The 72,089-nt window shown below is 47.5% G+C and overlaps 1 protein-coding gene across 1 annotated transcript; it reads left to right on the top strand.

The window, feature by feature from the left end:
- The first annotated feature begins 33,827 nt into the window (after positions 1-33,827).
- klf7b (Kruppel-like factor 7b) lies at positions 33,828-69,781 on the top strand. Its single transcript, XM_036545190.1, has 4 exons — positions 33,828-34,254; positions 59,965-60,574; positions 65,029-65,152; positions 68,202-69,781. Exons 1-4 carry the CDS (start codon positions 34,153-34,155, stop codon positions 68,251-68,253), a joined length of 888 nt encoding a protein of 295 aa, XP_036401083.1. The 5' UTR covers positions 33,828-34,152; the 3' UTR covers positions 68,254-69,781.
- Positions 69,782-72,089: the final 2,308 nt, after the last annotated feature.

Genomic DNA, 72,089 nt, shown 5'->3' with positions numbered 1-72,089 from the left:
CATGAATAGAGATACAGAGTGCGGGATTCACTGCCCATAGCCCTGCCATGCACCATGTAAGGCTCTCTGAGTCCTGGCTCTTGAGGGCTACAGTGTCTGCAGGTTTTTCACTTAAACACCCACTTCCACTCATCTCTGTCTCCAGACTTATGGACAGTCTCTCTCCAGACAGCTGCGTTCAAGGTCAAGAACAAAAGACAATTTTAAATATTAAAGTGAGCATTAACTATTTCAAAACCTAAACCAATGTAACCACTTCTGTTTTGAGATTTTTTTTGCCTTTAAAGTCAGGTCCTTCTTTGACATATTATCTCCTTACAATTACAACGTGTAATTATTATATCCAATTGGAGATTGAAGTGGATTTGAATTTCCCATGAAAATTCAACAATTTGAAAATGTATTTGAAAATGACCCCTTGGGAAACGTGTTTATCTGGACATATCAGGCATGTACAGAGCCAGTGACCCATAAAAGTATGATTTATGAACACTTTGTACATGCAAAAGTCCTTTCCCTGGACTCCTTTCATCTTACAAGCCACTCTAGGTGGCTTAAGAACATAGCGAGAGCGCCTGCTGAACTAAGGCCCTCAAGGATTAGCTGTCCCTGTTTTAAATCAAAAAATATCAAAGATGTTTGTGCCAATGCATCCTGCATCTAATGGGATAGAATGGATATGTTCAGTTTTCCACATACTCTCATGTTTTTATATTTTCTTTGACATCCGCTATCAAAGCGAACACGGAGGAGTACGTGTTGGGTGAAATAGCTGACACCTTTCTCAAACGCGCTTTACCCCTGGTACCTCCCGGGAGACCTTGCACCTAGCCTACAGTGACAGCTCCATAATAGCTCTGACACGGTGCCTGGGATTAGGTAACAGACGGGTGTGGAGCGACTCCAAACCCCCTCTACCAAGCCCCTCCCCCACTCCACCATTGCACATCCACACGGGACCGTAGCCACGGGAAAGGTGCATTTTGCATTCCATCCTCTTATCTCCTGAGCCGGAGCAATGAGTCACAGGGTCCACGTCAGCCCCTCTAATGTAGATTTGATCCCAGGCAGCCTGCACACACCGTGGACGTGTTGGCACTCTTTTCCATTTCAGGTCCATAGCTGCGTGACACGGTCTCCACAGCAACAGTTTCACGGAAGGGGGGGGTATGAAAAATGTCTCAGCTCATGTGTAACCATATACATGATCGGAGTGAATCCGTTTACTGTGCTCAGGGGAAAAAGCGAACGGGTGTCCCGCGGAGCCGTGATACCGAAGTGTAACTTTGCGCATTCGCAGCCACGCATGTGGATTTGGAATAGCACGAAAATCCGCCGGAGCTGCGCCGCGGATTAGCCCCGGCACTAAAACCAAATGAAGAGTTAAAGGAATTAGAGAGCAGTGCGGGGACTGTCTGGTGGAAGACATGATCATGAAGTGTGGCGAGAATGGGGAGAAGGGAGAGTGTGGGGGGGGGGAAGTGCCGGTTGTCTGCTGCTGCGAGGCGTTTTTAATTTAGTTTCCACGGGAGAGCGGGTCGAGTGGAACGTGGGGGGGGCACTGTCTGTCACCGAGAGGCTCCAGCGAGCACCTGACGGATCACTGCGAGCCGAGCCGCGGGGGCCGCAGCAAATTTGCACCCAGGGCTTCCCCCGCTGGAGCGGCCGCAGCCTCGGAGAGCGAGGAGCCGAGTAAACCAGCGAGGGGCGCGGGTCCTGCCTTCCATCATCGGAAGTGCGGTCGACATCTTCGGCCAAGTGCCTTACACATGTGTTCCAGAATACATTCATGAAGGTGGTGTGCCTCTGGAGACACCTCAGGTGAAGCATCTTACTCAGGACCACAGGGCAGAACGCTGACCTCAAATTCAGAACCGCTCTTACAGGATATTTGACAAGAATTGTAATGGTTGAAACTGCACTTCTACACTTCACTGCATAGGCACACACACACACACACACACGCACACACACACACACACACATACACACAAGCACACAAATATATAGTAACAAAAGTGTGTCATTTGGAGAATCCTTGGGTTCACACACATGCCACATGCCACATACCTGTAAGTCCACTGTTTCAACAGCCATGAAAACAGGACAGACTTCTTACATTTTAGGGGTTAAGAACGGAATGGAATCCGGATTACTGTCATACCACACGCCCCCGGAGCAGTGGTCGCCGGGCGATGTGTCACTGTCTTGCCAAGAATGAAGACAAATGGAGCCGAGGGATTCAGTAGGGTTGGTTAACCACAGATTTAGCAGTGGATGGGAGCCCATATGAAATCACACACTAAAAAAAAGTAGAGGAGTTAGTACCAAGCAGAGTGGGGATGGATGCCCGTTCACCCAGATCAGATTCTATATCTGTGACAGAGAATTCTATTGCAGGTGGATGGATGGGGGTAAAGAACTGCCATTTCCACAGAATGGAGGGCCACCTCCCGGAATGGCGTGCTGGGCTAACTTTGGCGCCTGACTGCACAACCAGCAAAAAGGTTGCCCTCTCCTTGCAGTAACCGCACATTAGATTTTGCCCCGGTGGGTCAAAGCGGTGGAGCTGTGTGTGCGAGTGACTTAATTTCACAGCGGGAGAGCACCGAACACAGCTGAGATACGAAGCTCAGCCGCGGTTTCTGAGCTCGGGAGCTTTTTAGATCCGCTCTATTGCTGACGTGCCGGTTTTCCTCACAGCGCGGGCGGCCCGGCGCGGCAACCGGCTGCCCGTCACTTTCTCCACGCGATTAAGTCACTTGGGTCCCGTTATCAGCCCTGAACTGGAGAATAATAGCAATCCGTGTAATCAGAAAGATAAGGCAGCGATAAAATTGATCGGCACACTCGGAAACAGTGCTTATCTCTTCAGGCGGTCTGATCCCCGAACAAGACCGCGGACGTTTTAGGAAAGGTGGTATGGACATGGGACTGAAAAAGAGTCCAAGTGCAAGGTGAATGATTGCCAATGAAGACAGCACACTGAAAATCATGTAGGAGTCTGTGTAAACAGTCGAGGTGGACTAATACAAGGCTGAAGAAATCGGTCCCAATCGACCGTACGGCCAGATGCCCAATTGTCTGAAAGACATCTAAACCCTTCAAACTGTCAAATCAAATGCTTCACAAATCTCTCACCGCAAACGCTCCAAAGGCCGGCTACCGTATAGCGGAGAAGAAGAAGTCAATGAACGACAGCGAATGTCAGAATGTTTTGGGGCCGGATGCTTGTCAAGCGCAGGAGGAAAAAGCATCAAACTCTGCTTGTCACGGTCAGCTACACCGGCACCTTCCTCAAGGGCCGAGGTGTCACACAGATTCCCGGGATTCTGATAGCGGGGGGGGCACAAGTCGGGAAGGTTGTGACTCGTCGTCACTGTGCATCACGGCAGAGCTGACAGAGAGAGCTGATGCCCAGCTAACTGAGAGGGGTGGCGAGAAAGCAGGTGTCTCAGTCTTTCTCTATTGGAAGAATTGCAGGATGGGTAAACATTTGTGCACTCGGTCTGTTTGTCCAGGATGTGTTGCACGGCACAGACAGCAGAATAGGGGACAGTTTTTCACATCTTTCCCAGAGCATCGGCTCCAGTAAGCTTTAAAGATGGGGTGACAGCAGGCTATTTTTGATGTTTCTCCTTTAAATTTTTCCTTTGGTTGAAATGTCAGTCACTTCTGTGTCTTACTGAAAGAGCTAACTTCCACATCTAAAAGGCTGCTCATTCATTTAGAATGTATTTTATTTTACAGAATTTACAACTTGAGTTAGTGAAAGGAGCTGATCTGAAAATATTCCTCCTGAGAAAGCAAATAAAAAGAGGACACTTATTCCAGTCTGTCACATGAAAGCTCTGTATTTGTCAAACATATATAGTTCCTCTGGAAATCTTAATGCAGATGAAAACATTGTTGATGTGGAACAGCATTTTACAAACTGAAATAGCTGTGATGAGTGACAGAACTAAAATACATATATGGCAACCATGGAAACTTGCAAGCAGCAATTGTTCAAGATCAAAACTTACTGACAGACCATTTATTTGCACTGTTGAAGTCAAAGGTCAGATATGCTTACTCAAAGCATAAACCACTGCTACTATATAGGGAAATGTGTGATTAGTATGTATAAGATTTTTTTTTCTTTTAATCCAGCCCTGGGTTCACTCTAATTGGGTGTATCCAACTTGCTTCTTACCATCTGAACTGTAATTTATCTGTGGAGCCTCTGTGAGTTTTGGAATATGTTTTGTCCATGATCCTGACCATCATGACTCATTCAGACCCATGCTTCTTTTTTCCGGAAGTCATCCCATAGGGTTAAATGAGCCGGCATGGGTCACAGAGTTCATAACAGATTTTACAGTCGGAGGATACAGTACATTGTTCCGCAGCTGCAAATTACTTCAAATTATGTAACCATTTTAAGGTTCACATTTTGCCACATAACCATTAAAATTAGGGTCACAGTCGTCCTAACTGAACCGAGGAACTGATTTCAGATGGGTCCCTCTGTCCTAAACTGTTACGCTGCAGTGTTTTATTCTGTCCTTTCGGTGACCACTGGAACATTCACCGCCTCCTCTTTTCTGCATTTCATGCTCCAGGTTTTAGCCTTGGCCTCTGCAGAATCACCAGTCTTTTTAAGATGTGAGTAACACCACCCAAGTGCCTACACACATGACAAATTCCCCTTTCAAACAACTGTGCAATTGGCTATGTAAACGGCTCATTGTCCCGCACACAGAGACATGAAATCTTTACGTTTATGTGAAATCCTCGTGCTCCGGCACAAGGGCATTGCATCGAAAGATAAGCTGCCGGGTTAATCCATAGATCCTTAAATGGCCAAAGAATGAGTCGCGCTATTACTCCTAGAATGGGCGGAAACACCCCGGCAGCTATGCTCTCCCAGAGCCCCTATATAATTGCGTTTTAGTTTGCCACTGTTTACCAAGTGGGGCGTAGACAGTGGCCCCCGGCCCCTCCTGCAGCACCGCAGTGACTGCGTAATAGAAAATTGTACAGCATTGTAAGACTCATTACTGTACAATTATGCTCATTTTGCTCCGCGGATAAAAAAGAATTACATGCCTTCCCGACTTTCCCCCTCATATGGGAGGGAGAATAAAAAGAGAGGGAAACTCATTCTCTCTCTTTCTCACTCCCCCTGCAAAGCACAATTCTGTCAGACTCCGTCCTGCCGAACGTCGAAACCCATTGCTTTGACAGAGCGCTGTCACATTCCATCGCCCCGGGCCGACAGATCCCTCGGTGTGATTCTGAAGGGTTGTTATGTATGAAAGCCGCGTCAGACTTCTGAGCCACACAGCGAACACGCTGATAAGTGGGATGACATCTGCACTGTGTTATTCGGGAGAGTCTCGGTGTGTTGGGGGCGGGTGGGGGTGGGGGGGGGGAGCAATTACTGGAGTTCGAGGAAAGCTTCATCGGGGTTTTGGAGAGTGGGGGGGTGGCTAGATTGATGCGAGGCCTTCTCTCTCCGCCTCCATCCCTCTGTCTCCTGCTCCCTGGCTCTCTGCCTGTGACTTAGATACCACACTTAGACTGCCATTCCCACAAGACTAACACCCCCCTCACACACACACACACAATATATGTGACAAAACCTCATAATGCACAAGGAATTGAGTTTCTTCAAAGAGTCACTCGTTATTCATAGAATCAAAGGTCCTGTGAGTATGGGTGAGAACAGCGGCATGGCCATCCAGAACGAATTTACCTAGTGAAATTCATAGGACCCCTCTCCCCTCTTTAGGGACTGTCTTGGAGTCCAAAGACAGAATGCATTTTCACCTCGAGCGGGGGGGGGGATGGGGGGGGGGTTTGGGGGGTCTGCGTTTAGATGTGTAATGGCCTGGAGGGTTTCAGCCAGTCATTTCTAAAAGACTCAGGAGAGGAGGTGGTGCTGAGGAAAGGATTGGGACTGCGAACTGAAAATAGTTCATGAACACATTACGGTAATCTCTGCTGTCTTAAAATAGGCTTTCTCAAGCAGGGTTAAACATATATGTGCTCCTATGTTATATTTACATTGTACATTTGCGTTACTTGGCAGACACTCTTATCCAGAGCGCGAGTAGACAGTGAGAATAGAGTGATTATTAGATTATAAAGTAGCATGAAATGTTGCACAGACAGGACACCACTAACCACACTCAAACATGTGTCAAGGCCAAACACAGTGCTGAGGTCACAAGTGCATTCTTGATTCGACATGTAAGCGCAATGCAATATCTTCACTGTTTTATGCAATAACCACACCATTGTGAACAGAAAGCTACCACATACCCAGTAGTAAGAATACCATGTAAAATTACACACCAAGGGAAACAAGAAATTACACTTAGGCAGGGGGACTGTCTGTGGGGGAAGGTGGGCAGGGACTCAGCTGTTCTGAACGCTACAGGAGGCTCATTCTACCATACCGGGGCCAACCGAAATGCGAGATGGAGGGACAGCCAAGTGTTCAGAAGCTGCGAGCAGTGACGTGGCTGGTGTGGAGAGTCGGACGATGCGTTCAAGATAAAGGGGAGCTACTCCCCACGCCAATGGGCAGGCTAACGCCAGCTATTTAAATTAGATACAGCCCCTTGATCTTGTGGCTTGTTCCCTCAGAGCGCGTGTCGTTCTTACAACATTTCCATACTGTTGCAATATTGCAATGTTACTGCAATGTTGCAATGACGTTGCACAGAGCAGTACTAGAACACTGTTGTAGCTCCCATGAGCGCTTCTATTGCACGGTGAAGTAAAAGCTGGTGTTTTGACCTACACAGTTTTTACGTCAGATGAAATTTTATCAGATGTGAGCGAGTGTGTGTGCGGGGTTCCTCTTTCCCAAAAGTGAATCCAGAGACCCCTATGAATTAAACAGTTCTTACACTGAGTGGTTTTGGGCAGACTAAAATCTGTAAGGGTGGCAGGCCGCTCCCTGCAGCACCCGCACGGCGATTACTATCTATTGAATTAAGGACGGATGACGGCCGCACTTAAAGCATCAATTTATATGCATTTCATTTCAGCTGTTCAGCGTTAATTTCTGCCATATTCATCAACAGAAATCAGATGCGATTAAAACTGGCAGGGGTTTTATCCCTTTAGCCTTTAATCCAGATTTTCTCCAGCTGGATTCCCATTTTTATTTCCACAAAGGTATTAACTTCTCTAATTTGAATAACTTTAACATATTGCTTCACGCGCCCCCTTTGTCAGCCTTTGTTGCAGGCATTACATGCCATTGTGTGGCCATTGTGATGACACAAAAACAATCACAAGGGTGGCGTGGAACGCGAATTGCTCTGAATTCATTTTCAGGAGGGAGTAGGCATTATCCAGGAAGTGCTGCACGGTGATAAGTAGCGGACACTGTGAATCGATAGCCATGGTAATTAGGCTCCACTTTAAAAAAGTACCCTCAGATTCATAGCAGGCCCATCAAAGGATAATGAGTGCTTTCTGGCCGGCGTTTGGATGGAGCCCCACAGCGCGACAGACAGATATGTGCAGGGTTTTCAGGTTGTGTACACCCACACTCGCTGCAGTGAAGCATCTCACCCTCAGGCAAGCAGCATCCAGGAATCCCACCACTGTAGGATGAGACAGCACAGTTTACCCTGCGACCTTAGCTCTGTTTTTTTTTTTTTTTTGTCTCTCCTGCTTTTTGGCTTATATAGGTTTGGTCCAGTGGCAGGTTGTCCCCTCCCTTTCTTTCGGATCCTAAGCCACATTTAGAAGGAGGCGGGGACTCAAGGAAGGGCGGAATGGAGCGGTGTGCCTTTTATCAGGCTCAACGTAGCGTTTTGGCGGTAATTTATTCGGAGTGATCGCTCCCCGCAGACAGTCTGCTTCCTTGAGGGGGCAGTCCAGGGCACTAATGGAGGCGGGTGTGGGCCGATCAATACGGAGATGGCAAGGAGCCCAGCCTCACAGCTGTTGCCGGGGCGAAAAGGCCTTGGTAATGGAGTACTATGGGGGAGGGGGAGATGGGGGGGGTTGGTTTGCTACACACAGCAAATTAATGGTCTGTACTTCTTCCTTTTCTCATTAGCATTGAGTGCACATTGAATTGGCTGCTAAGGGGAGAAGATATTTACTCAGGACAGATTCCGCACGGGCTTTGAGCCACTCTCTTTGGGGCCACTTTGCTACTGTCTTGCCCGTCTCGTCCCACACTTCCTTACTGTACTACACCCACCTCCTCAAATCCCCCCACCCCACCCCAACCCCAGCAGCAGCCATGCGTCCGGCAGCCCCGCCCACCCTCAGCCTCCGCCCCGCTAGCCCCCCTCCACATTAATGACCCCCTCCCTCAGCCTGTCTGCCACACAGAACTAAAGCAACACTGATCTATCTGCCATTTGTACAGGAGCCACTTGGCAGGATAGACAGATAGGTGGGGGTTGGTGGGGGGGGGTAGGAAAGGGAAAGTATTAAGTGTCTCAACATAGGTAATATGGAGAGGAGAGAACGAGTGGTGGGCTCCACTGGACTGAGAGAGGGAAACACTCTCCTGCCCCCAAGATGAAGTAGACTGAGATGAATGTTCGCTGCAATTCAAGAGGCAATTGAATTATTTGGAGTGCTTTTTCCCCTGACGAGGGGGTTTAGTAATGCAATCTCAAAACTCACAGTAACCACTGCATGTGTTAAAAAATTGTTTCAGAAAACATTCACGCCTGGAGCAATACGCCCGTCAATCACCTCATGTGTCATTCGACAAAGTTCCAGAACTTTTCTTTTTCTTCAAGGAAATGTTTCTGACAAAAATGTTGCAAACGAATATTTCGTTCATATTAAATTCAACTCATGAAGAGAACAGTGCTGTAAGACCAATATAGTGAGCATTTGTGCACTTGCTCTAATTGCTTGTTATTAATATGTAATTGCCCAGTTATTGAGATCTTCAATATAATTCATCAGAACTGAAAAGCATGTGTGATTGCACCGCAACAGGCTTTCATTTCATATGCTTATTTATGCTAAAAAAAGAATTTTGAGAGCTAAATTTTAGATGATCCATGAAATCACAGAGTGCATATTTAAACTGCAGCTCTACCCTGCATACTAACTTTCCCTCTCTTAGTGTCTTTGTAACGGCGGGAAACCATGTCTCACATAATGACCATAGCTGCAGCCTTCACAGCTTCACCTCACTTACCAGGACAATGGCTTATTACATTACAGCATGGATAGTATTTCTGTCCTACTGAATATAAACTCCCATAATGCCCCACTAAGGTGAGTACCTTACTAAGTTAAGCGAGATGGTCAAGGAGCAGCTGATCATGGACCGAAGCACAGTGCTGAGAGATGCTGTGATCACACCTTCAGCATGACAGCGTGCAACTTCATACGCCTCACCATCAACAGCCTCAAGATTCCCATGAAATGCTTGTTAACTACACTGTGCAGGACAGACTTCATTGTGCTGACCTATGACCCTGTGATATTAGCTGGCAGTTTCCAGTGGAGACAGCTGGACACTTGGCATGTGTAAGAATCTATTCATCAAATTCCAGCCTAGGAATCTATTGTCATAGTTAACCATGAACACTAGATGTTTCAGCCTGCACCAGCCCAACTACAGACCCAACACAAGGAATGGCACATATTTTCCACTAGAGAAAAACAAAAGCTTGGTTAAAAAATATTTAGTTTGACCGTGTACAGACTTCCATTTCCCTGGAAAAGGAATGGGACCACTTGTGCTGGAGGCGGACGGCTGTCTTGTTGTGAAACTCTGCACTAATTCATGGGATGGGAGTGGCCCTTCTTCACTCAGTGGGGAGTCCCAGTTGACCTTGGATCCTCTTTAGGATGGCAGGAAGGAACACCGCAACAGCAGGGGGAGACACGCCCCAAAGATATATCAGGCACATCTATGATTTCCAGGGCTTTTTGTGACCCAAATTTAGCTGGCCCGAGGTAAAAAAATTAAAAGAGAGAATTACCTTCCCCCCCCCCCCCCTCTTGTGAGCGACTGTCTGGAAAAAGCAATAGCACGCTGTGGTTTGGTGTTGTCCTCTTTCTGCCTGGCTTCACCCTGGAAGGCCGGGCGCTTGAGTGCGATAAATTATTCACCAAGGAGTTTTTTTTTCCCTCCCCCCCCTCCCCTCTTCAGGTCTAGTGGAGAGACAGAGGTGGGTGAGGATGGAGGGGGGTGTGTGGTGGGAAGGATTGGGGGGGAGGGGGCGTACGGGATACAAGCCAGCCCCCGGACCCCATAGCACAGCAGGGGACCAGGCCTGGGCTCCTGGAGCTGCAGGCGAGATGCAAGATGTTTCCAGTCACCAACCCTCCCTAACCCGCAGCCCCCCCCCCCCCAACACACACACACACACACACACACACACACCGAGCCGTCCCAGCCTCCTCCATTGTTCACGCCTCCACCGCTCCTTTGTCTCATCTCCTGTTGCAGGGCGGCCTGTTTTTAGCTCGCACCTGTGTAGGGGGCTCACCGGGGTTTCTGGGGCTTCATAGAGAGAGCCCTCACAGATGCACAGAACTGGAGTCACAGTTCTCTCTCTCTCTGTCTCTCTCTTTCTCTTGCATTCTCCATCTTTCATACTCCCTCTCTCTCTCTCTCTCTCTCTCACTCACCCTGTCCCCTGTGGTTCTGCTATCACTGGAGAGGCCTTGTTATTTTGGTGCGAAATGCCCCCTTGGGCAAGATTTCGCAGACTGCCCCCGAGTATCGACGGCAGACTTCTGTCTAGCCAGGACGGCACTCGGCAGGTGATCCCACATTGTTTCCAGTCCAGTCCAAAAAAAAAAAAGCAAAAACAAAACAAAAAAACAGACTGCCGTCTTTCTTGGATGAGGCAAAATTAAAGAGCTTACAGGATTGCTGTTTTGTTTTTGTTTTTTTTTGTTTTTTTCTGCCTGTTTTGGTTCTGCCTGCAGCAGTCCACCCTCCTTCCAGATTTTTGTCGCCCCAGCTGATCACAGCCAGCTCTGTGCGACTCCGCTCGCGGGCATCCACAGCAATCCCGTAACTCCGAATCTCAAATCAATGCAGACGTTTGAGACGCAGACTGGCATATGTGGCAAAACAACATCCTTTCCGAGACTCATGAGCATTTGAATTGTGCCTTGAATTACGCTTTTATAAGGGTTTATGCATTAATTATATATTATATGTCAAAAACAGATGGTGTTGACTAGTAAAGTATAAGTTACAGTTAGGTGTACAATCATAGTTTTTGCAAGATAATTTTCATCTTTTACCCTTTAATTGAGCACCCAATGTTTTCCTTTATGGTATTTGCTGCTCACCCACTACTTTCTTTACCATCCTCATTGTTATTTTTACATTAAAAAACGCTTCAAACAAAGCACCCTACTGCATATAAATAAAACAGGCCTGTATATTTGTCATGCTCCATGTCTGTGAAATGGAAACGTTATCATTTTAAAATCCTTACTTTGGAGAAACAACAATGTACAGCTGAGCGATGACAGGACAACAGAACCTCAACAGGAGAGGATCGACCTTGATGGGAAAAAAGACTTAGATTTAATTTTAAGTGAATAAATCACTTCTTCTATAATGATGTTGTATCTTCTGAGTAGTTCCACAAAAACAAAGTGGATATGCAGAGTAAGATTCTGAACGCTGGTAACATTGCTGTTGTAGAGCTCTGTCAAAGCCTGACCAGGTGTTGAAGCAGACAGGTAAATATTGGGCGCCGGCTTCTTCAATGATCTATTGAGCCATAAATCTGTTTGCTAAACGAAAAAGCCCCAGACTGCATTCTGACAAGCCCAGCTCACCTCATTCTTCCTCAGAAGCCATTGAGCGTGATAAGGAAAAAGACATGATTTCAGGACAGAGTTTATATTTGAGGAGAGGTATCGGATCCAGGGAATATAAAAGAGGGGTATGATCAGACCGCAAGATTAGATTTTGGACTAGAACAAAATGAAGTGTGTTGAAGATGTCTGGTTATGAGGACTGAAATGCACATCATCAGACACAGACTGACTGTAAACAGATTAGATGAATGATGTCCCGACTGTAAAAAGACAGACGGCGATAAATTTAGCTTGACTGCAGAAGAGTAAAACAATTGGAATTTTAAGCCCGTGGCAGGGGTGTCTTTGCACATATGCACACATGGGAATGACAAACTGTTCACTGGGGTAGGCAAAGCCACACACCCTTAATGTATCCTCATATCCCATAATAGCCAGGGCCAGCGCGAATGTGACAAACTGCACAAAATCTCTGTCCTCTGAGTCTGCAGTTTTCTGGAGGTGGCCAGAGGGACTCAGCCCTTACTGGGTCTGCTGGTGCTGTCTGACCTAATGGAGTCTGGATTACAGGGGAGGGAAAGTTTGTCATCACAATGCCATTTACAGTGTACCCCCAGCACTGTGGCAAGAGGTCAGCTGTTGGACCGGATTGATGGCCCTGCTCTCGGAAGGCCCCGCCGCTGTGTAGGGCGTCTCGGGGGGGACAGCAGGGAAAGAAGTAACCAGAGAGGCCATCTGGGTCTGGGGCCACTGAGAAATGTTTTCACCTGAACCGCCGCCGCTGGACTCCTTCACTCTGGCTTATCACACCACACCAAACCCGTCACACATTCTGCCCGCTTCTGCACCCACCCGCCCCTTTCACCACACTGACATTTAAGTTCATACAACCACCTAACACGTCGGTGTTTTTGCTTTTGGCTGTGAAACAAACACGTCCTCGGACGGACGGCGGGCAGCGGCAGACTGTGAGCGTGACAGCGGAGAGGAACAACCAATTAGAGCCTCCGATCCGCGCGTGCGGCTGCTCCACGCAGGGCCCCTCAAGTGACAGCATCCCCAGCTGGGGTCCCCCCCCCACTCCTCACTCCCTCCCCGCTTTCCCAGCGGGCTTCAAACAACTCGGCGTCTCCTGGTTTGTTTGTCTCTCTCTCTCGCTCTCTCTCTCTCTCTTTCTCTCTCTCTCTTCACTGGAGACGATGTGGAGGTTTATACAACTTCCAGCACTCCAGGAGCGACTCTGTGCTGATTCTCCATCAACAGCGCCCAATAAGAAGGGGGTGGGGGGTGGGGAAGCGCGGTGCTGCCGAGAGACAGGAGCTGAGGAGGCGGAAAGCAGTCTCGAAGTTATACACTAGAAAGCAGAGATAAGAGGCTTAGCGTTAGTGAAAAAGTCTTTGGTAGTTGCAGCGTTTGTCACTGGAACCGGCTCAGCTCCTTATTAGTGTGTGTGTGCGCGCGTGTGTGTGTGTGTGTGTGTGTGTGTAGCGCGGAAGGGTGCAGCGCACAGGCTCGATGCTCAGGGGGAACCAAAACACGGAACAATGGCCCATCAACAGATGTTGAGTCTGTGGATGTGGATTCCTCGGGTAACCCTGTGACACCGCGCAGACCTCCCACTCTTTCCCCACGATCCGAGGCAAGGGTGTTGATTGGCTGAATTACGCAACTCCCTAGTCTGGATCAAATCAAATGAGAGGCATGGAAAAAAAGTCCTCTTTATAAGTATAGTACAGCTGTGAGGGAACAGCTCTGATGCATAGCTTATGGGGTGGACTAGGGCAACAGTCTGGTCTGGATGATCTCATCCATACGAGGAATCAGCAGTAATTTATTTAGATACGGTATGATACACTGATCTGGGACTCAGCCCAAATTGGCCTACACTATGTCATACCTGAGTATGCAGTCAGTTGGGAGCATGTCATACTTTATATGGGTGCAGAAGTAAGGGGCAATAATATTGCAATAATGATAATGAGACAACGATGATGGTAATGTCTCTGAGTAAGCAGCATGTACCATAATCTGAAATCAATACCAGGGTAATCACAAGATGCAAGTGATTCTGATGGGCAACTGGAAATGCATGGGCAGGATCTAGTCCCATTATGGTAATGACAAGGATATCCTCTGTACGGCACAACACTCAAACAATCAATTTGTGCATTACAGTTTCACCATCACTTCCACCTAATATCAAAAAAGCTTTTTTGTTATTTTAAAATGAGTATTTTAACACAGTAGACTTCTATGGACTGACAGGGATTGCGGTAGGTTGATACTAATAAAGAGGCATCTAGAGTTCTTCCCTGAAAAAAAGACGCCTCAGATCAGTGATTTTAAATGACATTCTAAATGGTAGCTGTAAAGGAAAACTGCTGGTCTCTTTTCAGAGGAAATTTCTTAGCAGCCTTTGACAGCTCAGTGCACCTCAGTGGCCCTCTTCCTCTCCCTGCTCCCCAGATGACCCCGTGAGTCATGGCCCAGAGGTGCTGGCACAGTGGGAGCACAGTGGGACCCTGCTCTGGTGCCGTTAGCCTCAGAGAACAGGTTCAGCTGTGCCGGCTCTGTGGGGTCCAGGCTCCATGACTCACTCAGAGAGATGGTTTGTAACACACACAAATGGAGATAATCTTCAGGTGGATTTATGAGGGGTGGGGTCGCAGATTAATATTATCTGACACACTTTACTGTATAACTTTCACACGTATCTCTGATATCTCTCATTGTATAGCAATCATGGCAAGGAACCAAGCTGAATTTCTAGCCTTTTCAACCAAAGCTGACTCATAGGTTGGGTGGAGGTTAAGTGTAAATATTTGGGGAATAATATAATTTAAGCTTTAGAGTGCCAGCACTCAAAACAGTTGGTAGGAATGGCCACTAGCTCAGTGCAGTATGGTGCACAAAGCGAGTTATGCCTTCAGAGTTGCAGAAGGAGAGCTGGCTCTAAACCTCCAAAGGTTCAAAGACACGGTGGATTAATCCATCAAAGAGGTGGCAAGTTTTTTTTTTTTTCTAGGGGATATTTTCCCTCACCGTGTCTCCTGTCACCAGGGCAAGGGCCCTTTTTTAAGTGTCAGCAGTGGCTAGACTCTGCATATTGGGCTATTGTTTCCACATATGGGCGTCATTGTTTTTTTTGTTTTTTTTTAACTGTCTGTCACATTGGCGAGATAATGCAGAAAAAACGCAGATCATTAGGACGTTTTCCCTGGCCGGCTCAGCTACCTTTCCCCTAAACGAGCGCCGACATTGAGGAAAGCTGAAAATGTGACATTTCAAAACAGTCACCATGGTGGTAAGGCAGAATTCGCAGGCTGAGGAGATGCCTTCTCTTTTTTTATTATTGGGTTGGGATCAACAGAAGTGCAGTGTAGTTTAAAAGCAAGGACCAGCCCGCCATGTTCAGAATGCACAGCTGCCCACTGAATCCATTCAGCTCCCTCCCCTCACTGGTGGCTGTAGCTGACGGTCTGAATGGGCCATGATTGACATACAAACAAAAATATAAAGCGTGTCCAGCAGTAATGAATGCTGCTAACATTGAAAATTTGGCTGTTTCTCAAGCCTGGGTCGTCGGCCAGAATCAGAGAGGGGCTACATTTCCACGAAAAAAAAAAAGTTAAAGAAACAGATCTGGAGACACAGTAGTTATACTGAATCCTACTGTGTTCCTTCTTCAGCAGTCAGGTTTGTTCGTCTTATTATGTGGAACTGAAAGGATATGCAGAAAATTAGCCCGCTTTTCAAAGGCATTACTTCTCAAACAGGTTTTTTTTTTGGGACTGAGGCAAATTCACAGCTGCGGAATTCTGACTGATGTTCAGCATAACATCCAATGCCGACTCCTACGCGTGAAGAACCTGAGAAGAAATGCGAATATAATTTGACTGAAATTAATGCATGGTGTAACCTTAACAGCAACCTCTACATCAATAACTTAATATATTCTCTCTTTTAAAAAAAATCATCCTAAAGATAACTGAAAGCCTTATTGGTACATTGTTTCACTAATCCCGAAGAAAATTGGTGTAATCCGAAAGTAAATTGGCACGTCCAATTGAACACTCCTGTTCAAGGGGTTTTCAACCAGATTTATAGCTTAATTATCATGTGTCTGGCAAGAGTATGATAGGAAGAGTAAACTCAGTGTGAGACTTTCCTTAAAAAACCTTTTTCCGCTGTTTTTTTCCAGTCGTGTTCAGCACAGGTGATTCAGACTGTAGCTGTGCGTAGGAGTGCCGGTTGTGAAAGTCCCTCTTCTGGAAATGTCCCATTAGGAGCAGGATGTCACCGGCTCCAGCAGACAGTCATTAATTACTTGTGTTCTCCGGCAACTCTCCGATGAGCTCCGAGACATAATTACTGCTGTCGCCATCATCCCAGGTCCCCACGGCCATCGGAAATGAATAAGATAACCCGGGACCCCGATGATTTCACTGACGAGACAATCATCGGGGTCTAGCCCTGCTCCAGCTTGGAGGGTAACGGCCGAGGCTGGTAGGAGTTACAGAGTTAAACCCAAACGTTCGGGCACGCCGTTTCCTACTTCAGCTAAATGGGGGATGGCCGGCAATGTGATGGGATTGTACTTCATGCATTGTACTTCAAGCACACTGGTGACAAAAGCACACCCCCCTCCCTTTCCCCCTTCTCACACACACCCCTCCGTTTTTACTGCTAATGTGTCTTTTGTGTGTGCAATATTGCGCATCCCATTATTTCGATGGCCATACGTTCACTTTTGTATTTTAAGTGACTGCGCTCGCGCTGAGGCCCCACTTTCCAGAGTGGAAATTGCCGTTTAATAACGCGGTGATGGATGGGGGACATTAACGTGGTTTCTCTCCCCGCTACTTAGCAAGGAGGATGAGGGTTACAAATGGAAACACAAGCGAAGAGATACCGGGCTTATCTTGCCAAACGGATGTGCATTATGCCGTGTGGCCTGAAGAGTATTGTCTTCATAGTGTATAGCGGCCGTTCAGCTCGGAGACGATGTTTCCTGTCAAACCCACCCCGTCTTAATGCAAGTGACAGTAGAGCACTTGTCCCAGCCGTAATGCTGCTCTGGCTGAATACCGTATGCCCATTGTCTTTATCCTCCATATCTATAAACCTTACAGGGCTTCATCAAGTCGAATCCCAGATTATGAGGGACACAATTTCACGGCGCACTTGAAGAGGATTGGAGTTAGAGAGAGGGTGCAGCAGGGGGTTCCCGACCTACTCCAATCTCCAGAACGCGCTAATCCCTTTAAATCAACTCTGTTAATCCCGCCCCTGCTCTGGTGGCTCCTTCCCCTGCACTGCACCCTTAGCGGGACGGCTAAGCGCGGCCGTTACCCGCCTCTGTAATTGCCTTGTTTGCTGCCTCCCATTATGGTTACCATGGGGGACCCATTGCTAAGCTATCAGAGGCAGATGCTGACAACGAGGATGGAATATTTCGAACGCATTTGCGGTATTCGGCAAATGCACGGCCTAAGCACTTTGCGAAAACCTCAGGCTGATGCGCAACTGTGCCATTTGCAATTCCCCACTTCATTTAGCTCTTAGCTCTCGACTGCATCAATACCTCACATGTGGTTCAGCCTTGTCTCTATGTGATCCAGAGCGGGGCTTTCAGACATAGGCATAGACTTGGGTAGGAATGTGAGGTACACAACCCTACCAGTAATTGGTGTGTTAAAATGTCCATGCCCATAATTCCCCCTAAATCCACAACATCATCCGTCTAGTCATTTTTATCCACATCACATGGGGTTACCTTGTGATTTTTTGACACCCCCCCCCACACTCGTTGCTCCAAAAAACACCACCTAAATTGATTAGTTTAGGTTAGGCACCTGCCTGCCTTCAGCTTGACCTCAGGGGAAGGTAGCAGCAACAGACATTACTACTGGTACCCCCAGTGTCATTGACAGGAACACTTCTGGAGAGGGTATTTTTCAGAGCAGGTTTCATGTTAGTCATCGTTTCATTTGGGGATTGCAGGTGGCCAAACTACCATGGCATCGTCAAAAAAAAAAAAGAGGAAAATGGAGAGGGAAAATTTGTTCTATTTTATTGTGATGGTTATGTTAGGTAGCTCAGGCAACGCAGCGAGGTGCAGGCAGCACTGACACAGGGGAGTCAGGTCACAGGTGAGATTTTACGAAATGTCGTGAAATGTGATTATGACAGTGAAAGAGTTACACTCAGCTGAGAGATTTATTACTCCTTGGGGGAAGTTTCTGGTGGTAATGTGTGTGTGTGTGTGTGTGTGTGTGTTGGGGGGTAGGGGGGGGGGGGGGTCAAATGTGTTCCCACTCACTTTCAGATAGAGGACAGGGTTGAACTGAATGAATACCCAGACACAGTTTAGGCTAACAGTTGTGGTCCGATATGAGGCCTTACTATGAATGCATCTTGTAAAAATCTGCATAGCTGTGATGGAAATCTATTAGCCTTCACATGTCCCAGGGACTGCAGAATTTCTTTTTATTACTGACAGTTTACAGTAAAGGTGGTGGGCTGAGTGGGAAAGACCCTTGTTCCAGTCGCTGCATCTCACCACAACACAGAAAATAGAGAATCCCCCCATCATGCAAGATCCGTCATCCAGAGAATTTTCGCCTCACTAGAACCGTTTTGTTTCCCCGTTACTAAAAACGAACGTCAATAAGACTCTCATGGCTTCGGTGTAATTTACCTCCTAATGGGCTTTTTATGTGGGAGCATGTATTGACTGTGAGCCAGATGAAATCATGCAATGAAGTCTGAGGTGGGGGGTGAGACAGAGCTCGCTGAGAGTCGCCAGGACCACGGCGACAAGCGTCAGAATCTGCCTGAGAGGGACCGCTGGACACCTGACGGAGTGGCCTCGCGTGTGTCGCATGTTGAACTCTAATGGCGATAATAACTGACGCGTGACCGGGGGTTTATTTATAGTCCCTTAGAGCTAAGAGAGCATTCTTCATGAATGGCCGGGGACGCGATGGTGACAGCAATGCGTGATGATATATCCTCATTTTGCCTCAAACCAAAAGACAGGCGCTAGTATGTCTGTGTGCGAGAGGACGAGTGAATCCTTGCTTCGGTACAATGGAAATAATGCGACAAGAATCCGGTCCAGCTAGAAAATGTTTTAGCGAAAGGACAGATTACAAGGAGGGCCTCTAACAAAGCCTTTCATAGGAAGTCTCTACCGTTCAGTCTTCCTATGTGTTATTGGCTGGAGCACAATATCCAGTTCCTGGATGGGACATAAATAAATAAATGAATAAGTAAACAGCTGTTTGCCGGGCTGCAAACCATCAGGCAGCCACAGAGCCCTAATAAAGAAGCTACAAGACTCACACTATTTGCCTGTTAATGGAATCCCTCTGCCCAGCAGGGCAGCTCGATATACCGTATTCCTGGTCATCGGGAATCCAGGGCCAAAGATAAACAGTGTAAATGGTTCCAGCCCATTACCCCCTCTCGGTACGGCCGCCTCAGCATAATGGGTGGCCGTAATGAACCTCGGTCCCCAGGGGACCTATGGCACAGGTACACATGTTGTGGATGAAGGGGGAAAATGGCCTCTGAAAGGGGTGATTATGGTGCCCCGGGGAAGGGCCTCCCCGCTCCATCAAAGCATGCGCGAATTTACGGGGGCGCCCGTCAGCCTACATGGGGCGCCCTTCAGTCTACATGGGCCACCGCAGCTGTCCGTGAGACATCCATTTCCCCAACAATGGGCGACAATCCGGCCACCAGCCCACGACCTCTCCTCCTGATGGTTTGGGATGGAGAATAAGCCCATCTCACTGCCCACCCTCACCCCCACCCCCACCCCCCCAACACCCTCTGGATGGATGTGAGAACGCCGGGAGCCACCCTCGGATCCAGGATCCAGTCACCAGCTGCGTCAGGCTCCGTCCCCCCGCATCTTTTCATCTCTGAGCGTCAGCCTTGATTAACCTCCGCAAAACAGGTCTAATTACTGCAAATTACCGGAGCTGCCACAAGCCACAAGCCCTTCTTCATTTAGAACTGTGGGCCGGGTTTTGGGGGGTGAGGGTGAGGGGGGGGTCGGGGGGGAGGGGGAGGGGGTTATCGCCAGCAGGCGTGGCTTTCACGTCCACCGCTAACGCTCTCAGGCATGCCTGACAGGCGCCCATCTGAGCCAGGAGCTTGCCATGACAGAGCCGAAAAAAGGGGCAATTATACCCTCCACATCATTAGTGTTATTAACATTTTATTATCATTTGTTTTATTCATTTCAGAGACGTCTTCATTTGCAGGGAGCCGGAGCGCGCGGGGTCGATACAAGTTCACGGAGCAGTACAAAGTGCAAACACAGAAACACAATGCAAAACCTGGAGTGTTTTTAAATTTTAACTATACACATCGCTTGCTCAAAAATAATCTCATCACATTATCGAGGGGCCATGAAGGAGAAGTGCCACTAGCAGCGATTAGAGAGATGAAAGCGCTTTGTAAACAGGCAAACGCACACACAGAGCCCACTTTATTAAAGAACTGAGTTTATTAGAGAACGGGAGCAACGCTCCCAAACGGCACCGCATGAATCACGCCTCTGTACACAGTCACTCATCACAGGCGCTGTCACTCTGTCTTCTCCCATCATGCACCGGGAGCGCCACATTAGAGTCTCTGTGGCCACTGTATATGCAAATCAGCGGGAGAGGGAAGCAGCCTCTGCTTCCCTTTATTAACTGTTTAACAACAAGGCAACACATCCCCCTATTCATCTATGATCTTCTACCCCAGTCCCAGTGTTAACTTGAATGGATTTTGCACGCATTGAGTAACATCGGGCCCCGATCAGGAATCTTAATAGAATTCTATGCCCCGAAACCCCCAAAGGAAAGAACAACAGGGTCTTATCTAAATGAATGAATGCTGCACCGGGGAGATTTGAGACCTCGGCAGAGAGAGAGAGCGCGGGAGATACAGGAGTGTGTGATCATGAAGCACGCCAGGCCTTCTGAGTGAGGGGTGCGAATTTTTTCCCCCCCTCACCCTCTCGCTCACTCTCTCTCCTTTCCAGGAATCTGTTTATCCAGCCAGGATGGCTTTGAACCCGGGAGTCTTTGTAGTTGCAGTAGAATCACTGTGGCATCTGCTAATGTCAATGCTAATGATACCAGCCCCGTTCCCCTGCCTGTCGAACGGCAGGGAAATAAAAAAAAAAAGGGGGTGGTGCCTCCGGAGACGATCGCCTTTCTTATTTTCCGTCTCTTAGCGGATCTTTATGAATGTATTCATGACATGGGGAGGGGAAAACATCGAGGTTGGAAAAAAAGACGCGAATCCCTCGCAAGAACAAGAACAACCTCGCGGAGTCGGTGGCTGAACCAGCCTTCTTTCCTCGGTCCCGACATTTGCATAGATGCTTCAAGAGCGGAACCCCTTGAGACTGAGGTGGGAAGCCCCATCAGCAGCTTGAGGCTGGTAGGAATAAACGATAAGGGTTGAAATAATTCAGGCTCTTACCCACTTCTTCCAGCAGCTTGGCTGATCCTCTGCAACTCTGCTGTTCTGAACTGCCCCCCCCCCCCCCCCCCCCCGCCCCCCCACCCCCACCCCCCTTTCCTGTAAGTGTTTTTGAGGCAAATGAAATGGAAGGCACATGGGGGTCAAGTGACTGAGGCAGACCAGGTCAGACAGACAGCATGTGATCGGCAGACTCCTGGAGAGACTATTTACACGGGACGCTAAATGACTAACACAAAGGGAGGCTGCATATTCACTTGTTTTTTTTTCTGTACTTTGCATCTGATTAAAATGGGAATGAACAGGACAGAAGCTGAACTATGCCCTCGTTTAATGAGCAGCGACAGCTCCTGCCAGGTATAACTGCACACTTTTTCCCTTTGATATATAAACACATCAGAACAATTCAATTAGCTGCTCACAAAACACACACTGCAGATGATTGCATATGGAAAGGTAGAATCAAGTGAAAGAGCAATAGGCTGCATCGTGTTGAAAACAAGAAACAAGAATTTTTGATTGGCTAGATTATGAGCGATTTCATATATACATATATATATATATATATAAATATATATATATATATATATATATATATATATATGTGCATGTGTAAATACACATGCACCAACATAGACACACATGTAGTATACATATATACACAAACATATATACATACATGCATTCACACATACATACATACATACGTATTACACTGATATAATATAAAGCCAGTGTAAATGTGCATTGGTCCGAAAATGTACATACGGCCAGAATTTATATATTTTCTAATACATGGCATATGTACTACCACGCAAGTATTCAAATGTGCATTCCTTTCGTTTTTTTAACCACATATTGATGTAAGTTTCTTTTTTGCATCCTGGTCTCCATTAGTCTGGGTGCATGCAGGATGTTATGCTCCCCAGGCAGGTCTGAGTCTGCCTTGCACTGGAGCAGTGGAAAAAAAAGGAGAGCAGTGTCTCGCTGTGAAACAGTCTAATCCTGCTCTGTTTTCTTCTGTCTGCTATGGAGGTCAAGCATCTATCAGGACGCAGGAGAATTCCCGGCTTGGTGTGTTCATTTTCTCAGACCTACTTCTTCCGTCACATATCCGCACGGACACATTGTGGGGAGATTCGCTGTGCAGAGATGAGCGCTCAGTGCTTGAGACGGAGGGTGTGTGGGCGGGAAGAGGGGTGTAAGCAGCTAACGCCACACATTCACTCTTCTTATGATTAGCATCTCTGCCGAAAAACAATTGTTTTAGAAACAAGACAAATTCTCAGTCACGGCATTCAACATTAATTGTATCATTCCCTACTCTTTTTTTTTTTTTTTTTAGAGCGGCCTCCAGCAGCTGACACGCCTCCAGTCTGAACACACGCACAATCTACACACTGCTCTCCTTAGCCAAGTGAGCAAATCGCTGCATATATAGAAATATCCCCCCCGCAATCGCATTAATAATTTGCAACAAATGCCATTTCGGAAGATCGAAGAGATATGTACTTGCCAGTCGCAGCAAAATAAAACAAGGCTCAGAGAGAGAGAGAAGTGATGCTTGGCTGCTTCGTTTAGCTGATACAAATAAGCAAGCCGTGCCAAAAATACTCTGTTGAGCGGCAACAATTATTGACGCAAGCAGTGTGCTGTCGATACCGGTGCAAACGCGCTTGATGCGAGTGAGAGGATCTCCGCCGAGGCGGATAACATCACGAAAACGGGTGGGATTGAGGCTGAAGCTGTAGATAAACAGTTGCTGTTTTCTAGCGTTTTTTTCCCCCTTTGCTACCTGTGTGTGAGACAAACTACAGAATGGTCACATTCATGTCCCTACTAGTGTGCAAATAAAATCAACAGGAGGTATATGTAGCAATTTCCTTCAACACAGAATTATATTATCACTGGTGTATCAGCCAGACTGAGTGTTTTTTTTTCATTTCTGAGAATTTTTTTTTAGCAAGTGTCATTTTGCTTAATTTCTATTGCACCAGGTTTTGCTCTTCCCAGTGGCTGCTGAAATTGATTCGAATGAATGATGGCAGTTGTTCTGTGATTGCACCTACAGCACAAATATACCTGTTGGCAGATAGATCGTTGGTGCGGACAGATTGTCCCTTTGATCTAGTCTTTGCGCTCTCTCCCTCTGTGTTCGAGGGAGCCGACAGTGGTAACCAGGGTCGATACCTGACAGCTGTCAAACTGGGCGCCGTTGCCATGGCTCCCTGGTGAATGGCCCGGTCCCTTGACTCCTGACCTCTTCTCTTTTGTGGCACATTCACCACTCTTTAAAGAGCCATCCCAGCGCGGGGGCCCCATCCGCGAGCTTTTGTCAGCAGTCTGATTGCAATGCAAGGCCTCCACGTGCCTAGAAATACCTAAATCCTCCAGCTCATCCACACAGCACTGCAATGCACTAAAACCCACCTCCTCTCTGCTTTCACAGAATAGGCCTTCATTTAGTATGTATATTTAGTACGTCTGTATGTTTCGTGTGGTAAAATGGCTAGTTCCACACCGAATGGCCCCCAGGTTAGGTTCAGAGAAAGCATGGGTTTCCATGGCAGAGGTTGCTGTTTTAATGGTATTAAAATAACCTTTGTGGAACATGCTTTGGTGAAAGAGGAAGGGGATAAAACTCAGACTGTCTCTTATTCTCCCTCCCCTTTCACTTATTCACATTTAATTCCCTTTAAATGGACACCCTCTCTGGCCCTGGCTGTGTTTTCCACCCTCTGTTTTAGCCATTTTTTTTTTCCTTTTCCTTGGCACAGGAAGCACCAACACAGCATTAAAGCTGACCCAGCTGAGAGCGCACTTTCTCTCTCTCTCTCTCTCTCTCTCTCTCTGTCTGCATCTCTCTCTTTTCCCCTCCAACTGCGGGAGAGCTCGCACAATCCTTCCCCGTGTCCCCCCCCCCCCCCCCAGACCCCTGCCATTCAGTATCAGCTCCTCACAGTGCGGACCCCCCCAGGGATAAAAGCGCAGCGCCCTTGCCCCCCAGCAGAAAGACTGCCAGTGTATCTCCATTGCTCTAATGAACTCTCCTCTGCCTATGAATATGTGTGCTTTTCTCGGTCAGTAAATATAAGCCTTATCGACCAGGCGCACACCCTCAAGCAGGGTGCTATTTGCTCTCGCCGAGCCCTCCGCCCCCTCTGCAAACTCATACGCCGGCCCTTTTGTGTGACGGCCGGGGCCGTGGTGTCGCCCCTCCGTTAGTGCCGTGACACGGCAGGCGCTGCACCTTTCCGACCTCCTCCGCCGCTCCGCTCAGTTGCAGGTGCTGACACAGGTGCACCCCTCCGTGCTTAGCGCCCGCGCCGGTCCATCTAGGCACCGCGCTGAGCCGCCAGGCTTCAACGATAAGCCCTTTAGCAGCTAGCGTGGTGTGCGGTAATGCTAACACCCTATGGCAAACACTGGAAAAGAGCCCTAGCCTGCTCCTCCACTCAGCTGTATATAAGGACTAGCTGGGCTAATGGAAACAAGGCTTCAGCTATAAATGGTCTGGATGTCAAATGTGCCATGCATTGCAAAACTTGTCAGTTATTCTCACTTTGCTATATATCATTTTATAAAATATAGAATATGTTATTTCTCGTAGAATGTTATTTTAAATGCCGTTAATGTGCACATTAAGTTGTACGTATGAAATCAGTAGCTGGTTTACTTTCAAATGCATGCATCTTATTTTGCCATGCAGTACGCCTGAGTAGTATTCTTCATAGATTCGACCTCATATTCTGTTGAAAATTGTATATTTTGAAGGCCTGTTCCACCACGGCAATGGAGAATACCGACTAAAGCAAAACAAACAGTGTCCTTTCCAAATAAGTGACAGGCCCGTCATAGCAGCATGCTGGCTTTCCCGGGCAGACGGCACCAAATCCTTCTGCATCGCTCCCCAGCCTTTCAGTCAATCGTTGACGCATTCTTTGTTTCGCAGCGGGAATTATGCATCCCATTATGCATTCATCTATTTGTGCTTTTTCAGCCAAACAAGCACGCCACCCCTGAATTTAATGGTGTACAAGCATATCATGCGGCGAACATGGGACTCAAACGAGCAAATAATCACTCAAAGATGTTTTCGCAAACATGTGAAGAGAATTTAAATGGTGGGAGACTATCACTGCATGTGCAAAGAAAGCAGAAGGGAAAAAAACAGCAGAAAAAGCTCTATATTTACTTAATATGCAATATTAAAATGTAATGTATTGTAAATAAATAAATAACTATTTATTCTAATGTGATTAAATTGTGCATGACTTATTTAATGAGAACATTTATTCCAAATTGTCAATCAAGGACATGGAATTGCTGGAGGAGACTTGGATGGTATTATGTTTACAACTGCACATATGTGGTTACATTGAGATACGTAGATATATTCAGAATACACCGTATACATACGTATGTATACATATGTGTGTGTCTGTGTGTCTGTGTGTGAGTGTGTGTGTGTGTAAGCAGCCATTAAGCAGGTAGTAAAAACCTCTGCTGACAAGGGGTGATCATGAAGAGGAAGGTCATTCTCACAGATGAACACTCAAGCCATGTATTATTTTTTTACGAGTTCATAAAGAGTGTCTCCCAACAGAGCTGTCAGTGGTCAGTCTATCCCCCTCAATCTCACAATGCCGCCCCCAGCCCTCTTGCATCCCCCCCCCGCCCTGGTCTCAGGAGTGCCAGCTTGTCTGATGGCAGCGGAGATGCTGTGTGTCCGGCCAGGATTCAGGAGTCAAGGTTGGAGGGAGAGCGGGTGGTTCCGCGGGGGGCGATGGGGGAAGGCTTTGATCAGAGGGCAGATTTAACTGGGAGTGACAGTCCACCAGCGTGCAGCTTAGTGCTGGCCCAGGTTCAGACAGGACCCTGCCGCAGGGAGGCAGGACTGCGGGGCGTGTGTCACAGAGCCCGGCTGAGTGTGCCCACCCCGTACATGCGCACTGCACATCCGCTGCTTACACACTGTGTACATACACACACACACACGCACACACACACACACACACACACACACACACACACACCCAGACACGCACGCTCACACACACACACACGTACACGCACGCTCACACACACACACACATACACACACACATATACACACACACACACACACACATATACACACACACACACGCACAGACACACGCACACACACACGCACACACACACACACACATGCACACATATATACACATGCACACACACACGCGCACACACACACACACACACACGCACACATATATACACACGCACACACACACACACACACATGCGTGCACACACTTGCACACACACGTGCACACACGCACAGACTGCACATCCTCTGCTTATACACTGCGTATACACACATACATGCACGCACGCATGCACACTCATACACACACACATACGCTCACGCATTCACACACACGCATGCACACACATTCACATGCATATACATGTACTGCACACCCTCTATGTACCCACTACACATACACACAGACACACATGCACACACACACGTCCTGCACATCCGCTGCTTACACACTGTGTATACACACACACGCACACACGCACACACACACACACACACACACAAACACACACACACACACACACACACACGCAAACACTAAACACACACTGCAACACACACACATTCATACACGCACTGACAAAGCACAATACTGACTGCAGCTGCCTAAAACTGCCTTTCCGCAGTTAATCACATACATACCCGCAAACATACATTCCCAGCACTGCCCTGGCTGAGCCGTGTACTGAGACGTGTAGTGCAGATTTTCTCCAGGCTCAGAGACGGTAAACACCGATTTTCATCTCCCGCATCACCACTACAGACACACATTCAGCGTGTGGTTTATATCTGCACATCAGCATACACACAGGAGCCTTCACTACCCACAAACCCACTCATCACACACAGGAAGAGAACACGTCCGGACATATATACATACAGACTTGTGCATTATAAATACACTGATGTATATAAATACACGCGCAGCCAAAAAGACACACTGGGGTGGAAACACAGGTACCCGCTTGTACTGCTGGAAAAGACAACATCCTTTTAAATGCAATGCAAATACAAACAGTAGCTGCTACCATTATTATTAATTTAGAGCCAAAAGACACTGACATGTTTGCCCTGCTGTGCCACTCTGACATTGAGTCATACATTTTTCTTTATTAAAATCTGAAGATTGAATGTATAATTAACCTCCCCATTCCTCCCGTTGCAGGAAGGATATATTGCGCCTGTTCCATTATTAATAATATCATGGTTACGCTGCGTTAGAGGAAGAAAATGGAAGGTGTGCCTTCTGAACTAGGAGGACATCCGAACTGGTGGAACTGGAGCTCTGAACTGGGGGTGAGATGGCTGAAAACGGAGGTGGTTTCACTTTTTTTGATGAGTTTGTACCACTCTTTGCGCCCTCAGCTCCGCCAAACGCAGCACGGGCCAGGATGACTGGGTCTTCCCCGCGTTGCTTGTGTAGCAGAGGGCCCCTCCGAGACACCAGCAGCAGTAGCCTCCAGCTCCTCCTTTAAATATTTACGCTCCGCTCAGCTGTACAGAGATAAGCAAAGGGGAAGCATTGGACGCGGTGATCTGTGGCACGGTTTTTTTTTGCTGTTGTTGTTGTTGTTCTTGTTTCTGTTGAAATGACAGGCAAGCACGTGTTTCACGCATGCGTTTGCATGCTGGTTACCTTTTTATCCCTCTGTCCTTCCAGGTACCCAGCCCTATGCAGCTAACCGAGATCACCCGTGAGGTCCCGGGTGAATTGTGAGGAAAGAGGGAGAGAGAGGGAGAGGGGAAAGCTGGATGTGTCAGATGGATGGATGTCGCCGGGTACTCAAAATGCCATGTGCAAACACACAGGCAGGGCTGTCCGCCAGCCTCCCAGAGCAGGATAATGAGATTACAGCTTTCTGTGCCACTGTGGTAGGGGCGAGAGAGGAAGGGATGGATGGGAGGGGGGGACGGACGGATAAAAAAGCAAAACCAAATATGAAACAGGCTTACGCGAGAGGAGCAAGGCAGGCCGCCTTACGCGCGCGGCGTCGGGCAGGGTTTTACATTCAGACAGATTAGGATAACCCGCGTTTTCTCCCTTATCCTGTTTGTTTGTACAGAGGGAGACCCGACTAACTTCGAATTACAGCGGATTCACATTCTTCTGGGAAATCACCCATTCCACTATCAGCCAGGGGGATGCGAAGACCCAGAGATTAAAGGAAACAGGGTTTTTTTTTCACTTCTTCTTCAACCTTTCCTGAGTGAGCTGCAAGCCTCAAGAAAGAATTTGAAGGGTTGCTGGAGCAGCACTCTCTCTACTTTTTTAATCATTATTGCATTCATGAAATTCACTCCCTATCGCTGGCTCCTGAGCTTTTTTCATACAGAGAGAGAGAGAGAGAGAGAGAGAGTAGATGAAAGAAAAAAGATAAATGTATTCCCTTTATAATTCAAAGCATCATTCCAGTTGCTAAATTAATAATTCTGTTCAGCCGGGTTTTCTAAACCTGCAAACCAGGTTTTGTTTAGAACCTTTTTGCTCTCCCCTTTAAAAAAAAAAAAAAAAAAACGGCTATGGAGAAGGGCAGCGTTCCCTATTCCACCGAATCCCCTCAAAGCGTTGAGCATACCCTCACGTCCGAGCCGTTCTGAGGGTCTGGTTCAGTCCGCAGATGCGAGCCGGGGTAAGGGGAGCGCTCAGTCAGCGTCTCGGAGAGGCACACTCTTATCCGAGCCGACACTTCATTTCCACAGCGGTGCCCCAGTCCAACTTAATTGGGACAATTCCCACTTGTGATATAATTTCATTCTTACCTCAGCGTGACTTTTATGATCTCATTCCATCCTCACCACCCCCCTCCTTTCCCACCCCCCTCCCTCCCTCCCTTCCAAGTCCTCAGTGCAGACTGCAACATGTTACAACGAGGAGAAATCCCTGACTGCTCAACAAGGGCCCGTTCCCAGCACAGAGGAGGAGGTAGTTAAATAAATGTACCGCTGCATTGTGTGCTGGTTGGGTTTCTTTCTGCAGCAACATGTTTGATCTGTCTATGCTGCCTTGCTATGTGCAAGCAGAGCAATGTATACCACAAGGGAGACATTTGGAGAGCTTGTGGGATGGCCTGCGCTTAGCAATGTGTGAGGACTGTGTATATTACTGATACGTGTATGACGTTTGTTACTGATGTGGGCAGATGTTGCATATCAGTGATATTTTCTGTGGACCCAACGCAACTGAATGTCCTATATGTTGTGTGAATATTACTAATGCGTAAGAATGTGCTGCATGGAGCCATCATGTGTGAATGTTAGTGTTGAGTGAGAATATTCTTTATGTTTTCAGGCTATTGGGTATGAATGATATATGTTGAAAGTGTGTGGGAATATACTGCATGCAACCATTACATGTAGATATTACATGTGAGTTAGAACATGTTAAATGTTACTGCTGTGTGTGAATGTTGTTGATGTGATGTAATATCACTGCTGGTGCACAGAGTTGGACTTGCTGGTGAAGGAAGTGACCACCTGGATGTACACATAGCCAGGTACAAGTGTGTGGTGGGGGGGCATTGTTTTCTGGAGGAAGGAGGAACGAGTATGGGTTGTGATCCAAGGTGTGTGGAATGACCAGGCACGCCGTTCACATGCAGCCTACCTTATGAGTCCCTGCATGCACACAAACTCACCGGGGCCCCTGGAGGGCAGGGGAGCCCCATGTGTTGGCACACACTAATCAGTCACCATGGCGATCCATGCACAGACAACCCCACATTAGGTCGCCCTCTCAATTTTCACAGATGAAAACAACCATCACGCAGTTAAACAATGGCTAACGTGCTTGATCAAAGCTGAGCCAACAGAATAAAAGACTACTCTCTGCACTGCACAGAATTTATACCTCTGGTTATCATGTACAGTGTGGCAGACAGGGGGACTCAGTGTTCAGAATATTTGGTAATAATTCACAGAGATACAGAGGATATCCAGAGTGCAAGTACTCCAAGTATGTCCTATTTATTATATTCTTTTTTACTTTTATCTTTGGCTTTAACACGCAGTAGATCATTGCCATTCGTTGGGGACACGATCTTAAGACTGAATGGTGAAATCTGAATACTGAACCAGATCAGTAGTAGATTTAACACCCAAATTGGGATTTGTTTCTGACATTTTTCAAAATTTATGATTTAATATAATGTAATAATGCAATAAACATCAAGTGATTAATATGTGTGTTTGCATAAGCACGCAATAATTATTTGAATATGTCAAATAAATTTAAAAGCGTAGGTGTTGTCACTGTAATGTGTTGCCCGGGAACAGAGTGAAGCCCAAGACAGGAGGTGCTGGCTGACGCAAATACTCAAAACCGTAAATGGCAAATCTATAAATTGCATGGGAGTGTAGTACAGTGTAAAGAGGGTCGATTGTGTGTCTCCAGTCACAAGGTATCCTAATAACAATTCCTACGACAACAGCAGCAACGCTTACAGCATGCCATAGACCTGACCCAGAATCAGCGCGACACCAGAAGACGTAGCTGGAACTTCGGAGTTCGGTTACAAGCCAGCTGTTCTGGGTACAACAGGACAGCCAGCCCCCAGCAGGAGAGGCCCCTGGCAGCCATCAGGGGTGAGAGGGCCCAGCTTGGGCCCAGACGCCAGCTGACTCACACCTGCCCTTTACCTGCGGCGCGCTCCGCCTCGCTCCCCTTCAGCAGATGCCTCTCTCTGCGAGCATGCTCGCCACTCGCCAGCCAATCGCAGAGACGCTACCTGGGCACAGACACATCTGCATCGGGTAGGCTCTCACCCAGAATGCATCGGGTCTGTTGTAATACCGCGTACCCCTTTGGAGAAAGTGCAGCCGACTGCAAACACCTGGTGTCATTTTGTGCTTCATTTGTTTCCGTCAGAGAACAAAAGTCTGATTTTCTATTCAAGAAAACATCCCCCACTCACCCCCTTGCTAATTCCCTTAAGCAGAAAGACCTGTAAAAATCAATAGGGAAAACGTCCTGAAACACCCAATCTAGCAACCATCTGCTCCTGTAATCTCCTATTTAGACACGGCAGAGCCCCCCCAGCAAATACAGGGGTGTAGGGAAAGCAAGAGACAAAACAGGTACTATTACTCACTCACTGACACAAACGGGACTCACAGAAATGAAGCTGTTTACTCAATAGTGGCCTGCTATTAATATATACGGCATTGTGTACAGTACAGTTTCCTATCACATGTCAGATTGATGGCCCACTTTCTCTGACTAGCCCTGTCTGAATGTCAATCTTAACACACAGATGTACACATACATCCTGCCAATGCGTGTTGCATCTGTGTACCGCCGGCGCGCTCATGAAGGGTTAGCTGTGGATACAGATTCACTGAGGAAAAGTAAACAACTGTATAAGGACTTCATCTTTACAGGTCTTCAACATCATGGGCGGCACATCCTGCTCTGAAAACAAAATTGCGCTACGAAGCAACATTATTGCTGTGGCCTTGTTGTATACAAATATATACCTTTCCACATATATACCTTTGCACTATGAGTCACTCTGGGTAGGAGCATGTAGGAGGAAATTTGATGTGGCACAAAGTGTTTTCCCACATAAAAAAAGTGTTTAATTGATGATGTTGCTACTTATGATGTCAGAAGATTTATTATTTTCCTGTTGTGGAATTAATTTATTCTAAATGTGTGTGTATGTATGTGTGTATGTATATGTGTGTGTGTGTGTGTGTGTGTGTGTGTGTGTGTGTGTGTGTGTGTGTGTGTGTGCGTGTGTGTGTGCGTGCATGTGTGTGTGTACATATGCCTATATACACACACATATGTTTCATTTAAAATGTGCTCTAGTTAGATCAGTTAGTACATACTTCTCTCAAACAGTGCAACAAGCATCTGGGACATGCTGTGTTCAACTAAGGCAGTTCTCAGCTTACTATTCATTTTAAAATGTTTGAAATGTTCTATTTCAACGGCAATTAAACTACCAGCTAACTCAAAAAGCATGTCACTACTACGGTCAAATACAAGATATAGGTTCTTTGTCTGTTAATACTTGTGTTTCCACTCATCGTATTATGGATGCTCCCCAGAAATTTTAATATCCTGTGAATTTTCGCCAGTTAGTAGATTTAAATGATGCTAAGCACATTTCGTAGTGCACTCCCATCACATTAGTTACTGTTGACAACAGTAGCACATGGCAGTACGCATGGTACCGCATGCCGGAAACTGATGTATGACGAGGTTTTGTTGATTCTGTTTGTGCAAAATTGTGTAACTTTCAAAAAAAAACCATTGTAGTTCATTTTAAGCGTCTCCTGTGAGATCGTCTGTCACTGCCGTATACGCTGGAACACACATCGACATATCAATTTTACATTAAATTGTTATGTTTAAAATAAAGGATGTATGTATGTATGACTACTAGTATTGTGCCATAGAATACGTATGTATTCTAAAAGAATAAAAGATGAAAGAATTATCGTTGAATGTTGTGTTATGTTATGTTATGTTTGAATGTATTGACTTTACCAGGTTTACATATAGTTTTTTAGGTACGCAGTTTTTCACGGTTGTTTCAGATTGATATGCTCCAATACGTTACAAAATAGCAGATCAATAGAAATCACACATCCAATTATGATAATTGCTCATAATGGAGTAATGTGCAATTACAGTCATAATTGTTCAATTAGGCTACTGTTGTTCGCTAATAATATATCTCTGTACATTTCATGCCCTAGTTGCTATGACACTATCGGGTAAACAAACGGTTCAGGACAGCTTCGGCATGTGCGTTACTTTTTTCAGTTTTTCAGAATACAGGGATATTTTGGCAGTCTTTTTAAAAATGCTCGAATCATTTCCTCCAGCGACATTCATGGGGGCGAGCTCCAGGCAAAAGCTAGCAACCTCTAACCACAACTCAACTCGCTCCGGAGCGAGTGTTGGGAAATGCGTTAGTTGCATCACAAACAGCATAGTCCGCGTTCATCCAGTGTTACGGGCAAAAGTTCGACTACATGTTTTTATAAGTGATATTCCACAATGATAAAGATTAAAAATGAAAAATAAATTCGGTTGCGTTTCCATGTTCTTTATTTTTAACAAGTGCTACTGTTTCACTCTCTTTTCTCACGAACTCTGTCTCTCATATTGTGCGAAAGCCCTGGTGCTCCATTTATATAGCCCTCTAAAAATAGCTCACCTTTCACTGCCATGTATGGCTAGAGTGACAGGCACCAATGACCAATCGACGATCTCTATTGCACATAACTCCTCCCTTAAACCACGTTAGCGCCGCCCTAATTGGTTGCAAGTGAGATCATCAACCCTATTTACCTTATATGGTCACGCACGGAGTTGATTGACAAACAACTCCCCCCCCGCCCCCCCTCCCGGCCCCGTGTCCCTTGGCTCGCTTCGCGCAGTAGACAGCTAGCCTCGCTACTTGCCTGCTGAAGCAGAGCAGCCAAAAAAAAGCAACCTGGAATTTAAAGAGCAAAGATTGCAATCTGGCTATGCGGAAATAGATGGACGTTTCATGTCACCGAGCTTGCATCCCACTCTTGGACTGAAGACCTAAGCGTTCACACCAGAGAACGGGATTGCATTTTAGTGACACAGTCTCTAAATACTGTTTTTTTCTCATCTTTATGCTGTTCATATCTGTATATTTGGGTACATATGTATACATCGTTCCTCACTGGAGCACAGCGGACACGGATCTGAAGGGTTTTTTCTTGGTCCCCTCAATAAAGCAAAAGTGGGCTGTAGTTTTCTCTCTTTTTTTCGGTGGATCAAAGTAAATTGTTTCCTACCGAGCATCAACATGGACGTGTTGGCGAATTACAGTATTTTTCAGGAACTCCAGCTCGTGCATGACACCGGCTACTTCTCTGCGATGCCTTCCCTGGAAGAGAACTGGCAGCAGGTGACTGGTTTTACGTTACTGTAACAGTGTTACTGTAATAATTATTTTAAGTCACTGGCAGGCTCCGGAGCTACCGCTCGCGCTCACATGCTGCCCCGCGTTCAGACGAAAACAGTAACAACTCAACTCCGTCAGCAGCCGCGCACTCGCACAGCGCCAGTACAGTAGTTTTGATCTGGTGTAAACAGCGCACTTTTTTACTTTTAAAATGTGTCTTGCGCAGATTATTTGGCAGTTTGTTTTTTCCCAGTCACACTTTCGGTGCTTGAGGTAACGCTGCTGTGAATGTTGTAAATGGAGCAACTGCTTACCAGCAAACTTAATCGTATTCAGCATAACGCTGGCGGATATAGTTTAACATAGAAATTGAAAGTAACATTTAATTTCATTTCTTTTTAAAAACTGTTGCTTAAAAAACATTTTTTTTCCATTCGCTTGAAATGCTGGAGATATGCATGATTTGTATTGATCACTGAATGCTACGCGCAGGTCGATATTCGCGTCTATCAGTCGTTCTGTTGCGCGATTATTCTGAAGAATGGCAATAGGAGTACGCGGTCTAGTTATGATTCTGTCAGTGGAAATTTAGGAAGGCGCAAGTAATTTATGCAAAAGAAGATGAAGAGTTGACTAATAATAACAGACTTGTTCTTAAATAATGCATCCGCGTCTGTCAGATTACTTAGTGTTTTCGTCCCCTTGATGGGAGAAACGGCTCCCAATTCTAATGCATAATATATCTCAACATTATTGCGCGGATGTGCGTGCTACAAATACGCGGCGCTGGAGGAAGTTCCCCAAAGGCTGCTATTTGGAAAAAAGCTGGACAATCACATTAATGACACATGAAGTGTGTGCAGTGGGGGAAATCTATAAAAAGTCAAGTCCCTTGTATCCCATGCTAAGTTGTAGCACATTGTGTTGGTCCATTCAATTGAATGAAGTCATAGGCAGGGCTGGCAGACAAAGCATGTTGGCATGCACATGGTCAGATACTCTAGGGCTGCAGCCACTGGTAACACCGCGCATGGCTCACTGAAAGCAACTGTGATTGATTGACAGCACTCTCCTTTGTGAATATTTCATGCTGTTTTTGTAATAATGCTGCCAAGATGTGTGTGTGTGTGTGTGTATTGTGTATCTATGTGTGTGTGTTGAGGGGACAGAATGAGGGTTGGGATGTTGGGGGGGGGGGGGGGGGGTGTAATTTACGCGATTGTGTGTCTCTGTCGTGTTGTGGGCAGTTGTGATTTGTTGCACAGTGAAGAGAATGTCCGCACGCTGCTTGGTGCACACATTTGCAGGTTGCACCAGCTCATTGCGGTTCCATGTGCTCGACTGCGGGGAAGTGTGGCGGGCAGTTATTTAACGGTGCTGTACAGACAGGGAGAGTTGCCAGTGTCCCCACAGCCTGGCGTTTGCTGATGGAAAGCTATGGTCTGGCAGGGTGCACCCCAGTCTCTCTGCAGTAATTGGCCACGTGCTGACAAGACAGACAGCCATGTCTCCTTCATCTGGGGCTCCATCTATCTTTTCTGGCCAGCCTCTCAATCACTGCCTTCTGTGTCGCTTCTAATTGTAAGCTTTTTTTTTTTTTTTGTTAAGCGTAAGTGTAAAAATTGCACAGAGATCTGCATTTTTTTTCATTTTCCATTCCAGACCATTCTGGCCATGTGGTGATTTTTCTCTAACCGTACAGGGACTGCAGGAGCTGACTGCTCGTGGGTTTAACCCTTTCTGTTTATTCAGTGCGTTTCTGACGGCGTGGTGTCACGCTGTTCTGGTAATGACAGTCAAACAGGACGCCTGACAGGTTTCTGTAAGGGGGGGGAGGGGTTGGTCGGGGAATCAGAGCTGAAATACAGCAGCTTTCAAAGCCTCGGAGCGCACATCCTCCATTTCAAAGCTGAGTCGTGGAGGGGGGGGTTGGGAGTAGGGGGTGCGCAAAGAGATTTGGCCCCGTTGTGAATGAAAGGGAAATGATTAGAGGTGACTTACAGGACCTCATTTCAGCTGGTGTGTGTACTCAACTGTGGGCTGGGGAAATGAGAGAGCCATGTAGCCAGCTTGAAAAAATATCACTCTGAAGGGCAAACCATAAAAGTCCCATTTGAAGCGGAGCGGGGCGAAAAGAGTCGAGGCTTGAGAGACAGGTGAAAAAAGAGGTTTTTATACCAGGGCGTGTACCGTTAAAGTTTGATGCTTTTATGGGGCCCAATAGTTTGATAGCATCCCTCGATCTCGCGAGCGGAGAAGGTAAACAGCCCCCTTCCACTTATGACAAGATGGATCGCTGTGCTCGGCCCTATGCCTGTGGAGCATGAATCAGGGCCTTAATGGACGCGATATGGGTGAATTGAATTTCAGTTCTTGGGCCTTGGCTGGCGGATGGGTCAGTGAGGCGGGGGTGCGCGTGATAGAGCACTCCCTGCGTCCTTTCTGTGATAAAGTCTTTAAGGGCTGGCGTGCGCAGACTCAGCGCCCCCCCCAAAAAAAAAACAAAGACACCATCTCTCACTGTCATGGGAGATAGAGGACCAGAGGGAAGGGAGGACTGGAGACGCCAACCACTATGATCATCGCTGGCTGCAGACGGGGGATTGTTTCAATGACCCGCGAGGAGGTTAATTCAAAGAGCGGCTGTTTGCTCAACAACAAGACCCCTGTTCCTCCGTCTCCCGCCTGGGGTCCCGGCGTGGAGAGCAGGTGGAGTGCCTGGGCCGCTGAGAACGAGGGAGAAAAGAATGATTGAACCGAGGAGAGAGAGAGAGAGAGGGACAGAGAGAGAGTCAGCTGGAGCAATTAGCTGAGGGAGGGGCGTCAGGGAACAAACGGAGAGTGCAAAGTGCAAATGGAGACACCTCGGCTCGTGCTCCAAGGGAGGTGGGGTCTGTCTGTCTGTGTCTGTCTGGCCCCGTGGAGTTCGGGGCGCCTGCGTGCTCCCATGGGTCGCCGGCCTCAGTCATTTTGTGGGCCAGATTGAAAATGGGTCACTCTGTGCCTCTTTGTTTCTGATGTGGCTCGCAAACCTGCTTTGCTGCACTTTTTTTTTTTTGCTTTTGTTTTTTTTTTCTTCCTTCTTTCTATAAGTGTCTATTTATGGATACCGAGGAATTCAAGGCATCCTTACTGAATTGGTTCATTTTCAGTGTTGTGTATATTTAGAAAGCGGCATCGGGCCGAAGGGTAGGATGTCTCTGCTGTAACTGAAGGAGGGCCGGCATGAGCAGGCTGATGCAGGGAGTTTGAGGAAGGACCTTACTGAGAGCCGGAAGGTGGTGGAAAACCTTTGCCTGAACCTGCTGAAGTCATCTTAAAAAAAAAAAAACAAAAAACTGGCTGGTCTCTTGATGACTTTGCCTCAGCTGTTAGCAAGTGTGTGTTTTAGGGTTCAAGCAGGCTTTGCACACACACGCTCAAACAGCCCCCCCCACCGACACCACCACCTGCAAAGTTTCAGGGTCGGTTATGCATAGGGAGGTGGTGTTTGCAGGGATTTCTGAGATCTGGATGGCCTTGAGGGGGAGAGGGTCAGAGTGAGGTCCGCAGTTTGCCTCCGGTATGTCATTGTCTGTCAGGGAGCAGGCTGCGTACCTGTGGCAGCATTAGCTCCGGCCTCCTCGCAGAAATGCAACACCATAACCCCTGGGGGGGGAAGACAAATGACCCAGAGACCAGATTCCATCCTGCGGAATGTCTCCGAAAGGCCACGCTCCTTCTAAATTAAGGCCAGGGTCCTCCCATCGATGGACAAGCTAATGCGCCTTTCGCTCAGAGGTCCCAGAGAAGTGAGGTTTGACAGGTTAACAAACGGCGGCGTGCATGTATTCTGCACCAAAAACTATATCGGGTTTCATGCATTCTACATTAGAATGGAGGGGGATGGCATTTGGGGGAGACGGCGCCACATCATTAAAAATGAATTTGGAACCACGGACATATTCTAGCCTGTTTTGCTTGTCCCCCCATCCCCACCATATTAAAACCCCTGCCCCAGAAACAGCCCCCCCACCATGCACTCCGCAAGCTGTGAACTATACAGTGGCGTGCTCTGAATCTGAGGCATTAGCGTGCGCCTCCCTCCGCCGTGTCGAGCTATATCCAGCTGAACGCACTCCCGTTACTGTAGGCGATGACTGCTGAAACGCGTGTTATGTAATCCTCGGCGGAGCGCAGCTGGTTTCTCACACAGCGCGACGGTGGACTGGGGCGCTGAGCCGAACACTGCCGCTGCCACCGCCGCCGCCTCCGCGCCACGGGAAAAATCTCCGGGATTACGACCCCGACGCTCGGGAAGGGAACGGGAGATGGGGAGGCGGGAAGCCCGCAGAAGGGGTGGCGGGAAGCCCGCAGAAGGGGTGGCGGGAAGCCCGCAGAATCCTTGCGTTAGGGGGGAGACGTGCAGAGAGAGAGAGAGAGATGGAGAGGAAACACATGCATGGTTTTGTGTGGGAGCATGTCCCTGTTTCCTCCGGTTTCATGGGCCTATAGCACCCTGACAGTCGGTGTACCTCTCCATACATACCCATGAACCCACACCAGAAACTGGTGCAGAGGGCAAGGCTAGAGGGTAATTTATGCTCACAGCAGATTAACAATACCAGTGGAGCCGGCCATTGCTATTTTTAAATAACATTATTTTAAAGTAGTCAGTGATGAAACACTTAATGGTAGGCAAACGCTAGGGTACACTCCACGTGAATATTTAGCCATAAATATCCCATTAAAACCATCAAACTCTGTAGCTCAACACATCTGTGACAGTGTATTAAGTACTGCTGAACCTAAACCTTTGTAGCGTCTTGCCAATCTCAGCTTTCAGTCTTTTACTTCTTCCCCCTGGCATTTGCCATCAGTGTTTCTCAGGACAAAGTCACCCTTCAGGATAGTGCACACACAGCCACCCCTTGGTGCCTCAAAGAGAAAGCAATACAGTGGTGAACTTTGATCCGCCTAGTGTTTTTGCAGGGTTCAATTGATTATTTATCACTTACTCAGTTTCTACTGCCGCAGACAGTGAGTTGAGTAATGCGTGACATGTAGACGTAGGAAGGTACAGTATCAGGGATAAAGACATGCCTGTAGCACTGACTCACCCTCAGGTTTATTAGCTGTAATCCCTGTATTGTCAGCCACCCCCGTGCAGTGGTCATTTCCTGTCTGTTGTCTCATGCAGTATTATTAAGGTCTGAACAGTACAGTGCGCATTCATGGATGCGCATTCATAATTAAACTGCTTTGCGGTTGTTGGGGGGGGGGGGGGGGGGGGGGGGCTGTTAGCCCCCAGGTGCAGTGTAACAGTAGAGTGGCCTGCAGCCAGCTGGTTGATCTGTCGTTGCAGGTTAGCTGAAGGCTACCCTCCGACTGGGACTCTCTCCGAGCTAAAAACACCCCCACGCCACAACATCAAAAACATGCCAGCAGCTGACTGCAATTAAAGTCACAGTGTTGTGCAGGGAGCTCTTTCATCAGCGGGGCTGGAAAAGGGCTTCTTTTTGAAGTGGGGACCCCCTCGCTCATGAACTGCTGCTGTGTGCCAGCGAAGTTCACTTTTGCGCTCGTCACACACGTAATGCAACCTGACTTTTTCGATTCACTGTACAACCAACGGTGCGCTGCACCCTCCATAACGCCGGATAGGCAGTCTGAAAACCCATGTTACATTTTAGGATGTTAAAGGACTCAGATAATCTGATGCTGACAAATATGGACAAGAGTTGTTGGCCATTCGTGACAGGAAAAAAGACAGAGCACAGACTTTTCCAGAGGCCCTGTGCACGCTGAAAGCGGTATATTTAATTAAGCAGGTTGAATGGAATTCGCTCTCCAGCGGTGATGCGCTGCCCCCATTGCCGTGACACGCGGCTCTTTATAAGGAGCTCAGTGCTAGACAGAATATCTGCAATTAACGTGTTGTTATAATTAGCGCTGGAGTGGCACGCCTCTCCAATGCTCCGTAGCAGCCGTGTCAGGGGCGCTTGGAGAGACGTGCCCTCGGAGACGAGGCAGATGCCGCACTCTCGGCTGCCGTTTGTGCATGCTAAGCGTGCCGCAGCCTCGTGGGCAAAAGCAGACAAAGAAACTCTGTGGCACCAAAAAAAAAAAACAAAAACGTTCGATTGTGGAAACGGAGAAAGGCCCGATTCTTTTGTCATGATTGTTTGGGGGTGTTTTTTTTTCCATGAACTGAAGTGCTGAATCCATCTGAGATGCAGTGGGGTTTGGTTTTTTTTTTTTTTTTGGCGTTCTTTTTTTTTTTCCAAGGTTGTATTAAATTGTGGGCACCTCAGAGGAGAGGACATTGATCAGTGTGCAATCTAAACAAGCCACACGAGCTAGATTGAGACGGAGGGCTGTTTGCTTTTGAGTACATGCTTGCTGACTGCCATATGACAAATCATGTATGGCAGCCATGACTGTCACTTTGTGTCCATATCATAACTGCATTGGAAGTGATTTTGAAGGATGCAGGATGTTGTACAAGGCAACTGATGGATTCCTACTTAGAAATAGCTAAACAGCAGCAGAAAGTTGATTGGGTTAAGTGGCAGTGGCGTGTAAGATACTACTGATTAAACTCAAACATATCTATGTGTTTTTTTTAAAACAATGAGAATTGTCCATTGATAGAGAATGTATGTCAGCCCATCAGAGGTACACACAGCACCACTACACACTAGCAGTATATGAGTCACTACTTCCTGTAAGCAGTAAGCCCTAGAGAAGAGCTGATGGCATAATAATAGAACATGCCATAGGTGAAGGATGTAGGGATTTGACTGACTTTTAACTGTGTTCTGGTTGAGGGTTTTTGCCATGTAAGCCGTAGCCAGCCGTGGCATTCAGCAGCACGAGAGAAGGAAGACAGTGGAGATCACCACCTGCTAAATGTAGATGCCGGCCAGGAGCACCGAGCGTGAATGGCACAAACTCTGGGAAGTGGACTGATTGTCTTGTATCCTGCGTAGATGAGAGATGAGGTGTTGCAGCCATGATGGAGGAGAAGGCAGGAAACAAGGAATTAATTTATCCGTGGCGTCTTGAGCAACTGTCAGGAGAAAACAGGTTGGGGGGGGGGGGGGGGGGCGTTATAGGATGAACACGGCGGGCACATCTTTATGCATGAGGCCTGCCGTCTCCGTAGTCGATGGAGAGGTAGTGCCTTTTGACTTTGATTAACAGGGAGATTGGAGCCCGTTATTTCTCCCGCACAGGCACACATGGTTTGGCAATGACTCTCGCATCATTTGAGAGGCAATAGAAAACCGTTACAATGCTTTACAGAAGTAGGACATGTCGTAGCCGTGGATTGCTGCTGTGAAAATGGCCTTTGATGGCTCTGAAAATAACTAGACTTTGCCGTTCTCTCTCCTTTTCTCTCTCACCCTCCCTCCCTCTCTCCCTCTTTTCCTTTCTCTCCTTCCTTTCTCTCTCACCCTCTCCCTCTCCCTCTCTCTCTCTCTCCCTCTCCCACTCTATATCAACTGTAAGATCTTAAGACCCCACTGTTTCTTAGACTAACATGCTCAAGCACATCTCATAAATAAGAAATTATATCAACATCATTGTTTTTAAATAGCTCAAGGAGGCATTCTGTAAAGAGCTTCTTAAGTGGGTCTCTGTGTGGCCGACGCACAGCTTAAAGAACTGAGGGGTATCTGTGTTTGGAGAGGAGTTCATCTTTATTTAACAGCTCATGGGGTTCAGCGAGATGAAGGGACTCCCACTCCCACTATCTGTGCAGGATGGACCCAGCCTCATTGAAATTCTCTCCCAAAGGCTCCCATCTGAAACAACTTCCAACACGTCTTCAACGCCTTCAGCCAGAATGAAAGTATGTATAATATATAAGAGATTAGTGGATTCAGGCCCTTCCTGTATTTTATTCATGGAGGTTCCCTTACAAAGACTAATGGGTACCTCAAACTGTTTGAATTAAAGGTCGAAAAGATTACTCTGCGTATTAAGCACTTTTTTTATTCATTCTGCCCAGCTTCTCTAGTCTTGAAGTGAGCAGGACAAAGTGGTAGTCTGTTATTTTTTTTGTACCAACCCACCCCCCAGCCCAGTCACACATGGAGATACACATACTTTGTCACTCGATTTCAGTGCATGACAAAAGGGGATGACTTTGACAGGGTAACGCGAGATAAGCCCGGATCTCGACAGGCACCTGTTGCTAGGCAGCGGGGTTCAGCGGCGGGCAGGGACTGAGCTCATTTGTTTGTTTTGGTATTTGTTCGAGGCTGATAAACGCGGCCCACCGGACAGACGGATGGGGGAATACAGCTCACTTTGACCGTGAACTCGTAGCTTTCCCAGGTAGAACCTCCTCAGAGAGAGCGTGGCCCCCCTGTGGGCCTCTCTGAGGGGTACATGAAGGAAAACCTCCTCCTGAAATAAAAGGGCAGGACTCTCGCGCGAGTCACCCGTCACCCTCCCCGCCGCTCCGCCGAGATGGCAGCCCCGCTCGACGCGCACCGTCGCCCGGGGCCAGGGAGCCCGAGTGTTGACGAAGATGCGCACAAAACTTTACATCCGTTTGGACGTTTTCCTTTGAAGCTGACATTTCCGTCGCGAGCCGGGAGAGAAGAGAGAGTGGCCATTGCGTCGAGGGAAGCTCTCGCCACAGCGGAGTGGTCCCGACGTCTGAGGCCGGGGGGAGTGGGGGGGAAGCATAAAACATTTAAGGCTAACGGTGTGTTATTTTTGCAGGGACCTGAGCTCAGCGTTTTCGCCCGACCCAGATGCCGCGTCTCTCTTTCTCTCTCTCTCACTCTGGGCCTGTGGGCTGGCCTATCCAGCCAGGGCCGCACACCCCCAGTTGTGGCATATATGCAAACCCCAGCAGTATTTGCATATGCTCTCTGTAATCTCTGGGGCTGCCATATGACCTGGCCGCGCTCCAGGCCGGCATTGTGTCAGAGCCGTCTCTGCAGTATTCACTCATTTCCTCTCTCTCTCCCTCGCTCCCTCGCTTCTCTCGGCCTTCCTGCTGCGGGTCAGGCTGGCATAATGCATCCTGCCACTGCCCTCTGGGCATCTCCAGCAGCTCTGCTGAGCTAATAGACCGAGGGGGAGAAAATGAGAGATGCCATTCTGGCCAGTGGTCAGATGCCCTTCAGATATTTGCAGAGTTGAATTAGGCATGGCTCGTTCGATCTCATGGGCTTGCGGAGGCGAATTCGCGCCATTGATGAAAACATATTTGGGAGATGAGGTTGAACGTGGTGTTAGAGGTATTACCCCCCTGCCACACACCCACCCACCCACACACACACACACACACACACACACACATATACTATCTGTCTTAGAACAGCGTTAGAGGAAGCGAGGGGTATCAGTTGGAGAGCAGAAGGTTGTGTTTGTCGGTGTGGGAGTTCACAGTGTTTCCCATGACACCTCAGCCCCCCCCCCCCCCCCCCCCCCCCTCCACTCAGGAAACCCGGCCCTTGTTTACCTCCACCATGTGGGGACAGGCCATGGTTCAGCGCCAGCTTCCCCTTCATTCATCACCAGGGCCCTGATTTCCCAGTCACTTTTGCGACATCCCCAACCGCGGCCACCAAGCTGGCGGAGCACTTGTTGTTTTTTTTTCGGGGGGGGCCTTAATTTAAGCTTCCCATCACTTCACACATTTGGGACTGCACCAGGTGGCAATACTGTACGCCTGATATAGACCTGGCTGGCTCTCATCTCTCTGCCCCCTTCCCCCTGTGCATGCATAGCTAACTCCACTGAGCGGCCCACCTGTTCCTTCCCCGCTGCTGCAAAGTAATTGCCTTCACCTTTGCTCTGTCTTTAAAGCTTAACACACGAGTGTGACCCGGGTTTTCTATGCTGCACGATCTGCCAAATGTGCATATCATTTATGTTCGCACTAATATGTTCAGAACTGTGGAATGTGGTTCACGTTGCCAGTGAGTCAATCAGTATTTCAGTAAACGTGTCCTGTGTTTGGTAAAGGCAGTGTCTTGCCCTTCGAGATGTTCTGTATTTTTCTTACAGAGATATAGGTATGTTAATCAAGCTATTTTTCTGTAAATTACATTACATTACATTACATTCATTTAGCAGACGCTCTTATCTAGGGCAGCTTCCAGCACAAAAGAACAGAACAGTATCCATCCAGAAATCGTAGCTGTGCTGTTTCCCAGAATGGAATGGTGAGGGTGTGTGGACGCTGCCACCGCAAAGAGATGCATATTGAAGCACACAGTCACTTGACGCGCACTTCTCCTCCTACCACATCCATCTGCTAGACTGGACATGAATGGACTCCACTGGACTTAAAATAAGAGGTTTGTTATGATAAAAAAATCAAACAGATGCACACTAGGAATACTCAATTTATTTTCAAGAATTTGTTAAATGAATTTAGGCATATCCACATTTCCTTTAACTGATGCTTGTAATCAGAATCCTTTGGCCATCAGTTGCATCATCCAGGAATGACATTGGCACTGTGACCCCCCCCCCACTAAATGTCAGCTGCATTGAGTGTGAGTGGAGGGGCAAGGTACTAGGCTGGGGGAGGGGCGGGGGGGGGGAGTGAGCTCTGGCAGAGCTATGTGGGTCGGAAGCTATTTTAATCTGTGATGTTGCTGGGAATACCTGGGGGACCATGCCAGCACTGCCGGGATAGTGGCCGGTTCTGTGTGTGTGTGTGTGTGCGTGTGTGCGCGCGTGTGTGCACGCGTGCGTGTGTGTGTGTCCCCTGCAGAGCACGGAGCACACAGACAGGGTCCTCTCCCCTCTCTCATTCCCTCTCTGAGCTTCAGTCGACCAGGCCACACGTGTGCACTTATTTGCCGCCTGTCTGAATTATTTAAGCCCGAACTGCAGCACAGAGCAGGGAATCAGAGACTACGGGTGGCTGTTTTTCTTCCTAAGGTTTTTTTTTTTTCCAACCAGCACAAAGGCGGAGGCAGTTGTCCCATTGTCAATTAGCGCATGAGAATAACTCACAGTGATTCCCAGCTCCTGTGATTCATGCTCTGTAGATTTTCCAGTCTCAGCAAGTGAGGAGCAGGCTCCGCTTGCCGTAACCTGTGTGTGTGCGTGTGCGTGGGGGGAAGCTGCCCTAGATTCCAGTAATGGTGGTCATGGTGGGCAGTGAGGTCACCACCGCGACCTTACCGGACTAGCCTCCTGATGCTGGGTGTGAGTGTGAGTAGAAACAGATTGTATCAGCCGGTGAGAGAGACAGGAGTTGGGGGGGCGGAGATTTATTGTCACGAAAGGTGGTGATGCAGACCCCCTGCCCCAAACACTGTAGACAGGTGTGGAGATAGTGGGGGGTTTGAGGACACCAGCCCACCCTGACAGCAGGGAGGTAGCCTCGAAAGTGCTCCAGTACACCGACCGGTTTTTATTTTTAACCGGAACAGGTTGGGCCCCTTCGGGTGAGTGCACCGACACAGGAAGGAACTCTCTAACGTCACCTGGTCCAGTGGAAGACTTACCTCCAAGCCTTCCTGGCAAGGCTGCCATTGAACTGAATGGCCTGCAGAAGCATACATCACCCCCTTGTTAGTTTCATCATGTGTCTTGCCTGGCGGTACTAATTGGGTCCAAAGTGGTGTCTCTGGCCGGCAGTGAAGGAGCAGGGCAGCTCGCAGGGAGAGGAGGAAGACGGGAGTGCGTGGTCAGGGCTGGTTCCCCAGATGTCCGTCACACACTCTCTCAGATGACCTCACTCCAGAGGCCAGCTGCTCTGAGGGAAGTGGGATGAGATCATTGTTCCGCTGAGAGCTCGGGAGAGCAAGGTTGTGTGCAAGAGAGAATGTGCGTTTTGCACGTGCGTGTTTGTGTGGAACGAGAGCAGCGTATCGGTGCTGACTGACACACAGCTGTGTGTTCCTGTGTCCCCGTGACGGTCTGCCTGTATTTGGGGTTGGGATAGGGTACGTGACCTTGCTCACAGGAGCTGTTTGTGTTTTATTTCAAAACATCGTCCCCCCCACCCCACCCCACGCGCGCACACACACACACACACACACACACACACACACACCCCTCCCTTCACACACACACGGTGTGTATAACCAGGCAACAGCTACACCTGTGAGTTTTATTTGTTCTTTGAAAGATGAGACGCACCAATGGCCTCTTAGGAAGAAAAAGACGCCATGCGCAGATTTAGGAGTTGCTGTGACTTTTAACTAGCAGGCTGCTCTGTGTGACACCATTTTCTGCTATCCCCCCTGCCTTTGCGCTGCTACAAAGGGATCAACAGTAAACAGATATCACCAAAGACAGGGCTGTGATATTATGGGATACCCCACGTTTCTTCTTTATTGCGATTTTTTTCAGGCTCACTCAGTCCTATTTCTTAACAGGTCCCAGGAGTTCCCCCTCTTCATCATCGCTGTGGTTTTTATTTGGAAAATTCACAGCAGGTTTTTTTTTTTTTTTGCCTCCAGAAAAGATGAGAGAGAAACAGAAAGTAATGCTGTGAGTGTAAGCACGCATTTCATTCCTCAGCTGTCTCGGATTGGGTGGAGCCAGGAAGTGGGCTGCCCGTTTCACTTTGCTTTTTCCCGGACTTTCGTTTCGTTTTTCCATTCGGCGACCTCGCTTACGGAGAAACCCGTGGTTTGGTGGCTATATTCCGCTGTGTGAATCACGCTCCCTATTGTCTCCATGCCTCTGGTGATTCTGCAGACAGACAGCACCTTGACACCTAACGTGAGAGAGAGAAAAAATGTGTTTTTTTTCAGCAGAGTACTAAACTGCCTCGGGGCAAGGAGTTTTAAAGATGTCTAAGTTTACATCTGCGAAGAGAGAGGGGGAAAAAAAAGTCAGGTAGAAGAAAGGTGAATGAGTTTGTCAGCCTGAAAACAGTGGCTGTGCTCTGAATCTCTATAATTACTACTCTAGAGGATAATTAAAGAGGACAGAGTGGGGATGAAAAAGCTATTTACGTGCACTTTAGTTGCAACTTCAATTTACTGAGACGCCTAAGCAGGTGCCAAGAATTGGTCTGGAGCAGCCTTGCGTGCATCTGTATCACGTCGAGCAGAAACGCTGAGTCTCTCCTATCTCTCATCTCTCCCAGGGAGCCCCCAGAAAGAAGCACGCAAGTCGTTAAATTTTTAAGCGGCTTTGCTGATCTGTACTCCCGTTTTGTTTTGAAAGCCTTGGCGCGTGAATAATCCCTGCACAAAGTCTGGGGAAGGGGGGGGGGGGGGGGGGGGGATGAGTCTGTTTTTCCTGCTTTCATCCTATCGCATCATTCATGTCAGGACAATATGTGACGAGGGGTTTTACAGAGTGTGGCATGCCCATGCTTGCCCAACCTACCTCTTTCCCAGAATCCTCAGGAGCGGATCTTTGTTTTCATCGGAGAGCAAGGAGTCAGGAGCATGGAGGCCAGGTGACATTGCATAACCCGCGTCTGAGTCAGGGCGCAGGCGTCCTATTGGCTGGCGGGGACGCAACACATCCTGTCTGACCTACCTGTGTAATTTCCTGTCCCATTTCCTGAAGCCTGAGGGGGCAAATAGTTTCGGCCTGAGCCAATGGCTTAGTGTAGTGGAAAGGCAGGAAAGAATATCAGCGGAGAGGAACATGTGTCCTTCATGCCTGAAGTATTGTCATCGCCAGCATCCTTTAGGGGTCGACAGGCTTGTCCTAAAACAAGAACAATGAGCATCCTTTTTAGACGCTTTCATTTGGGCTGCGAAGCCATGCAAATTTATTGAGCTCCCATCTCTGCTCCTCTCTACTTGGTAACTCAGTTGTTAGCTGAATGAATGCATTCAGGGTTTCCATTTAAATGACGTTTGGAAAAAACAGATTTCCAAAATAAACCTGACGCAGTCCCACCCACAATTCAAGAGCTTTGTTTACTGTGAACAATGGGCTCTCACCAGATAAAAATCAAAAGGACCTAACTAAGTTAAAGTGCATCCTCAGGTCTCCCAAATCCAAAGAGAGCAGACAATTGCAGAGGTATGAGTACAGCCCTCTCATTGCTTTTAGTCGGTCTTACTGCTACAGGTTGGTTGAGTTTGACCTGGCAGCTACCCCAGGCTGGAAAACAGTGGATATCCCTGGAGTCTCAGGAGGGGCATCTTTGGGAGAGGAAGTGGGGCCACGGAGCCCATTGTTGGGAGCGATAAGCCCATAAAGGGCCGTCACAATCAGTTCCTCTCCTTTTGTTTTCCCAAGCGACCCATAGCACAGCGCAAACCAAGCCAGTGCCAGGCAGCATAGTGCACAGACCAGTGCCTCCATGACCAGAGCAATGTAAATCAAAGCCTTCTGGACAGGCACACCATGATGACATAATAGGGTTCTGGAACGCTGCCCCTCACCCCATCACTGTCATGGCTGAGTAGTTTTAGCAGCTTTTCAACGCATTCCCCCATTTTAATGCAAAAGGCAAAACAAGCGGAAGAATCTGTAGGCCCAGAGAGCCCATTGAGCTCCAGTTAGGGCCTAAATTGAAGTGCTCTAGTATCACCTTTCCCAGTGCAATTAAACAGCAAACATTGTACAAAATGGATGGATACTGACCCAGGGTCAGAATAGGGGGAGGGAACCTCTGGTTCTGATATGAGAGCAGTGTTCAGTGTCAGCTTTGTAAACATAATGATTGGGTTCAACATTGCAGTTGGGTAAGATGATCCTGTTTTGGGGCTGGGGGGGGGTGCAGAAAGTACCAGAAAGAGCCGCGTCGGTCCCTCCTCCCCATCCTGTTTGGGGCGGAGAGCATTGTTTGTCCAGGGACCACGTGTGGGCCCGCGACACCGCTCTGCTAATGGTGTTGTCACTGTAAATGGAGTGAGTGCTCAGATTGACTGCTCTGATCCAGGCTGTATCTGGCACACCCGTGGCCTCTCCGCGGCCTGGAGCCGGCGGCGTGTAACCAAAGCTTTCAGCACAACACCCAGAGGACCCCACTGCCCGGGAAACAGAACACTCCTCTATCGCTGCACCCTCTCACTCTCTCTCTCTCTCTCCCCTCTCCTTTGTCCTCCACCAACCCCCTACCATGGCTGTTTTTGTTGCATCCACCCCCCCCCCCCCCACCCCGCCCCCCTCACCACCACAACCCCCCAGCCCACTATCTCCCCCTTGTTTTCCTTTGTCTCTGCCCGTTGTCTCTCGGCCGGGCCCCGTTCTCCCTTTTCACTGTGTTGAGTAATGAAGATTAGCCTGGCGAATGGCACAATGGGCTTCCCGATACGCGCGCGGCCGTCCCGATCTCATAACAAGCTGTTAACCCCATTTAAAAGTGTCCCCTTTCAATCGGCTTGTGCCGGGGAGTAATCCCGACCGGAGCGGGTTTTAATGAAAATCGCTTGCATCCTGATTAGATTACCCCAGCGCTGCCAGCCGGCGGCCATTAGCCGTCCCGTACACGGATAAACAGCCGTTCGCCAAAAATCCAGTTAAAGGGAGGAACTGGGGGATGCGCTCTCTGGAGCGGGCCGCCGCCACCTCCGTCTGCGGGATTATCCCCGCGTTTGGCTCATTTCCTCTCGTGGCCTCCCCTGCACGTTCATCTCAACACCTTTACTTCGTCTGTCAGCGGGCCAGCTTAGCAGGTTAGCGCTCTCTGCGTGGCCCCCGTGGCTGAGAGCGTACGCTTATCAGGAAACTTGAGCTGAGTTGTTTGTGTGAAGTGTTGAGCCCGTTCTCTGCTGAAATTCAGTTGCTTTTAATCAAAAAACACAGCAGGGTGCTTTTTTCTCTGAGGAAGGGGGCTGACTGCTTTGTCGAGTACTTTTTGGTGCTGCTCATTTATGTCCCAAACATAACTGTACATATCGGTTGAATTAATGGGAATGATTATTATGTAGGATTTTGTTAGCCAGCAAAACAGTGAAAGTCATTTCAGCCTTTGCTCAGTTTAATGTGGAAATATATGATGGAAATTGGCCAAAGTCAGCATGGCAATTGAGGACAGCTTTCTCCTCAGTGCAAGTTCATCCTTAATCCCAGACCCCTGTTGAGTCAAGTGTGAGGGGTGTGCACATTGGGGGAGGAAAGGGGGGGGTCGCATGGTCTGAAGACAGGGATCAAGAGGGCATTGTGCGCCTGACACACGTTTGCTGATAAAGCGTCTGTGTGGGGTTACGCCGGCCTTTCTCCTGCTCTTTGTCCCCGCGCTGACCTCTGACCCATGCGGATTTAGCCGCCCCAAGGAGAACCGGGAGGGTGCTTAGGGTACACAATGGCCACACAATGCCGCCTACGCACCAAAAAGGAGGATTGACACAACCGTCCTAATTGAACTTATTCATGAGATTCAGCCGTATGTTGTTGTCAAGGCCAAAGTCAGTAAGGTGGGTTGGGAGGGATCAGGGGAGCAGGGGACACGGGGACAAAGGGCAGTATGAAAAACCTCTATAGTGTCACCACTCAAATATATTGATTCATCAGGAATCTGTTTGGTTTAATGCATTGCCCTCTGCTCTGTTGGTGCTCAGAATTCCCTAGGAGGCTGTGGAAAGAGTCAAATGGGTGTCCCTGAATCCTGGTTGACAAGCGACTGTTGTCGAAACGGTCTACTGATAAGAGTAACTGTTAGACAAGGCAGCCATGTTTTGTTTGTTTTTTCTCGGGGGTTTTTTTTTGGTGTTGTCTGAGGAAAGCTGTGAGTAGCTTTTCCCCCTGCTGTTACGGCGGGGCTGGTCGTGACCCGTGCGGCACGCGGGGCCCAGAGCACGCTCCCCTCTCTGAAACAGTCAGCTGCGCAGCCCCGTCCCTCTGGGCGCTGCTCAGCTTAATTGTCCGTGACTGCGCTGACCCCATCTGTGGCAGGTTCGTGGCACAGCAGGAATCCCGCAGAGAGAGAGAGAGCAGAGGGCTCCTCTGTCGGCTGACCCCGCCCTTCTCAGCCCCCCGTCCTGTCCCGCAGATGCCCTCTGGAGATCCGGCTAATCGGACGCTCCCGTCAACCTCTGGTTGAAAATACCGTGGAGCGGAGTGGACCTTCCCGTCCATTGCTCCTCGGCCTCTGTGTGTGTGAATGGGAGGCAAGGTGGTGTAACAGACTTTGGATCTAAAGGGTCACAGACTGACTTCCCAGACAGGACACTGCTACTGTGCCCTTGATCAGCAGTACTGTACCTCAATCAGCGCCGAAAGGCTCCAGAGGAAAAAATGGATTTCAAACCACGTAAGATTCAAGCGTCCTTGGGACTGAGACAAGGCTCTGCGAATAAGATAAGGATTGCAATGCATCTGAGCACAGCAGCAGTAGTTTTTTTCTGTTTTACAGTGTATTCCGTTCCATTTTATGTGAGCAGAATGCTGCAGGAGCAAGCTGTAGTTCCCCTCGGATGCTTGAGTATTGGCATGGGGGGGAGGGAGGTATTGAGTAACTCCTTTCCACTCCATTTACCCCAGGCACACTGATCTTTGGGTCCCCTGCACTGTATAAATTGTAGTTGCACCACAATGCACAGGATGAAAGGGGTCTCCTGTCAAGCGTTCAGACTGCGCTTTATCACGGAAGTAAACAGCCATGCTTTAGGCTATCACCCCCCGCTCTCCCTCGGTTACTCTGTCTGCGGCAGCCCCTGGTTTGGTTTCAACCCGGTCACCTGTCCAGACAACAGAACAAAGGGGCAAGGTCCCCAACTCGGGTCCTCAGCGAAGATCACAGCCTTATCCGGGAAGGGAACGCCACGAGCGCTGCCTGCCAGGGCGGCCTCCCCTGGCAAAACGTGCTTCAAAGAGCTGATCTCTGACTGATACGCTACCAGGAATGCTGTTTTATATCCAATTATTAACATACATAATGCATTCCTTCAGAGACCCTTACCAGCAGGCTATCAGAGGGCGGCGTTTAGTGAGGAAATGTGCTTTACCGAGTGTGGCGCATACGTCTGTGAATAAAAATTTGATCTTGCACGCTTTTTCCCTCCCAACACAAACACAGCCTGTTCTTAAAGCCAGAGGATTTAGCTACGGTCGGCATCTTTCTCAGAAACTCTCAGCCACCATGAAAAATATTGCAAAAGATAATTTTCAGTTGTAAACACGCGCATTTCTAAGTCGTCACCCGCTCTTGTTATCGGCAATCAATGAGTCAGAAGGTCTCAGCACATCTCTGGGAATGACGGCGCTGCTTATTAATGAGTTTATGCTTGGCTTCCTGTGATATTGCATTAACATTTTAGCTTTTTTTATACCAGTTTGCACTGCTCTCCATTGTAAGGCCCTGCAAGACCTTGTCATAATAGAGCGCTGTGGTCCGTCTCTTTGTGACGGAGGTCCAGACTTGCCGCTTGTTGGAACCTTAATTGAAAAAAGTTCCAGAGCTACTGCCATGGAAAAGACCAGCAAGTGTTTTCCTCATTTGTGGTTGAACTCCTGCCCAGTTGCCCCCACAGTGCAGTGTGGTCATGCAGAGAGGAAATGAGCAGGAAGACCGGAGTCCGGTTCTTGCCTGGCCATGGAGAGACCGGATCACAGTGTCCAGAGAGGCAGAACGGAGTAGCACAGCATTGAGCGACACAGCTATAGGCTAGCTGGCATTATTCCATTTGAATGGGGTAAAGCAGAGGGTCCCATGTAATACGTACAACAAGTCCGCAGTTTTTGTAGTTATGTTTCCTCATTAATCCCACCTTAACTCCAACGTGTAGTTTGATCACCTCGAATCCAACTTTAGCCGTCTACATTATTACACACAAAGAGGAGATACATGAAAGTTGCAGTGACACGTTAGCTAAGTTATTATTGCATTTTTGCTGAACATATACTATCTGAATAAAATGTGGTGTTGACCAGAACTACAGACTCTGTGCAGGCAAAATTATTCCATGCATCTCAGCCACGCTGAATCCTGCTTCAGAACCATCACTGTGGTCTCTGAACCACATGGCAGGGACAGTGCTTCACTGATGCACAAGCTCCATTCACTCTTCACACTTGAACACCGAAAGAGGTGAAGTGTGCAGCCTAAAACACCAGAGCAGAAACAAAATGAGCGAAGGCTCGCATCATTCCAGGAAGCTCCCAGAGCTCCACGGCAAGCGTTTTCACAGCAGCCCTCTTCTGCTGTGTAGCCCAAAGGTCTATTTTTGCCTTTCCCTCCCTATCATTCATTTAACACTGGAGCCTCTGGCTAATAGCCGCGTGTCCTTTGAGTGCCATCGGTCATCCCCATAGCGCCCGTGTCCTTGTGTCGGCTTGGAACCGGCGGTTTGACATCTTTAGTTACCGACTGTTCGGCGCAGGTGCCGGGGGGGGGGGGGTTATTTTTAGACATCACCCAACGAGGCCGTAAATTCCCCCCGTCCTTACCACGGTGTGTGTTCTTGCACTAACGAGGCCACACACCTCCTCCATCTCCTCATCCTCTTCATCGATTTCGCATTGGGTGTTTCTGTTGTTTCACGCAGTGCAGGCAATGAGGCGGACACCCGTGAGGCGGGGTCAGGTGGTCGGTTGTGTGTCGCCTGTGAATGGTGTTCACTGCGAGTCGGTGGTCAGTAAGTGGTTGTGTGCATGTTTGTTTCGATACCGAATTTCCCCTGTGCGTGATGTGCATTTACCTGTGTACAAATGCGTTTAAATTCTAATTTCAAATTTAGGGTATTCATTTATAGTCTGGAGGTGCTACCCGTATAAATGTTTAATGTTCAGTTATTAAATATAAAACATTATCGTAGCAAACATCTGTGTTGCTGCTAAACATTTAAATGGAATTGCCCTGAAAAAAATTTTTGACATTTAAAAAATTTAAGAAGTAGCAACATATAAAATTCAGTTTGTGTTCAGGCTCAAGATTATAACACAAGCAGAAATATCCTGTGTGGAGTCGTATGATCCTGAGGCCAATTTTGTTGGTTGCGGGAGAACCTGCCATACACAGCTATACTGTCTCTGGCTTCTCCGAAATGGATTTTTATGCAGCAAGCGCAATATTTTTTGCTGTCGACAAATGCCGCATGGTGGAGGACAAGCATCCCGACCTGACAAATAACCCCGCCGAGCCAAGCCAGTGCCAGCCTGTGCCAGTGGCCGGGGGCCAAGGGAAAGAGATTAAATTATCCCCAAAATTAAAAGGGCATATCTGCCTTGTCTCCGTTAACAGCTGTTTGCATTTTTCTTCTGCCTATGTCTACGCTCTGTTAATTTATTTTTATAACCTGTTTTTATTAGCCTGGTCAGGTGGCGTTTGGGGAGAGACAGTGCTCGGGTGCTAATTGGTTTGCTGTCTGAGCGCGTGTGAGGGGGGTGTGCTGAGGTGTTGGGGGGGGGGGGGGTTGTGAGGGGTTTAAGGGGGAGGGAGGGTGGGCCATAGCGGAGGGAGGTGGGCCACTGTAAGTCAGTGGAGGGAGGGAGAGAGGGAGGAAAAACAGGTGCGGAGACGAGGGAAAGAGAGAAAGAGGCAATTACACAGCAGGAGTGTCTGAGCAGGGCTGCTCCATCACAGACTGTTTATTAAAATTTCATCAGAGAGTGTTGAAGGGCCATGGGTAGGCGATTTAGGGGGAATTTCTTTGCAACTTTACTGGGGCTCTGCAGAGAGAGAGAGAGAGAGAGAGTGTGTATGCGTGGATACATGCGTATGGGTGTGAGATAGTGTGGGTTTTTGGTGTGTGTGTGGGTGTGGATATATCTTTCATTGTTTATATTGGGAGAGAGAGCAGTGGACAGTCCACTACTGTTTGTGAAAGCTCTTCCCATATTTTTATGTCACACAAATAAAGGCAGGACATTAGGGCTGTGAACGGGGCAGATCTGCCCAAAAGCTGTGTTATGATAGCTGCAGTGAGCAAATGTCAGGCGATGGGTCTCTTGTTGACAAAACTTTAGACACTTAGCGGCACAGACAGGTTTGAGTCATGGTGGGGCGGCCGTCCACAGCTGCATCTCCTGCTCATGTTCGAGGGAATTAAAACTGTCTTCACCGAGCTGTCCTCATTCTCTCTGAACAAGTCAATTGGTTTCTGCGCCTCAGTTCTCCCCTAAACGAGAATCGAGCAGAACTTCGAAGAGAGTCGCCGGGCTCTCGGCATTGTGTCGTGCCGAAACATGTTGACTTTTCAGATCAGTGTCTCTCCATTGTCCATTGACCATTTTATTGAGCCACTTCTCTCTCCTTTTGTTGTTACCTATTGTTTGAAATCAGCCTTGAAGAGGTTTCAGTGGACTGGTTTTACAACTGTTTTTCAATTAGGGCAGCAAACACACACACACACACACACAAATACTCACATACACATACACACACACATAGGTGCATTGTAGCCCTGTAGCACTTTAGCCCTTTTTTTATAACTGTATCCCTGAAATGTTAGCAGCTCAGAGGATTGTGGGAAGGGGTGTATGGGAGTGTAGGAAGATAAGCGGCCTGGGGTGGATGAATTTGGGTAAGGGCAGCTGTCGCCCCTGCCCCCCCTTGACACATACACGCTCACCTCAGCCCGCCCACCCCCCATCCACTCACCCCACCACAGTCACTCACCCAGTAATCAAATGCTGGGCAGCTGACATTATTGGCTGTCGGGCCCTGGAATTGGTAGATTCAGAAAAAGGAGCAAATCCATGAAATCCTATCCGTGTTCGTCTGCGTGCCCTGGCCTCCAGCTTAGAGTGACGTAAACCTGTCACAGTGATGGTGCAAATGTTACATGGCAGGAAGGTGACAGCATACCTGAGACCCCCCTCCCCCTCTGTCTTTTTTTCTCTCTTTCCCTCTCACTCTGTCTCTGTCTCTGTCTGTGAACAAAGGCGCTCGGAGGAGGCAAGGATTTGAGCCTTCCCGCTGCCAATCGCAGTCACCTGTCACCTCTCTCTCACGGGCGGCTCTGTCAGGGCCTCGGTAATTGTTGTGTCGTTACGGAGCTAATGGTGCAGCGGGTACCGAAAGCTCCTTCCCCCGTCACACAACCTCCCCCACCCCCCCATTGCCCCGCGGAAAGCACACACAAAACAGGCGCCCTCGCTTCTCAGTCCGCGGGGCTGAGCAAACAGGGGGAAATCGTTTCGGAAATGTATTACGGCCAGCGTCTTCATTTTACAGGGGGACGGTTATGATCTCATGAATGTGCCGGCGATGATAGCTGCAGCAGAGTTACAGCACTTGGGGTAATTGTTATGTGTACCGGAGGGGAGGGGAGATAACATGTTATAGCCTGTCTCCTCGCAGGCCCATCGGCGGACTCTGTGCATGACTGCTGAGTGGTCCTGGTAATAGAAGGGGGGGCAGGAGATGTGGGGTATAAAACAGCTGCAGGAAAGGAAGGTTTTTTTCACTTCCCTATGCAACAGACCCCTTTCCTAGCACCACCAGGGGCTTTTCTGCAGAGAAGTCGGGGGTTATTGTGCACGCAGGCTACTAGTCACCAGACAATCTCTCTGGCTCTCTCACTCACTTACACACAGGCGTCCCATCAGCAAATTAGCTGAATAAAGAGTCTCTCTTCGCCGGGTCGTTTGAGTGGCTAATTACTCATCAACGCACGCTGCGCTGGGAGAGAGAAAGAGAGAGAGAGAGAGAGAGAGAGAGAGAGAGAGAGAGAGAGATCAGTTTTGCATCAAGAGGTAGAGCTTCAAACAGCATCTGATGAAAGCCAAAGCACTTTAATTAAAACCTATTTGTATGAAAAAATTAATTTGAATTCCGAAATGGGGGGGAGAAAATGCATTTTCAGAGATTTGGGCGGAGATACAAAAACGCGTTAGTTTAGATAATGTGCTGACTTTATTATCTTGCTCAGAGAGCCGAGACAAGGAGAGTAACTGAGGCGGATATCGGTGATCATTTTCCCTTTGTGTCTGGCTCGGGCCTGAGCCGTAAGCGCTAATAACAGTTGTGATGGGGTTTTCATTTTCACCAGTTCTTTGTCCCATCATCACCTCATAATGCATCACTTACATCTCTGGCCTTGAGCAGGACCCACAGTTACTGTTGGTATTGATCAAAGCACGGTCTTTGTAATTCATATAAGTACTACATTTGTGTGAAAATACACAGCTACTATTAGAAAATACATCAAGCCATGTGGGATATACATCCTTTTATGCATACATTGAAGAATTTACTATTACAGTTAATATTAACACAATGAATGCAATGTAAAATAAATTATTCATTGTGTGCAACATGCATATTTCATAGAGTGTGTCCGTTATTACATATTGTGCATATGTAACAATTGACGTATTTTGTACAATATACAGTGTAGTTCGACATGACAGGATTATATATTCTTAAAATCTTGAAATTCGTAATTTGCCATGTAGAGTGTAGCTCACATAATATTCCCTTTGCTGTGCAGAAGAAATATGAGACATTAAGTGAGAATGTTATTTTGAAAGGGACAAAGCGCAGGGCAGACAGCACCAGTATTTTTGTCTTACTAGACCACACTTCTCACACTGAAGGTAGCAGATGTAATGGTAATAGTAGAGAAGCTAAAATGGTACAAGACAGTTTCAATTCTGTCTTGAATAGGAGTTCGTTTGACTGTAACATTGGCCTACGCATGTGATTACGTTTGTATTGTAGGATCTGTGTATAGGCCTTGCAAGGTTGCTTTGACGGACGGAATAGTTCATGGGTCCTTTCCTTTATTTGGACGTTGTGAATTCTGAAAGTGCTGCCTGTGCTGCTTCTGCTCCTCAAAGAACCTTCAATTGTCCACAAGTCACACCTTTCTGCTCTGTGATTGGTTCAGCAGTTCAATGGCCTTGCTGATGACTGAGCAAGATTTTCAATGTAGAACTGGCGACAGCCCCAGACTACGTCCAGCCAAGACCAACCTGTCTGACAGACTAGCCACATTTTCTGGGCTGACCTTCCTACTGGCCTAAACTCTTAGGGAAATGCAGGAGTGCTGTGTCAGATAATGTTCATGAATATAGTACAGAGTGCTTCAACACATTTGTCATCAAAACTATATATATTTTGGATTGACTTTACATAAAACCATATATGAACATGTAAAAAATGGATGTATTTTGCAATATTTGCATCTTATTTGACATTAAAATTAATTCCTCCTTTTTTGGAATTTGAACTGTAATACATCATACTTCATACATCAGAAATATGTGAGGTATATTATTTCATGCTTATGCACAGAACTGTTGAAAGTAAATTAATGAATGGCTCTTAAAATATCTGTGTGATTCATCAACTTCATGTTCTGTTTGAGCATGTCTAGTTTCAAAGTCTCGTTAAGAAATTACAGCATCACATGGCCAACAAGCAGAGAACTGATTTTAAAAAAAGATGTTTAACTGCCTAGTCAACTGCCATTTGGCAAGAACATGACTGCTTGCAGCTTTGGTTCTATAGTGTATTAGAAATGATCAATGCAATTTTGGGGAGCAGGGTAATACCATTGAGTTTCTTTCACATGCTTGACTGGACATTGCACTACATACACAAATTGTTAAAACAAATTTAAGTGTTCACATATCACACTACCCTGCCAGATAAAAGCACTGACTTGCCTTTGCACAAATGTCTGCATTATAAAAGACTTTCTTGTTTGCATACTGCACTTTATTTAAGTAATGCTTTTCGGCAATGTTCATTTGAAATAGTCTCCTGGAAAGCCTTTGATTTATGTTCATATGCAAATGTGTTTCTCTCTTGGAAATAGCAGACATTCTTCTAAAAACTGAAAAGCCACGCTTATCACCAGGAGACAGATGCCGAGCCGAATTTGTGTTTCTTATTTTCCGTGGAATAAGAACAAAAAGGGAAGTTCTATAAATGCTTGCGACGCATTCTGTCACATTTTAAGTCCTGATAATGGAACTATGGCAGCAATAATTTACACTGATGGAATAGATACAGAGGCCTGAAGGTTTGGAACAGTTCTGCTCCGGCTCCCTCAGTGCCAGCTTAGCTGCAAAATGCCAAAGGGCACGCACTATTATCCAAACTACCATAGCCATTGTGACAAAGAAAAAATGTCGTCAGACTTTTTTTTTTTTAAAAAACTAGATTGCTGAATAGATATTTAATGAGCTGTGTGTTATTATCCACTGGCTGAACCACAATGTTTCCCAAATAAAAAGAAGACGCATGGCTTATTTTCTGTGGTCATATGGTTAAGACAGTTTGTTTGTGCAAATATGGTTTATTTCTGGGGAAATGAGACGAAGTGAAGACATGAGGGTCTGCTATAAATGAAATAACCTTGGACTGATAGCTTTGTAAAGAATCTGTCCTCTCCCTGTTACGGCAAAATAAAAGTCCACGGCTGGTTTACTTCACCTCCTTGAAAAGCCAGGCTCCGCTAAATTCAGGCCAGTACAGTTCACAGCTCCGGAGAGCGTCAGCCCGGCAACCGCCATCAATCACGTTATAATCATCCATCTCTGAAGACCTGCAAGAGCAGGTGTTCTGGTCGGTGAAATCCATCAGAATTCACTCTCGGGTTCGTTGAAGAGGAATGATGCTGAGGACATGGTGGGTGAACGAGGTGGAAGCAGGGTTTCGTGACGTTTGGGACACGTTCTTATGTTCTGACCACGTTCTTATGTCTTCAGACGCTCTGAAAACACGGAGGCCTGCAGGAAGGTTTTGATATTAGGGGTATGGGGTAGGCATACACTTAATTAGATTGGGGTGATGGGGCGAAATCAACGTTGTCACTTTGTGATTGTCGTAGTGAGGTCAATTGCGGAAGGATGGTATGGGACACAGGCCATGCCGGATGGGGGTTCTCAGCTGTGTGCTGACCCTGCTCTCTCTCCTTTGCGCTCTCTCTGCAGACCTGCCTGGAGTTGGAGCGGTACCTACAGACGGAGCCCAAGCGGCTGTCAGAGCTCTTCGACGAGGAGCTGGACTGCCTCCTGACACCGGCCTTCCTGAAGGGCGACGGAGACGACGACCTGATGGACCCCTTGCTCCCCAGCCTCAGCCCCCCGCCCCTGCTCGCCAGCTCCCCCGCCAAACCCCCCTCCACGCCTGCCGCCACCGCTGCCACCGCCAAGACCCCCGACACCTGCGCCAAGGAGGGGGCGAGCGGGGTGAGCGCGGCCCAGCTGAGCGCCGCCGTCACCTCCCTAACGCCGCCCTCGTCCCCGGAGCTGGGGCGTCACCTCGTCAAGCCACCCACGCAGACGCTGACCGCCACCGCTGATGGCACTCTCACACTCAAGCTGGTGCCCCGGAAGTCGGGGGGCCTGGCGGCCGCCCACGCACTCTCCTCTCCGTCCAGCAGGGGGCAGCAGAGTGACGGGGAACAAGGGGGCGTGGGGGCACTCAGTGGGGGGGACATCCCGGAAAACAAGAAGAGGGTCCATCGCTGCCAGTTCAACGGCTGCAGGAAGGTCTACACTAAGAGCTCACATCTGAAGGCACACCAGCGAACCCACACAGGTGAGGAAACACATCCGCCAGACTGCTGCGGGTTGCGTGCTGGACTCTAGGCCCAGAGGTCATTGGGTTCAAATCCCAGGTGTGACACACCTGTGGTAACCTTCATCAGATGACTTCAACCCAAAAAATCCAGAAAAAAATATGATTGCATTAATGTGTGTAAAGATTAAGTAAATGTGTGTAGAGAGCATGCAAAAGCCTGAAGTCTAAAAGCAGTCTTTGTACATTGAAATCAGGTCATAAAGGCTCATTTATGTCCTCCATATGCTTTTCTGTAACAGCTGTAGGGTTTATAATTAGTCATGTTGATTGTCATGCTCATGATTCAGTACAGGATACTAGTTTCTGAAGGAGAAACAAAAACAGCTGGCTTGTTCTGTGGGCACAGTCCTCTGATCCTCCACTTTTTGGATGTAAATATGAGAGGCATACAGTTATTCACCCAGCACAGCCTAGAGGGAAACCCCTCTAATTCTCATTCACTTCAGTCTCAATCCGTAACCGCACGCACCGCCACTTCAACCCACCGGCGGAGTGAATAATTACGAGATGATTGATGGATTGACTGGACTAAACGGCTCTTTCCTGTTAATTCGGTTACGTCCCGCTAACAGCCTTTTCGAGCCACCAGCGGTGCTGTCCCCTTCCTGAACCTGACGGGCGCCACACATTAATGCGACCCGGTGACCTGCCGTGACGAAGCCGAAGTGCCAGTAATCTCGCTCCCGAAGGCTCGATGTTGACTTGGCAGATTCCGGCGGGCGGCAGCAGTAACAATCATTTCTAACACTGACGCAAGCACTTGCACACCATTCTGTTGCTGAAGAAGGGGGGGGGGGAAACACCCTGAAGACACATCGCCGCACGCTCTCTCCCCACTTGTTCATTACCAGACGAGTTCAGAGATGTAATTAGCCTAATCCTCTTTTTTGGTTATTATTTTCATAAATTACTGACACAGTAAGATTAAGATTAGCGCTGGATTTAAGTAGTCTGCATGGAAATGACATGGTCCTGCACGGGTTTATGAATGGCGTTGCTCTGGCAGATAAGGAACAGTACAATGGATTTTTTCTGGGGGGGGGCAGAGGATGTGTCTTTCTTTCGCTCCACTTGCCCACCACCCAGAATCGGAAAACTTCAGGAAAAAAAATAATGGACCTTAAATGGCTTTTACCCTGTAATTTTAACAAGCTCAGAGATCATAATGGCTTGTTGTATCTCCAGTTGGCTGAGGAAATGTAATTAACTGCAGCTCTGGCACCTGTGAGGCTGGTACGGGGGGGGGGGGGGCAGTTGCTAGGAAACCACATCAGCACCAGGCAAGAGTTGGTAATTGGCTGATGATTTGCTGCTCTTGGTTCCAGCCTCAGCTTGCACTAGTGATGTTCTGTGAGCCCAACCCCCCCCCAGCCATAATGCCCCCCAAGCAACCCACCCCCACCCTCCCCGCTAACCAACCCATCCTCCCTCGGTTTGGGTTGCCAGGCAACTGCATCACACTCTGCTAGCGCAAGCCATAATTGGCTGGTGGCGCAGGGTGTCCGTGGGTGCCGGATTCAGCCGGCTGCACTGCTGTCTCCTCTGTTTCTCTTTCGGCCTGGTTGCTAGGCGACTGCATCATGCATCCCTGCCTCCCCAAGATATAATTGGCTGGTGTTGCGGTTGCCGTGGGTGCGCTACCAAGCCTGCTTCGCTGCTGTTGGACCTTTGGGGGGTGGAGGTGGGGGTGGGGGTGAGGGGGGGTTGAGGAGGATGAGGGGAGAAGTCTCTGGCCAATTACTGGGAGTGGGGTGTGAGTCCTGCACTGTCTCACACCTGCGTCTCCACCACTCACCAAATTACTGAGTGCAGGCCTCAGAGCCCCACGTTACAGGCACAGATGAAAGAGTGGCACTAGGGGATATTATCTGCCACAGGTTTGCAAAGTGGAAGAGCGCAATAACCAGCAAATAAAACGCCTGGAGTCACTTGGCTACTTCTTTTTACAAGGATTTTTTTATGTTCAATTCCCTAAAGGAAGGTGCCTTGATATTCTGGCTGTACAGACCTTCAGCAGAATTGACTTAAGAGAAAAGGAGAAATCGCTGATGCTCACAATTTTGAATTTAAATATATATATATATATATATATATATATATATATATATATATATAAACAGACATCTTTGTAATGGCAAGAAAAATATCCTCCATAAAAGTATATTCATACATTGAGCACCTCACTGACTACCCCCATTTCTCAGATTAAAAAAAATCTTACCTGTATCTTAATTACACTACTTACATTATTTATATAACTATAACTATACAACATTGATTTTCTTAAGTGCTTTCATGTTCTTTTATGTTCTCCATTACCTTCTTTCTGGTTTCCTCCTTATTTTAAGACTCTTATGATCATCAAGAGATTTTTTTATCACAATTACGCAAAGATCTCATGTTGAAGGAAACCAGGGGCTATCATTAATTAAATCATATCAATTGTACTTTCAGAAAAAAATTATCTGGTTTGTAACAGAACTACCGTCCCATTGTACACAACAGATTGTTCAGCACCAGGCCTGTGTGTGCAGAACAAACACAACATGAGAAGTGATGCGGACAGCTTTAATTTCAAAAGGGGGGGATTCTTCTTCCAAAGACACGCATTCTCTCACTGAGAGGAGCTGAAGATCAAAAGAGACGAAGATGAGAAGATTACTCTCCCATTCCAAATTGCATTACGTCACCTGTTCCTTTCAACGCCGCATCACCCTTTACCGCATGTTGCATCATGAAAGATTTACAGAAATATGCCAACAGCAGGGCAGTTAATCCAGGATATCCCCACAAAACATCTTCACCATGCTGTAAAAGAGCCTTGTCTCACCAGACCTCAGTCATTGAACAATGAGCAGTAAGATTTTTACCTTAAACTGACTTTACAACCATGTAAAGTCAGTTTAACCATCATTTCTGTATTTTTTTCCATAGATTCATTTTTTCATATATTCATAGATCCCATATCTTATTTTGTTTCTGTTTTTCTGCAATAGTTGTACCTCTTTGGTAAGATATTGATTTCATTATCAAACAATTGGTTAATTCCACATTCACCATAATAAACCAGCAAAATGCTGACTGTAAGATTTTATATACTAGCACGAAGAAAGGGCTGTCCAGTGAGAACAATTGCTCTTTGTCTGGTATTATGACTTATACTGGGTAGCAAAAAATGAAACTTCCTTAGTCATACTTTTAAGTTCATTATTCCCAGAGGGATATTGAACCAAACTGTGCAGGTAGGAAATAATTAAGAATAAGAATAAGGACAGGTACTCTTTACTACAGGAGAGAGGACTCTTCAACCAAAAACATCTCAGAGCTGATTTCTTCCAACACTCACCCTGCGGGACTGTATTGGGTTTTACTACAGTCAGGCCTATTTTAACGTGTCACCTCAGTGTGGGCCTTACGTTTGTTATATCCCACTGGAACTCCCTTTTATGTGCTTGATTTGTTGTCCCAAATACAGTTTCAATTGAGCCGCTTCGATTTCACTTTAATGATGCTCCGGTCTAGTTAGGGAGATTGGTGGACACGGCAATCAGGAGAGACAGAGGCAGCTGGCCAACTGTAAGTGGAGTATCGCTTCCCATTAAGTGTCATTACTGGCCTAATTATCATTACCACCCCCTGTTTCAATTCAGCTCCACCCCCCCCACTAAGCTTGTTCCTGGGGAAGAGCCACCTCAGGGCCTGGACACCTCCCTCCAGCCAGCAGGAGGTTTTTATCAGGAAAATAAAATGCAGCATGCAGAACAATGGATATCAGTTTTCCCATCTGCTGAGCTGCAGAGAAAGACTTCATTTGAATTTCAGATAATCAGACAGGAGTGAAGAATGCTTTTTCAAAAAACAAGATTTAGATGATAAATTAATGGTTAATTATTAATTTACCTACTAAATTAAATGGGTCAATTTAGTAGGCAGATGAAATGTTGCATGATGGCCATTGTCGTGTGTTCAGTAAGTTGTACTTGTGGGGCAATTCTCGGAATGGATATTCAACTAGACTGATTTACTGAAACAAATAAAGTAGGTTCATATATTAGAGAATGAAACCACTTTCGCTCACAGGTTAATTAATTTGATGTTTTAAATGGCCCCTGGATGGGGAACTGTTGTTGATCTAGCGAGGTAATTAACCTGAATAGCTTGAGTAAATATTCAGCAGCGTAAATGCATAATGTTTCAGATGTAAGATATGCTAAGTGCTCTGGGTGAAGGGCATCTTTTAAGCAGCTGTATAATGTAATGTCATTGGTAATGGTAATAGTCATTGGCAAAGATGCTGGGGTACAATGAGTAAAATGCACTGGTTTAAAGTGCTGGAAGCAGTGCTGTAGGAGCCATGTGATTCGTGGATCCCTGATTGTGACGAGGACGTGTTTGTTGTCATCCCCGCCCAGGTGAGAAGCCCTACAAGTGCTCGTGGGAGGGCTGCGAGTGGCGCTTCGCCCGGAGCGACGAGCTGACCAGGCACTACCGCAAACACACCGGCGCCAAGCCTTTCAAGTGTAACCACTGCGACAGGTGAGACACGCGTGCGTGCGCACACACACACACACACACGTCCATATGCACCCCTCAACACTCAAAAGAGCTTGTCCTTTGTCTGGCAGGGGTAGAATCAGCAGAAGTCGTGGTTGTGGGGGGGGGGGGTTTCAGTGGAGTATTTAGAGGGGCTTTGAGTGACAGGCCGTCAAGTGACAGTAGCGGGAGGCCGTCACTCCCCACTCCCGCAATTACACCGCGGCGCTCGAGAGACACACACTGAGCGTGCTCCAGGTGGAACTGCAATTACACGGCGCTCTTCATCACCCTCCTAGAAGCGCAGGAGCGTCACTGATCCGCTCAACTACTCCCGTGTCAGGGACCCAGACCGACTCCGCAGACACTCCAACCGAATTAGAGAGAAAGTGAGCGGCCTTTGCACCGCAGTATAGACTAGGCTTCCGTTCCACTCGGGTTCTCGTAAACCCAGCTGAAAACATCATTGTTTTGTCTGATTGAACCTGCTGGACTGTGGCCTTCTGGGACAGTTGAATAGCACTGCTATAGACAGTATTGCTACTATGGCTAATGCTCTACAGCAAATCACATTGAAGCCAGAAATACTGCTAAGCACACAGCAGAAGGCACAGTCAAATCTGGTTTTACTCTATTTGACTAAATAGACACCAGGTATTGGCTAATGCGGGCTGGTTAGGACACAAGTGCACTGTTTCTATAATGGTGGCAAAGGCACCAAAGCTATAGGACCCTCTAGACTGGGATTTGAAAAAGCCCTCAACCTGTGCACTGCAGCTATGAAGCAATCTCCATCCACTCCGTGGGGCTTTAATTGGACCCTCCAGGTTCCCCTATAGTTTGGGTTTACATGTAAACCTTCCACAGTCCTGCTGGATTCCACTAATCCAACTGGGGGTGCTGGTATTTGTGCATGGAGACCCACATGAAGAGAATAAAGAGGCCTCGCCAGCCTAGGGAAGAAAAAGGGTGCTTACTGGGAGTCAAAGGAGTTAGAAATGTGGGTTTCCTATAAAACTACAGTGCTGTGAATTCTGGGATCTGTCTTTGAATATGGATGGGACTTTGGGCAAAATACTTGCCTCACCCCAATTAGCGGACCATGCCTTCGACACCAGCATCAACGGAAGAGGCTGGTGGCTAGACTAGCTTAACTCATCCTCCTTCCCCCTGTAAACAGGCTTTTATGCATCTGGTAGCAAAATGTGCCTTCAAACAAACAGCCAGATCTCCCCCCCTCTGATCCAGCCTGTTCAGACACCTTGGGGAATCCACTGTTGTGCTGTCAGGAGGAGCCTGCATTTCCATAAGAATGAGAGGGCCAGGGAGGAGAGAGGGAGAGAGAAGCCGCAGTGCTCCTCTGTGTCTCAGGGCTGTTTAACAGTAAATACAGTGCGTCAAACTCCCCCCACCAGCCCGTCATTAATCCTGCCTAATCAAGCCTGGGCCCCCTGCAGTGCGGGGGGGGCGGGGGAAGGGGGGGGGGTAGCAGGGCCAGAGGGAGGGGTGGGAGGTGGGTGACAGGGACCGGGGTGTGCCAGCTGGTGTGGCGAGCCCCTGGCAGCGGCTCGTACGGCCATCTGTCCGGCCGTGGCCCCGCCCCGCCTTCACCACTGCCACCCCTCACTCTCCCTGCGGCCTCCTCCCCGCCTAGACAGGTATGACACTGAGGGAGTGGGGTGGGGTGGGGGGCGATACTGTATCCCACCCTCCCTCTGTTTCAGCGCAGAGAGAGTGATGCTAATTCATTCAGACGTCTCGAGCGGCAACCTGCATCTGTCCTGCTTTTATCCGAAAAGGGTCAGAAACCGACAGGCAGAGAGAAAGAGAGGGATGAGAGAGGGAGAGAGAGAGAGAGAGAGAGAGAGAGAGGGCATGAAAAAGAAAGCAGGAAAAAGAAACCAGAGTATTTGAGGGCATCTTTTTAATCAGTCTCCACCTTATCCCCCCTTACTGCGCAAGTTAGTTCTTACAGCCATGCAGCTTGTTTATTGGAAAAGTCACTGTTGCAATTTTCATTTCAGTTTTGCCAATTAATAATGGATATAGCCAAAGGCAAAATGGATTTTCAGCAAGCATTTCATCTTTGTATATGTTGATTTCTTTGGCCTCATTCATTACCGTTATGATTAATTTCTATCTGTGCATTAATGGAATAAAGTAATCCTTATAGAACTATAAAAGTAAAGCACACAAGACCTTTTAACTACAAATATTTCAGCAACATGTCACTCACCATTCATTTTACTGCTGTAATAGCTAGACAAATCAATTGCAGCAAAAATAATCCTCCAAGTCAATTCAGTTTCCCTGTAATGATTCCAGTGCTGTCTAAATTCTTTGTGTTCATGTTTTTCCATCAGTGTTTTATCCCCATCTCACCCAGCTCTTAAACTGTGCGTCCTATTAATCTTGATCTGCCGCTGTGTTTCCAAAACTCACTGCTCATTTTCTTTACAAGCACAATGGCCATAACTGCCACTGCTAAATGTGATTCTCTGACACCCTGATGCCAAATATCAGAAAGCAAAGCCGTGTCTAACATACTGCAAAGTTTGGGAGTGAGAGTTGGGTTCAGGTTTTTCTTTCTCTGTCTGAGACTGCCTTTCTACATCTTTTGGGTTGCCTTACAGTCCTTAAATGAATATTTGGCAATCAAGGGCTGTAATACAATCAAATATTAAATATCTGTTAAATTTGTATTAAAAATGTACCGTCAATTATTCCATCTGATATATTTCAGGGGTATATATTTCAGACATAACAAAATATACACCACTATACACCATATCAAACACTATCAATTTTCCTATTCAAATTGTTACATATATGTAAAAGAAAATATTTTTCAATATAATTTTGTGAAATGTTCTGCAATATTTTTAAATGTATTTTGACAAAAAAGTCACAGTAATATGATCTTTATAATAGTGATGCTGATAATATGACACTATCAATTTTTTAAACAGTCACCTCCTGTATTTGAGTCCTGGTATATTTATTTTCCAGTAATGCCACCCTCCTAACAGCCTCTCCATCCTCTCTCTTTCAGGTGTTTCTCTCGGTCAGACCACTTGGCCCTACACATGAAGAGACACATCTGAGACTGAGTGCGTGTGAATGCGTGTGTGAGAGAGAGAGAGAGAGAGAGAGAGAGAGAGAGAGAAACAACAAGAAAAAGAGAGAGAGAGGAGAGGAAGAGGAGGAGGAGGGGCGGAAAACGAACAACACGTCAGCATTTTGCACGTACCACCAGGAGAAGGCCCCTGCGGAGACGTTATATGGGAGCACAGCGCCTGGTGGGCCGCCGCGGCACCCGTCGCCAGCGTGGAGGGAAGAGACCGAGGAGACGGTTTGAAAGGAATGCGGAGCTTTTCTAACAGCCCACCATCCTGGTTTCGTCAGCCGATTAGCCATGCCTTGCCTAGCTGGGGCTGGGAGTCAGACACTGCCAAACGATTTTGCTGATCTCATTGTACACCTCTTTGTTTTTTTCTTTTTTTTTTGTCTCAAAACCCAGAGAGCGCTCAGAAGGTGATACACACGCCGAAATGTTTGCAAGCTTAGCGCTTAGCAAGTCAGGTGGGATACTGCTTTGGTTAAAAATCATTCCCATCATTTTTCAGTGTGAAGTCCTTCTGTTTTTGCCTCTCGAGGGTCTTTACATAATCCATCAATTGCAGTTACGCCAACCGCCACAACAACAACCACAAACGAACACAACATAGCCAAGCTCACATGACGGAGACCAACGGAGCTGGTGGCCAAAACAGTGACGCAAAAGTGACGCCCCACCCCCTGGACACTGATCGGGACCTTGAAGAAGTGGAGCCAGGGGCATGTGCAGACTCCACACGCTCCCCCCCTAGGGGGCGATCTTCTCTCTCACCCTCACGCCTGGCAGCTCACAGGCAACCTAACAACTACGCAGCGACACTTTCCTGCTTTTTTTAAGAAAAAAAAAAGTTTTTTTGTTTTTTCTCTGAGCTAAAATGTCTTAAAACTCACTAAACTTTTGCTTTACGTTTGTGAGTGAGGACGTGCACATATGGTGATATGAACCACCTGCCGCATGCACAAGTGAAACTCAGTAGCTGCTATCGAGCACTGACGGCAAAGAATATGGAAAAAAACTGAAATCTGAAAAAAAGGCTTTATGATTGCTGACTTGAAATGTAAGGGAAGGCCTTCTGCTTTTCATTTTTTGTAAGGATTTTCATTTTTGGGGCAAAATCCACTACGAAGCAAACTCATACAAACATATCTCTCAAGCCTGTTCCTGGAGTAAGGCCAAAGGAACCTCGAAACGCCCCCTTGGCAAAACAGGAGTAATTCTGTCTTTACTGGAACAGGACTATGGCCCTCCTTCTGGTCAGAAAGCCAATTTGGGAAGGGGGTGTAATCTGGAGGTCCCCCTGCCCCACCACCGCCGCCGCCTCTTGGCAGGTGGTGACACTGGTGGATGGGACACATGACGATCTCAGATTGGGATGCCCACCCTCGTTTGGACCCAGAAGTATACGGCCAAGTCAGCGCAGAGGGACTGTTTCATACGTACCTGTTGTCTGCACTGACTTTTTCAATGTTGTCTGTGCTTTTTTCATACAGGAAAAAAAGAAAACACAGAAAAAAACTCAGATAAAAAAAAGAAAAAAACCAGAAAAAAAGAATGAATAACCCACACACACATGCACGCAAAACACACACACACAGAACTCTTTCTTTGCTCATAACTCTTCTTTAAGATAAAATACACAGTTAAAAAAATACTTACTGCAAAAATAAACACACAGTTTAAACATAGCAAGAACACTGCATGGCAAAGTCACACACAGATAGCTTTGCGGAAATTATTTGTTCTGCAACAAAAATTTTCACAGTAGGATCTTAGCAACTGCTGTTTTGTAGAAACGGTTCAAATTCACTGGGAGTGAGACTTTGAAGTGAGAAATGAGCGCAGCACCTACTAAATCTCAAGTTTCACAGACCGCGATGAAGTGATGACGTGACTCCTGGGCCTCCACATTAACAATCAGCCTAGAGACCCCTGGGACTTAGGTGCCTGGTCTTCCCCAGGTGTGCGCAGCCACAGTCAGGGTGTTACCACTTCCTGTCCTCCCACAACAGTTCTGTTTGGCGGCTCAACTACAGTAGAGAGATAGCGTGATGATGCTAATTTAGCGGGACCAGACACTACCAGATGATCCCAGAGCAACCCTCAGGGGAACAGTGCCACTCAACACCACCAATACCAAAAAAATAAAACACCTGCAGCTTGCAACTGCCGGAGAGCAATGGGCAGGGGCAGAAAATGAAGGGTGGACCTTGAAACGGATGAGTGGGCGCTTGAACACATCAACAACTGGGGGCCTGCCTCTACACCAGGCCTATTGGCACTAGCTCTTCCATAGAGTAGATGCATTCTGCTTCGAAGCGCTAACCCTGGATCAGTTTCCTCTTTGGCTACATAATGGTCAGGGAGAGGGTTGAGGTTCTGTTGACTGATCCTAGATCACCTGATTGGCGTGGGGGGGGGGGGGGGGGGGGGCAGAAGGCATCCTTAGCCTCTTTCACTTCTACCAACAAGACAGAGCCTTCCTCTTTGTCAAACAACAACTTCAACAAGCAATTTAACTAAGTTTGTATTTGTTTTGTTTTTTTATATGATATATTTTCTCCAATGTAAAAAAAAAAAAGTCATGCCAAACTTCAACCATGTTTACGTACAATCAAGTTGGGTTTTGTGGCACTTTTTTGTGAGAGGCGGTGTGGTGTGTCTGCGAGTGTGGTGTCTCCTTTCGTCTCTCAGCGCACGGCTCTGTGCCTAACACGTAGCAAACATGGCGTGGGTCGCGGCATTGCCACGACAGCAGCACGGCAGCATTGTAAAAACCGATAACACGGTAGCTGGATGTGATTGTGTCCGTGCCTGTGGCTCAGGGTAGCGCGCGTGGCGGGTCCGAGAATGCCTGAGAGACGGCGGCGGTCGGTGCGATGGCCACTTCGCTTGGTGAGAACAATCGAGCCAGCTTTATTAATCAATGCTGTTCTGTTTGCTTTGTGTTGTTTTTGTGAGTTTTTCCAAACCGCCCGGGTTTGCACTCCTCAGAACATTGCTCATGACCGCTGCTTTTTGAAAAACAAGCCGCCATTCCCCTTCCGTTTTTCATCTGCATTTCCCCTCAGCTTGCATCTTACGCGGGAATCGCGCTCTTGCAGACCGGGGCCAGACATCCAGCTGCCCTCCAGTCTTTTTCGTTCATTGGTCAATTTCTGACATCGGCCAACAGGAGGGAGGACTGGCAGCGGGGCATCAGGGGTGAGTGGTGATTTTAGGCTTTTCAGACCTGGTCAGTCCTTCACTGAAGTGGAACCGAGTGAAACACGCTAAAGCTGGTTTCTGTGGTCACGCTTATTTTAACAACAGCTAACGGAGAGATCTTATCTCTGCGGTCTGAGACAGCCCATTTCGCTCCTGTGGCTTTTTGTGCCACCAAGCGTCAAAATGACTTCCTTCCCTTCAACCTCTGGCAATACCGCTAGTTCTGAAAAACGCCCCGACACCATGGCTACGCTTAAGTTCAATCCTGATTTGCTCTCAGAAAATCCTTGAGGATGTTCTCTGATTCTGGTCAGGCTCAATCCATGAGACGCACATGGTCACAGACAAATTCAGATGTCTTGCAAATTTAACAGTGACAGTAACCAATACTATATCTGAGAGTGGTTCTGGAACCCACAATTCAAAACTGTTTGGCCATCGAATATAAAACAAAACTGAGTGCTTTTGATTAACCAAGAAAATATATACTTGTCTAAAAAATGTTGCAATTAATGAAGACATGAGAAATTAATTTCCCCCTAGGATTAACCAAAAACATTATTCAGTTCTGAACCTCCATCCCCAAAAAAACACCCCTGATTTAGTTTTTGTCAGTGA

This window comes from Megalops cyprinoides, chromosome 14 (assembly GCF_013368585.1).
Source record: "Megalops cyprinoides isolate fMegCyp1 chromosome 14, fMegCyp1.pri, whole genome shotgun sequence".
Taxonomy (NCBI): Eukaryota; Metazoa; Chordata; class Actinopteri; order Elopiformes; family Megalopidae; genus Megalops; species Megalops cyprinoides.
The sequence above is the reverse complement of the archived record's forward strand: the minus strand, read 5'-3'. Positions and strand labels throughout refer to the sequence as shown.

What these genes read in the sequence shown, in the direction of transcription:
- klf7b (XM_036545190.1), top strand. Translation starts at nt 34,153, where the DNA reads ATGGACGTGTTGGCGAATTACAGTATTTTTCAGGAACTCCAGCTCGTG. An exon ending in TGGAAGAGAACTGGCAGCAG is followed by an intron (nt 34,255 to 59,964) that starts GTGACTGGTTTT and finishes CTCTCTCTGCAG; the next exon opens with ACCTGCCTGGAGTTGGAGCG. An exon ending in ACACCAGCGAACCCACACAG is followed by an intron (nt 60,575 to 65,028) that starts GTGAGGAAACAC and finishes ATCCCCGCCCAG; the next exon opens with GTGAGAAGCCCTACAAGTGC.